Source organism: Neomonachus schauinslandi, chromosome 7 (genome assembly GCF_002201575.2).
Source record: "Neomonachus schauinslandi chromosome 7, ASM220157v2, whole genome shotgun sequence".
Classification (NCBI taxonomy): domain Eukaryota; kingdom Metazoa; phylum Chordata; class Mammalia; order Carnivora; family Phocidae; genus Neomonachus; species Neomonachus schauinslandi.
The window spans coordinates 22597565-22669653 of record NC_058409.1 but is presented as its reverse complement, the minus strand read 5'-3'; positions in this window follow the sequence as shown (position 1 = coordinate 22669653).

The window sequence follows — 72089 nt, the reverse complement described above, 5'->3', positions numbered from 1 at the left end:
ACGTCAAGATTGTATGTTTTATTCTCCAAAACCAAAACATCAGAAGAATAATGTTGAATTAAAAAAATTACTAAACAAACTTACATGGTCACATCTACACTTAAAGAATGAGATTTGCCCACAAAAAGGAGCTCTCAAAGAAACTGGGATGCAGCAAAGACAGTCCTAAGAGGGAAGTATATAGCAATACTGGCCTTCTTCAGGAAGCAAGAAAAGTCTCAAATACACAACCCAACCTTATACTTAAAGGAACCGGAAAAAGAACAATAAACCAAGCTTAAATCCAGCAGGAGAAGGGAAATAATAAAGATTAGTGCAAAAATCAATGATATAGAAAACAAAACAAAAAAAACCCAGTAGAACAGATCAAGGAAACTAGGAGCTGGTTCTTTGAAAGAATTAACAAGATTGATAAACCCCTAGCCACACTTATCAAAAAGAAAAGAGAAAGGACCCAAATAAAATCATGAATGAAAGAAGAGAGATCATAACCAACATCACAGAAATACAAACAATTATAAGAGACTATTATGAGCAGTTATATGCCAACAAATTAGGCAATCTGGAAGAAATGGATAAGTTCCTAGAAACATGTAAACTACCAAAACTGAAACAGGAAGAAAAGGAAAATAGGAACAGATCCATAACTAGCAAAGAAATTGAATCAGTAATCAAAAATCTCCCAACAAACGAGTCCAGGGCCGGATGGCTTCCCAGGGGAATTCTATCAAACATTTAAAGAAGAAATAATACCTATTCTTCTGAAGCTGTTTCAAAAAATAGAAATGGAAGGAAAACTTCCAAATTCATTCTATGAGGTCAGCATTACCTCGACCCCAAAATCAGACAAAGACCCCATTAAAAAGAATTACAGACCAATATCCCTGATGAACACGGATGCAAAAATTCTCAACAAGATACTAGCTAATGGAATCCAACCGTACATTAAAAGGATTATTCACCACAACCAAGCGGGATTTATTCCTGGGCTGCAGGGATTTTTCAACATCTGCAAATCAATCAATGTAATACACCACATTAATAAAAGAAAGGATAAGAACCATATGATCCTCTCAATAGATGCAGAGACAAAATACAGCATCCTTTCTTGATAAAAACCCTTAACAAAGTAGGGATAGAGAGAACATACCTCAACATATAAAAGGCCAAAATTGAAAGACCCACAGTGAATATCATCCTCAATGGGGAAAAACTGAGAACTTTTCGCCTAAGGTCAGGAACACGGCAGGGATGTCCACTATCACCACTGTTGTTCAACATAGTACTGGAAGTCATAGCCTCAGCAATCAGACAACAAAAAGAAATAAAAGGCACACAAATCAGCAAAGAAGAAGTCAAATTTTCACTCTTCACAGACGACATGACACCCTATGTAGAAAACCCAAAAGACTCCACCAAAACATTGTTGGAACTGATACAGGAATTCAGGAAAGTCACAGGATACAAAATCAATGCACAGAAATCTGTTGCATTTCTATACACCAACAATGAAGAGGCAGAAAGAGAAATCAAGGAATCAGTCCTATTTACAGTTGCACCAAAACTCCATAAGATACCTAGGAATAAACCCAACTAAAGAGGTAAAAGATCTGTACTCTGAAAACTATAGAACACTTATGAAAGAAATTGAAGAAGACACAGAAATGGAAAAACGCTCATGGACTGGGAGAACAGATATAGTTAAATGTCTATACTACCCAAAGCAATCCACTCACATTTAATGCAATCCCTATTAACATAACACCAGTATTATATGTCACAGAGCTGGAACAAACCTTAAATTTGTATGGAACCAGAAAAGACCCCAAATACCCAGAGGAATGTTGAAAAAGAAAACCAAAGCTGGTAGCATCACAACGCTGGACTTCAAGCTACATTACAAAGCTGTAATCATCAAGAGAGTATGGTTCTGGCACAAAAAGAGACACATAGATCAATGGAACAGAATAGAGAACCCAGAAATGGACCCTCAAATCTACGGTCAACTAATCTTTGACAAAGCAGGAAAAAATATCCAATGGAAAAAGGAAGTCTCCTCAACAAATAGTGTTCGAAAAATCGGACAGCCACATGCAGAAGAATGAAACTGGACCATTTCCTTACACCTTACGCAAAAATAGGTTCAAAATGAATGAAAGACCTAAATGTGAGACAAGAATCCATCAAACTCCTAGAGGAGAACGCAGGCAGCAACCTTTTCATCCTTAGCCACAGCAGCTTCTTACTAGACATGTCTCCAGAGGCAAGGGAAACAAAAGCAAAAATGAAGTATTGGGACTTCATCAAAATAAAAAGCTTCTGCACAGCAAAAGAAACAATCAACAAAACTAAAAGGCAACCTTTGGGGTACCTGGGTGGCTCAGTCAGTTAAGCATCCAACTCTTGATTTTGGCTCAGGTCATGATGTCAGTGTCATAAGACTGAGTCCCGCCTTGGGCTCTGCACTTAGTGGGGAGTCTGCTTGAGGGTCTCTCTCTCTGCCCCTCCCCCTGCTCAGGCATGTGTGTGCTCTCTCTTTCTCCCTTTCTCTCTCTAAAATAAATAAATAAATCTTTTAAAAAAATAAAAAGGCAACCTTCAGAATGGGAGAAGACATTTGCAATGGCATATCTGATAAAGGGTTAAGTTAGTATCTGAAATCCATAAAAAACTTATCAAACTCAACACCCCCCCCAAAAATAATCCAGTTAAAAAATTGGCAGAAGACATGAACATTTTTCCAAAGAAGACATCCAGATGACCAACAGACACATGGAAAGATTCTCAACATCACTCATCATCAGGGAAATACAAATCAAAACCACAATGAGATACCACCTCACACCAGTCAGAATGACTAAAATCAGCAACACAGGAAACAACAGATGTTGGTGAAGATGTGGAGAAAGGAAAACCCTCTTAACACTGTTGGTGGGACTGCAAACTGGTGTGGCCACTGTGGAAACAGTATGGAGGTTCCTCAAAAAGTTGAAAATAGAACTACCCTATAATCCAGCGATTGCACTACTAGGTGTTTACCCAAAGGATAAAAAAAACTGATTCAAAAGGACATATGCACCCCGATGTTTATAGCAGCATTATCAACAATAGCCAAATTATGGAAAGAACCCAAATGTCCATCGCCTGATGAATGGATAAAGAAGATGTGGTATATATACACAATGGAATATTACTCAGCCATCAAAAGAATGAGATCTTCTCATTCACAGTGATGTGGATGGAGCTAGAGTATATTATTCTGAGTGAAATAAGTCAGTCAGAGAAAGACAACTACCATATGATTTCACTCCTCTGTGAAATTTAAGAAACAAGACAGATGAACATAGAGGGAAAAAAGAGAGGCAAACCATAAAACAGATTCCTAACTACAGAGACCAAACTGAGCGTTGCTGGAGGGGAGGAGGGGAGGGGCATGGGCTAAATGGGTGATGGAATTAAGGAGGGCATTGTTGTAATGAGCACCGGGTGTTGTATGTAAGTGATGAATCACTAAATTCTACTCCTGAAAGTAACATTACACTGTATGTTAACTAACTGGAATTTAAATAAAAACTTGAAATAAAGGCAGAAAAAAAAAAGTTTGCTATAAGATGCTTTTATAATTTTCAGATTTACCAAAAAGACGTAATTTCTACACAATTACATAAATGTTCCTACCATACTGTCAGATACTGCGCTAGATATTTAATGCAATGCTCATATATAAGCTGATCTTCACAAGGACTCTGAAAATTAGGAATCATCATAATAGTCTTAAAGACAAGGAAACTGAGTTTCAGTGAATTTAAATTTGTTGCTCAAGGTCAAAGAGCTGGCCGTTGGCAGAGTGAGGACTCAGACCTAGGCTTGTTTGTATCCAGTATGTTCACCTTTTTATGCTACATCATGTTACTCCCCATGGTTCCTCAGCACAGATGTTTATATCATTCACGGTAGAAATTAATACATCAGTGACATAATAGTGAAAGAAATCTGAAAGATGGAGTTGGGGATGGTGGTGAAAGAAACAGTTCTGTGCCCTTCAAATAACTGTCTAGGCATGCAGAAAGCTGGTCCCATTAAGGAGTTAAAATAGATAGCCTGGGTAAACTAAATTAAAAGGGGGTGTATGAATCAAGTGCAGTTAGATTTGGAGGAGGGTGCATTTATTATTCTGTACACTTGGCATGTGTGATTGATGTCAATTTGGGAAGTAAAAAGTGCTGACAAACAAGTGAGTCACTTTATTAATGTGTTATAAAAGGATAAATGAGGCTTGAGAAACTTTCTTTGCCCTAGACTCAGCACATTGGGAAGGCTGGCAAAGGTAAACACCTCCTTGGGATGATCCATTGCACCTCCTACTCAGTTTTTCATATGCAATGCTCCCTTCAGATTTCTTAGAGGTATTAATACTCTATGTTCACAATTTCAAAATACTTGGTCTCACTTTGACACATTTCAAAATATTTGGCTAAGTTATTATATTCATTTTCCTACCCCCAAGCACTGGACTCATCCCTTATCCAAAGTCAGCTCTCCTGAAAGGTAGACTCATTAGATATCTTCCTCGGATGTCTATTTTACTAGAGAAAATGCATGAGAAATTTGTATATCTTAGGAGGAACAAATCAGTGCTGTCACAATGGGAATCATGAGCCCTAGGAAAGTCAACGAGCTTCCCTGACTTCCCCCAACATCATGTGCCAGTAAAGCTTCTTTGCAACACTAGAAATGCATTTCTATGTCCTTACAGTTTTTTATTTTTCAAGAGTTTTATGTTTCTCAAAATGCACATGCCAAAAATCATTACTAAATGCATCTGGGAAAAGCCAGGAAAAAGGCAAAGAAGTGATAGGATCTCTAAAAGGAATTCAAAGCCAATCCATCCATTTTCCTGGACCAAAGATCAATGTCTTCTTAGGCTTCTGATCATAGTCAGTATACTTTTCCAACTTTCTCAGTTTTTCCTTTTCTTAAAAATAAACTTGTTCCTCCAGGCAATGAGAAATGGTACCCATTGATAGGAACTGTTCCAGAGAGAAGTAGGTATGTATTGAAGTCACACATGGGAAAATAAACTGTGAAAATCCCATCTTGTTATGCAATTTAGGACCTCAGGGCAGCTTTGTGCAAATTAGAAAAAGGGGCTCTCTGGGTGAAGGGAGCACGGTTTAGTACATGGAGAAAGAGCTGGATTTCAGCCCTTACTCCCATGCTTGCCAGGAGCAATGGTGCCCTACACATAGAAACTGCACAACCATCCATGAGGTTCTCTAGGACTACTGTTTTGGTTTACCAAAGACTGCTCACAGGCTCTGACTAGGCTTTATTCAGCTGTATTAATTAACTAAAATTAATTAGCATTCCAATCTTTTAGATTAAATCCTAAGTGCAAATTTCTGAAAAGTTAGTATTTGTCTGGTATTTCCCTACAAGGTATCTTGAAATTCATGGAGAAAATGGATTTTTTGTTGTTGTTGTTGTTATTCTGTAAGCATTTTTGGTTTCATCTGCCTCCGCTGTACCTTTTATATGAATACAAACGCACATCTACACAAACATAGACACACCCACACCCAGTCACCCAGCCACACTCACACCCACATGCACCCAGACACATGTTCACTCAGCCACACACTAGTGCACACATACACCTAACCACATGCACCCAGAAGTACAGCACATACTCATACCCATACATACTCACCCACACTTCTAGCCACACAAGCACGTGCTCTGCTCACCCACATGCCCGAAAACATATCCACACATACTTACACATAACCACATACAAATTCTTCCTCCAGTCACTGATGCCCTTTTCCACTCACAGACCCTGCACAATCACACGCCGAACTCTTCACAAAACACGTTTCCTTTCTCACAAAGCTGCTCTCTTCAAAACCATCCTCGTGCCTGAGAAACACAACTGTGCAAATCCTGCATAGTTTTCTGACTTTTAATCATCCCTTATGCTTTAGCTTCTACTTGTTCAACCAAAGAATTTGAATGCCTTATGCTTTAGCTTCTACTTGTTCAACCAAAGAATTTGAATGCCTTTACAAACCTCTAAAAATAGGGCGCCTGGGTGGCTCAGTTGGTTAAGCGACTGCCTTCGGCTCAGGTCATGATCCTGGAGTCCCGGGATCAAGTCCCACGTCGGGCTCCCTGCTCATCAGGGAGTCTGCCTCTCTCTCTGACCCTCCCCCCTCTCATGCTCTCTCTCTCTATCTCATTCTCTCTCTCAAATAAATAAATAAAATCTTTAAGAAAAAAAAAAAACCTCTGAAGATAGCAAATAGTATGTGAAAATGTTAAAAAAATTAAACATTCACCAATCAATTTTGCCTAAGCATTCACAGCACTGACCAACCAATTTGTTTACAAACTGTATTGCTATTCTGAATAATTCTGCTGAGGTATGAAGGAGGCTAATAAATGATATTCCTTTTCCTGGGGAGATAAAAACCAGTTGAGAGCAACAGTGTTAGGCAGAGTTTACTGAAGATGAAACTGGGTTGGAGGAAATGGCTTTGGAGAACAAAGAGCTTCCTAAAACATTAGGAATACATCCTAATAAATAGCTGAGAAAACATCCAGAATTAGATACTTACCTATCACCCATAGGCAGCACAGAACAATGACAATTCTTCCTCCACATACCCAAGAGCACACCAGATCTCTCTACAGAAAGACAAATCTCAAGGAGGAAAGAAGTAGGCTAAGCATGTCTTGTTTCTTGTCCCAAACTCATCAAAGAGGGTAGTCCATTCTTCTCTCATTAAGAAAAGCAAGGTGGGGGGGTGTGTGTTGGGTGGCTCAGTTGGTTAAGGGACCGACTCTTAATCTCAGCTCAGGTCTTGATCTTGGGGTCATGAGTTCAAACCCTGGGCGTGGAGTCTACTTAAAAAAAAGAAAAAAGAAACAAGGGGCAGAGAGGGGAAGAATGTCCTTCTACGTAGAGAGAGATATCAAGAGATATCAAGAGCGGGGAATAAGGGTTTCCTGAACACTTCTCAGCTTCTCATTCATCTTTACCTCTATGCTTAACCAATGAACTTATGCATGACCAGAGGTGGGAACATCCCCCTAAAGGGAGGAGACCTGCAGTCTGTTACATTGTCTACTCTCACTTTTGTAAGATCATTTGACCATTTGTTCATCCTCCTTGGACCACTGTTGAATACTACAAATCTTGATCCCAAAAGATGCTGTAATGTGCTAGAACCACAAATTAATTAAATGAACCCCAGAGCTACTCAGGATTTATGGCTGAAAATTTACTCTCTATTCTACCTCTTATCCCAAACTATTTCCAGTCTTGCTGTCTAACACAGCTTATCAGCTGTTTGGCAATAAGATCAAAAGCCATCATAAAGATAATCTAGTAATAATATAATGAATTGAGATGCCCCAAATTTAAACATAATCCCCTTCCTGGAAGAAATTAGAATTCAATGATTAAAGTCACAAGTAAATTGAAGCCCTAAATTCTGGTGTTAGTATCTAAGAGGCCATTATGGATTAATCTTTTCCCTCCCCCCTTAACCCCCCCCCCCCCCCAAAAAACCTAAACTCCTACTCAAATTCTTATACTGCTCAACTTCCGCCAGATGACTTATTGGACAGAATCAGAAATTCCTTGAACAGCTAACACCTGCTGTCACCTTCTGGTGCGAGTTGTTCCCTCAGTGCCTTAGCTCTTGAATCAGGTTACAACAATCTTCTCAGGTGTCTGGGTGCCCGCCCTCTCTAAAAAAAGGCAGAACAGCAACTAACTAAAAAAAGACATTCCCCAGTGATTAATAAATCATCCCACACACAATTATGTTCTCAGTATCTGGTTATTCTCTTTAGCTGAAGACTGTGCCAGAAACTCAGTAGCTTCTGAGAAAAGGAAGGTAGACAGAGATCTTAGTTTCAAGTTCATTAGGGTACAGGTAATTATGGCAATGGCCTAGAGTTTATGATCTGTAAACTTAAATTCAACTGAAAAAAGTCTTCCATTAAAACAATTATATATGGAGGGGTATCTGGGTGGCTCAGTTGATTAAGTGTCCGACTCTTGATCTCAGCTTAGGTCTTGATCTCAGGATCGTGGGTTTGGGCCTGCATTGGGCTCCACGCTAGGTGTGGAGCCTACTTAAAAAAATTAAACAAACAATTACATATGGCAATATTAACTATCCCGTTTGGAAAGAAAATTCGCTTATGCATACTGCCTCCTTACATGGAAATAGGCATTTGAGACACCTTGCCTTCTTGGAAACTTTAGACAACTGCAATCATAGCTACCCAGTCATCAGATCTTATTTATGATGATGGAGAGAGAGAGAATCTTAACAGGGTCCACATCCAGTGTGTGAGCCTGATGTGGGTCTCAATCTCACAACCCCGAGATCATGACCTGAGACGAAATCAAGCGTCAGACACTCAACTGACTGAGACACCCAGGATCCTCTATGATGCCTTTTTATGTAACAGATTTATAAAATAAGTAGCTCTTAATGTCCCAATATTAGCATAAAATTTGTTCAGTGGGGTTAGTTCTTTTTTTTTTTTTAAGATTTTATTTATTCATTTGTCAGAGAGAGAGAGCACAAGCAGGGGGAGCGGCAGGCAAAGCAGGCAGAGGGAGAAGCAGGCTCCCCACTCAGCAGGGAGCCCAATGCGGGACTTGATCCCAGGACCCCGGGATCATGATCCAGAGTGGAAGGCTGACGTTTAACCGACTGAGCCACCCAGGCATCCCCAGTGGGGTTAGTTCTTACCCTGTCCTTAAATAAAAACTCAGGCAGATCCCATGGCTTTAAGGTCACTTTTAAGTACTAGAAACTGTTGGAGTTACTTTAATATATTATTTTGGGGTGGGGAGAGACAGAGGGAGAGAGAGAATCCTAAGTAGGCTCCATGCCCAGTGCGGAGCCCAGTGTGGGGCTCAATCTCATGACCTGGAGATCACGTCCTGAGCCGAAATGAAGAGTCGAACGCTTAACTGACTGAGCCACCCAGGCACCCATGTTGGCATTACTTTAAATGACAAGATTTTAATTTGGAATTTGAAAGGTCCAATCCAATATAATAAGGCTTCTAGCTACATTTATGGTTAAACCTCCACTCCTCCAACTGGAGCCTTTAGCAGACAGGAAGCAAGAGAAGGAAGTTCTGTGCTTCTTCTCCCTACTCTACCTTATGATTTGTACCCCTCCTCCCACAACCTGGTAATTAGTTTCTCATCCACCAAATTCAAAACAGGAGAGGAAGGGGTGAATGAGCAGGGAATATCCTACTTGACTGACATTATGGGAAGAGAGCTTTACCTGATAGGGGTTAAAGTTCTGTTTTCTTTTTGGGACTTTGCTTTGGGTACTTGGTGAGCCTCTCCAATGCTGCTGGTCTCATTTATAGTTCCCTTGACTTGGGTGAATGCATTCGTTATGGTGGCATTCTTGGCCTCTAGGAATCTGGAAGTCCAATTTCAACTTCTCTGCTTAGACTTGTTTACCTCTGTCTAAGCAGGCATGTGGCCAACTACCTAAGATATCCCTCCATCCTCCAGTCATGTGACCAACAACGTGTGCAAGAGAACACTACTGTATTAAGGCTTATTTTTATATTCAGGGATATATGGAATTTCCTCTTGCTGTTGTGAATCCATTTTTCATCAATTCAGTCCCAACCTCTATCCTTCTGGCTCTCAAATTGGTACCCCAGAGCTTTGGTCTAAGCTGCAAACGCCATTGTCCATCTTTCTGCTGGACATCATCACAATAAAGCTGTTGCCTTATACCACTCTCATCTATACTCCCTGCCTCATCATCTCAGATCAAATATGCATAAATCAAACTCTGTCACTTCCAGAAATAGCCATTAGGGTTACTGTGTCTACTATGAGAATGTGACATCTGCAGACCTTCAGCTGACCAAGGGCTTGAGCTCCTGTGCTTTGAATTCCATGGCTGCATTTATACGGAGACAGCACTTCTCATGGTCTGCTCCCAACCGATGACTGAGCATGACAAGGATACTGGAACAGGTTTATCCCTCAAAAAACACAGGATTCCTCTGACAGACTGACTCTAGGACTCCCTGACAGTCCTGCGAGCTTTCCTTGCACCTCTCTTTCCTTCCCTCCCTTACTTGGGGAAGGACTTACATTACAGTCTGAAGGCTCTCTCAACCTCCCTTCCCATTTTCTCTCGTGGCTATTTGCCTGAACAAAATCCTTGCATGTTTAATGGCATCCTGGGTTTGCCTCTCAGGAGGCCTACTGAGCTTCTCACTGACAATGCTCTTCCATCTTCCTTTCCTTCTGATCACCTGTAAGACTCAACTAGCCAGTCCCCTAGTGGTTGTAGCTTGTCTGGTCAATGAGTTGTGAGTTGAAGTGACATATGTCAGCTCCAGGCTAGAATGTTTACGTGCTGGTGTAAGACCCATCTACGCTCTCTTTCTCTGTGACACATCACCTGATTACTTTCTAGATAGTGGCTGATCTGTCAGTGTGAGTCCCCCAAATGAGGGGGATGTGGAGAAGAAATCCCAGCCAGACCAAATTGGGCATGTAGCAATAGCAAGAAATAAACTTTTGCTATTTTAATCCCTGAGATCTGAAGGTTCACTTTGACGCAATATAACATAGGCCACCTTATTCTCTAGTTATTTCTCCTCCTATGTTCCCTCTCTTGCTAAAAGTCATTCCCCAGGCAATCAGTCCTGTCATTTTTATTACATTCCTCTCCCATGTCTCTTATTGATCACTAGACTATCCTGATTAATCTCCAAAATGGTTCCAACATCTGTGTGCTCTCTTTTTTATTTCCAAAATAGCTCTCACTATAGTTTTCATCTATTGCCAACTATAAAATTATATTCATATCTGGTCTCTGATCTTCCATTATTTGTGCAGCTCATCTTTCTTTTGGCACATTAACTGGCCTTGCATATAATGGACACTAAGTCATCAACTACTTAAAACTTTCAGTGTTTGGGGGTGCCTGGGTGGCTCATTTGGTTGAGCGTCAGACTCTTGGTTTCAGCTCAGGTCATGAAGTCATGAGTCATGGGATTGAGCCCATGTCAGGATCTGTACTCAGCAGGGGGTCTGCTCGAGATTCTCTCCCTCTCCCTCTACCCCTCCCCGTATGCTCTCTCTCTCTCAAATAAATAGATAAATCTTTAAAAAAAAAAAACTTCCAGTGTTTGGCTACTGCTGATGAAAAATCTACATTTCTTAGTAAAGTTTTTAATACTATATCTCCAAACTAACTTCTTAATCATATTTAACACTCAAATTTACAATCTTATATATTTCAGGCAACTTCCTCAATAGAGGATTCAGCTTTCAGGATAATGTGAATAGTGATTATAACCTCAGTTAAAAAAACTCTACAAATGCTAAGATTTATAAATCCTCCTCCATACTATGTATGGGACAGTCAGAATCCAGCCATCCCTGGAGAAAGCCTTCAAAATTCTGTTCTTTAACACTCAGGCCAAATGAGAAGCTTATTTCAGTTGTTAAATTATAAAGCAGCAATGGAGAATTTCTTATTTTTTTTAAGAGGTTTTTTTTTTAAGATTTTATTTATTTATTTGACAAAGAGAGACACAGCGAGAGGGAACACAAGCAGGGGGAATGAGAGTGGGAGAAGCAGGCTTCCCGCTGAGCAGGGAGCCGGATGGCGGGGCTCGATCCCAGGACCCCAGGATCATGACCTGAGCCGAAGGCAGACGCTTAATGATTGAGCCACCCAGGCGCCCCAGCAATGGGGAATTTCTAAATTAGTGATCCAATGTTCTTCCGTTGTGAAATATCCTGACTGCACTTATTTACTTCATAAGAACTTCTAAGTGGGGTATTAAAAAATAACTTCCTTCATTCTGTTTATCAGATTTACTACAACCATGCACTATTTAAGATGATGGGAACTTATTGTCAGCAACAGAGAACTAAGAACCCTCCCATGGGGCGCCTGGGTGGCTCAGTCGTTAAGCGTCTGCCTTCGGCTCAGGTCATGATCCCAGGGTCCTGGGATCGAGTCCCACATCGGGCTCCCTCCTCGGGGGGGGAAGCCTGCTTCTCCCTCTCCCCCTCCCACTGCTTGTGTTCCTGCTCTCGCTATCTCTGTCTCTGTCAAATAAATAAATAAAATCTTTAAAAAAAAAAAAAAAAGAACCCTCCCATGTAATTCAGTCATTCAACATATATTTAATAAGCACCTAATACAGACAAGGGATACTGTCTTTTCATATTTGTATCTCAAGCAAATAGCATCCTGCACAGAATGACCAATAAATAAATGGTCAAATAAATAAATGACCAATAAATAAATATTGCCAAGCTTTGGAAACGTAAGATCAATTACTCATGGACCCTGCCCACAGTGACCTTCAAATCTTTGGAAGAGACAGTGAAATGAGCACCAAATGGAAATACAAGTACTGTTCTGTGAGAACCAGGGGCAAGGAAAAATGCATTCTGAGAATCTAGTAAGGTTTCAAAGAGAACGTTTCATTTGAGCAATGTCATCATTTTTCACTGTAAGTGAACCGGGGGAAAGCATTGCAGAGTGGAAACGGAGTATAGCCAGTATAAGGAGATAGAGAATTACCTGACATAATTGGGAAACAGAAAATACCACAGAATTCTGTATCAGAATACAGAGTGGAAATACGGAAAATTTGGCTGGAGAGATAACTTGTGGTCATATCATAAAGAGCCTTGAATGTCAAATTAAAAGCTTTTGAACTTATTTCTTGGGGGCAACTGAATGAATACTGTAGTAAAATAGAATAACCTAATATATTTTAGGAAGATAATTCTTATGGAAATATTGAGGATAAATAATTTTTAAAAAGTTATCTCACACGAGGCTAAACTTCCCTAATGATAATATGTTCATTGTTTATTCCCTAAAGGGTACCTGAATATTACATTGTACCCTCCCACAATCTCTCAGAATGGCTGTGTAGGAGTGAGTAGATAGGGCATTTTTACCACATAGTCCTGTCTGGCATGTAATCTGTCTGGTTGGCTTTGAGTAAAATATTTTTATATAATTTTATAATAGCCAGATGATCTTACTTCTATTCAACAGATTTATGAATCATTTAAAACGATGAAAGACTAAGAAATCATAAAATTGTTTTGGTGGAGGAAAGAGTTCAAGGATGATGGTTACTGCTCTGTCAACAGCTTTCCCATTGATGTGTCATTTATACATTCAGCAATGTTCTCTCAAGGCCAAAGTCATCTCTGTGGGTTCGTAGGTATAAGTGTCTGCCCATCCTTGGCAGCCCTGGTCTCTTGCTACATTTTGAAGCTATTTTCATGCTTTCCAGTTAATATCCTGTCATTGCAGTGAAGAAGGTCCCTTTCTGAATACAGTTATGCAACGAGAGTTAATTATTAGAACTGCTTTCTGCTCCAAAGGTCAAAAGCTGAAATTGTTTCATTTTGATACCCCCCAGACATACAATGAGAGCAGGTATTCAAATTTGGCTTTAGGGTCAAGGTATAACGTATGTTTTATTAAGTAGCAACTAAATACTACAAACAAATCTCAAAAGATGGAATTTATGAACAAAAGCTGTATTTCTTGTTTAACATATCTACAGACAGAGAAAAGAGAGTGCTACCAGGTAAGAGCACTTTCTTGTAGTTTCCTAGCAGTGGAAATCATAAATCAGAGGAAGCATTAATTATGCTCCAGTTCCATGAAAGTACAGGTCAAGACTGCACAAAGACATAGCAAACCTGAAGCCTCAAATCCCATTAATCTTTTCCACCCTTATGACCTTTCTAATAGGTAAGTATAATGTCAAAAAGAACACAATATTGTATAAAACCACATATGATGTGACTGAGAAAGTAGTATAAGCCAAATCAAAGCGTCTCAATCAATGTGGCATTTACCTTAGCATAGAGGTTAAGGGAGAGTAATTAATTTCTTAATCATTTGCAAAATGACATGTACTAGGATGATAGAAATTTTGGCAACATTTCAGTAAAGGACACATTAATAATGGCTGTTTCAATGCCTCTTCCTCTAAAGGAACAAGACTGCCATTTTAACATCATATATGTTTGTTATAATCACATGCAATTCTATTCCTTTTTCTTGCAATTTTATTCTTGTGTATTTAAATGAAAGTATTCCTTAGCCTTTCCATTTAAACTTATGGAAATTATGGAACTATACAAATTTATACTAATAAGTTAGGAAAAAACTAAGGAAAATCATGTATTTTATTGACTAAACTGTAAAGAGAAATAAATTCAGTCACAAGGATACATTTCTCATTCCTGACAGTGAACCACACTTTTCTCAGTAACTGACAGATCAAGGAAAAAAGTTAAGAATACAACAAATTGGATATTATAAAAAATGGACTGAGTGGATATATAAGGAATCTTGTAAACAGAAACTGTAGAATAAACTTTTTTTTTTCAAGCACACATAAAACATTGAGAAAAAAATACCACATGCTGGGTCAGAAGGCATATCTCAACAATTTCAAAGGACTGAAGTTGTACATATTTCATACATATGCTCTCTGACCAATGTGCAATTAGGCTAGGAATAAAAAAAAACAAATAAAAAATGTATTTTAAAAGAAAGAAAAGTCCATATATTTGGCAATTAAGAAGAAAAAAACTTTGAAATAACCTATGAGTCAAAGAATGAAAATGAAAAATATTCTGAATCAAATGGTAGATAGGGCATAAAAAGAATCCTATATATCAAAACTTATGTAGATAAACTAGCACACTTACATACTGAAATGCATACTAGAAAAGAAATAAAATTCAAATTCAGTGAGCTAAGCATCTATTTCAATGCAAAGGAAACAGAATAGAGGATTAAACCTTGATAAAGTACAAGGAAGAAAATAATGAATAGAGATTAATGAAATAATCTCTTTTTTGATAGGATTGGTAAGTGATAAATCCTTGTTCAGACCAATATATAAAAAAAAAAGATGTAACTGATATAAGATGTCTCTACCAGTGAATTCTAAAAATCTTTAAGGTAGAAATAACATCAATCTTAAAAACACTTTTTGAGAGAAGAGAAAAATATTTTAAATCCCAACCTATTTAATAAGGACAGCATATCATATCAAAAAGACAAGAAATAACAAATGTTGGTGAGGATGTGGAGAAAATGGAACTCTTTTTTTCCTTTTTAATTTAAATTCAATTAACATATAGTATATTATTAGTTTCAGAGATAGGGATCAGTGATTCATCATATAACACCCAGTGCTCATTACATCATGTGTCCTCTTTAATGCTCATCACCCAGTTACCCTATCCCCGAACCCCCACCCCTCTAGCAACCATCAGTTTGTTTCCTGTAATTAAGAGTCTCTTATGGTTTGTCTCCCTCTCTGATTTTGTCTTGTTTTATTTTTCCCTCCCTTCCCCAGTGCTCCTCTGTTTCTTAAATTCCCCATTATGAGTGAAATCGTATGATAATTGTCTTTCTCTGATTGACTTATTTCGTTTAGCATCATACCCTCTAGTTCCATCCGTGTTGTTGCAAATGGTAAGATTTCATTCTTTTTTTAATGGCTGATAGTATTCCATTGTAGATAAATACCACATCTTCTTTATCCATTCAACTGTTGATGGACATCTGGGCTCTTTCCATAGTTTGGCAATTGTGGACATTGCTGCTATAAACATTGGGGTGCAGGTGCCCAGAAAAGGGAACTCTTGTGTACTGTTGGTGGGAATGTAAGCTGGAGCAACCACTGTGGAGAAACAGTATGCAGATTTCCCCCAAAATTAAAAAAAAGAAATACTGTATCATCTAGCAATTCCATTACTGGGTATTTACCCAAAGAAAATGAAAATACTAATTATAAGACATATGCACCCCTATGTTTAGCTGCATTATTTACAGTAGCTAAGGTATGGAAGCAACCCAGTGTCTACCCACAGATAAATGGATAAAAAAGATGTGTATATAAACATAAAAAAGAATGAGATCTTGCCATTTGGGACATTTTGGATGGGCCCAGAGGGTATTATGCTAAGTGAAATAAGTCGGACAGAGAAAGACAACGTATGATTTCACTTATATGTGGAATCTAAAAAACAAAACAAAAGAACAAACAAAAACCAGACTCTTAAATATAGAGAAAAAACTGGTGGTTGCCAGAGGGGAAGGGTGTGGGGAGATGGGAGAAACAAATAAAGGAGATTAAGAGGTACAAAATTCCAGTTATAAAATAAATGTCACAGAGATGAAAAATACAGCATAGGGAATATAGTCAATAATACTGCAATAATGTGGTATGGGGACAGATGGTGACTACATTTATTGTGATGAGCACTGAGTAATGTATAGAATTGACAAATCAGTATGTTGCACACCTAAAATGAACATAATAACACGATATGTTAATTACACCTCAGTAAAAAGAAATATACCACACATACAAAAATAAGGCCAGCATAAAGGTAATTATAAGACAGGAAATCTCAAGGCGAATTTCACTTCTGAATGTAAATGCAAAAATTGAATCCAGAAGTAAATGAAAAGATCAACCCATGTCCATACTTGACATATTTTGTTGCTCTTTCAGATCCACCCCACTTGGTACAATGGAAGAATAACTTACAAGGATTGCATTAGTGCCGTTCTCTTCCCTTAAGCTTTCATCTGGATTTGGCTGCTGATGAGCAATAGTTAGAGATTGGAAGAAAGAAGGAGACTAAGACTGGTTTATGAATTCCTCCAGCTTCCAGTAGGCATCCCTCTGTATGCAACTCTCTTTCTTCCAGTTCTGTAACTACTCTCAACACTCATGCCTGCAGGCCTAGGGACAGTAACAGGGCTTCACTATTAAACTTCTTGTGGTGTTTTGATTTTCTAGTCCGTATCTTTTTAAACCACCCTTTTACTTAACTATCTGCAAAATACTCAATTTCACTGGGTCATTGCTTTCCTGCCAGGACCCTATGACAAACTAGGGTTTATTCAAGGAATGCAAGGTTGACTTACTGACCCCAGGTCAATCATTTTGTTCATACACATGACCAGAACCAAGAAAAAAATATCATACTATCACCTCAGTAGATGCAGAAGAAACATTTTCTCAACATCCATTCTAATGTATTATATATTCTAATATTTGCCATTCAGCAAACTAAAAAATAAAGGAAAGTTTTTAATCAGATAAAGGATATCTACTAAAAGATCCACATAAAAAACCATTCACAATGGTGAATGTTGGAAGTTTTTCCTCTGAGATTGGGAACTAGACAAGGGTACCCAATGTTGTCATTGTTCATCATTGTACTGGTGGGCCCAGTTAGTTTAATAAGCCAAGAAAAAATAAAATGCAAAAGAATTAGAAAGGAAGAGATAAAACTGTTAACATTATAGGCCATGTGATTGTGCATGTAGAACTAAAAAAAGTAGCTAAATTATTAGAATTAGTAGATAAGTTATTATAAATTATTATATATCATAAATTATAAATTATTAGTATTACTATTAGTAGATAATTTATTAGAATTATTAGAATTAAGTGATTTTAGGAAATTTGCAGGACAAAAGGTCAATTTACAAAATCAAGTGCATCTCTGTATGTCAGCAACAAACATTAGAAAAAAATTTTTATCCATTCAAAATAGCTGCAAGAATTTGAATAAGGAATAAAACTAAGGAAAAATGCAAGATTTCTATACAGAAAATTATAAAATTAAAGAATTTTTGAGGCTTAAATAATAATTAAACAAAACAGAATTAACAAGTCCACAATATTATGACTCATAATTATATGGAAACTTGGTTTATGATAGATATGGCACCAGAAGACATTGGGAAAATTATAGTCTTGTCAATACAGAAAGTTTAGGCAACTACCATTCAGAAAAAATGTTTCACATGTTTCCTTTGTTACTTCATTTATCAAATTAAATTCCAAGAAAATTAAAGATCTAAATTTTTATTTTTTTACTGAGGTGTAATTGACATATAACATTATATTAGCTTCAAGTGTACAATGAAATGATTTGATATTTGTATATATTGTGTAATGATCACCACATTAAGTCTAGTTAACATCTGTCATCATACCTAGTTACAAAATTCTTTTCTTGTTATGAGAACGTTAAGGATCTACTCTCTAGAAACTTTCATATGTGTAATACAGTATTATTAACTATAATTACCATGCTGTACATTATATCCCCAGGACTTATTAAAACCTACGTTTTAAAATAAAAGTTACTGGAGATAAAGATATTCAACTTCATGTATAACCCTGGGTGAAAGAAAGCCTTCTTTTTTTAAAATATAATTTTTATCTATCTATCATCTATCATCTATTTACCACCTATCCATCTATCTATCCATCTATCTATGTATTTATTTAAGTAATCTCTATACCCAACATGGGGCTTGAACTCATGACCCTGACATCAAGAGTCACATGTTCTACTGACTGAGCCAGCCAGGTGCCCCAAAAGAAAGCTTTCTTAGACATCTTCAAAAAGCAAAAGCTAGAAAAAGAAAAAGCCAGAAATGAAAGTAACACATTTAAGTTACAATAAAATTTAAAAAATTCTGAATACAAAAAAGCAAATGATTTGAGAAATGCAAGTGACATAGGGAGAAAGTATTTTTAATATATAAAGTAGGCAAAATTCCCTTAAATCACTTAAACACACACACACACACACACAATATGATAGGGGTAAAGAGTATACACATATAATTCATAAAAATGTAGATACTACTGGTTAATAAAATGTATGAAAAGATATTTGACCTCAGTGGTAATGAGGGAAATGTACATTTTGGCTGAACTAATTTCTCTACTGTCTGAACAACGGACTCTGAGAATTCCCCACTCTATCCCCTTGCCAATAAACCAAAGAGGACAACTTTGTGAATATTGTCACACTAGACACACCCAGACTGAGCCAATGAATATGATAAGTGTCCCAGATACTTCACAAACACAAAGAAGCTTCAAGGAGCCAGAATCCTGAAAATCAGGGACTCATAAGCTATGCCTACTCCCAGGTATCATCACTATCTACCTACAGCAAAGATAAGTGTATAGTAGTAAAAATCTACATTAACAGCAAAGTCTTCAGAGACCATTATGTAAACCAAAGAAATGTTTCTTGCTTTTTAAACTGCAGTCTAGAATTTTCTAAGAATTTTCAGGTATTCAGAAGCAAACATGAAAGGCTGGTAGGGGTTGAGGAGGTTGGAACTGCCAAAACTAAATTATATGAAAATTAACATTACAATTAAATAGACATATCAGAGAAAAACAGAATAAAACTTCAAATAAATAAATTAATATCCTTAAAAAGTCCTCCTTATTCATAATAAAAGAAATGTATTTCTTTAAAATAAACTATTTTGGTGGAGCCTGGGTGGCTCAGTTGGTTGAGCCACTGACTCTTGATTTGGGCTCAGGTCATGATCTCAGTGTCCTGGGATTGAGCCCCACATCTGGCTCCCCACTCAGCAGGGAGTCTGCTTGAGGATTCTCTCTCTCCCTCTGCCCCTCCCCCTGCTCACACTCTCTCTCCCTCTAAAATAAATAAATAAATATTTAAAAAACCCACTATTTTGGTGCTTAGACCTTAAATATAAATATATATAATACTAATATTTAACATATTATCTATTTCATATAAATATTTTATATCTTTATATTTTTATAATACATTTTTTTGCATCCCTGTATCTTTTTTTAAGCAGAAACATTTTATTATATTAATTTTTGCACCTTACATGTCCAAGAGAATCAACTTACAATTAATTGGAACCAATAAGTAAGCTCAAGAAATGTACAAGAAATAATACATTACTTAACAACCCAAATAACCAGTCAGAAAATATAACAAAACATTAATAAATAAAACGAAAATGAAAATGGAGATGAAGTATATTCCCAAGTGGGAAACTTTATTGCAAAGGGGTAAGTTTTTTCACAACTTAATCTTTAAATTCAAAATGATTGTAATCCAAATCTCTTAGTATGTATTATGGAATTTTCCAAGACAATTCAAAAAGTCAAATCAAAGAGAAAATCTGTAAGAATAAGCACAAAATAACTGAAAAAGATCAACAGTGAAGAGCAGGTGCTATCAGCTGTCGGAACATGCTATGTAATCCAGGAAATTAACGTAGTGTGGTTTTCATTCAGGAAAAGAATCAATAAAGAATAGTGAATCCAGAACGCAAATTTATATATAGGAATTTAGTTTTAATAACCATGACATTTCAAATTGGGGAAAATAATGTTAGAACATTTATGTATCCATGGCAAGGTGTGGGGAGAGAATGCTCAAGTATTGCTTAATCTTCAGCCTTTCTAAATATTTTATGAAATCCATGAAGTACAGCCTTAACATATTTACATTCCCCTAGTGTTTTTTTAAAAAAGATTTTATTATTTACTTATTTTAGAGAGAGGGTGAGTTCAAGTGGGGGGAGGGGCAGGAGAGGGAGAATCTCAAGTAGGCTGAGCACAGAGCCCCTACTTGAGCCAAAATCAAGAGTCAGCTGATTAACTGACTGAGCCACCCACATGCCCCTACCCTAGAGTGTTTTACCACTTAATCCTGGCAAGGTATTCTTATCTGGCTTTGGGAGAATATTCCAGCACTTTGAGGCAAAGATGGATCCTAGTAACCCAGCACTGGAAGCCAAGATAGAAAAGATCTCTACAGCTGCCATGACCTTCCGTTAGGTGCTATTATACACAGGGAGGAATGTGATCCATGCACTAGAGAACACCAAGACGTTGAATACCAGGAACTTGGCTTCAGTGGAAGTGTCAGGCAGGCTCCTGGCCAAGAAAGCCAAGGTGAAGCTTGCAAGAGCCAAGGAACCCAAATATCCTAAGGAAAGGTAGAATGCAATGACAGAGCCCTTACTGCACACAGTGATATGGAAGACAGGCTCAGAATGTGCATCTAGGTCAACTAAAGGGGGAGAGGATCCCAACCAGACTACACAGAAAGTCACTTGAGTCAGTGAGCAGATGGGGATGACAGAATTAGGTGCCCCTAATAGTAACCACTGCCTCACCTTTCTCCCTGGTGTTGTGATTTTGAAAGCCAGAACTACAGTGATGGTTTTTTGCCAAAATGGTGGAAACAGCCACAGTGAATATGACTCCAAATGTCATTTGTTGGAGGATGCAGGTGGCAGTGTTGGGATGGCCAACAAAGAGTAAGGAGCAAAAGAAGCACAGGATAGGGGAGATGAACAGGATGTAGCTGAGAGCTCAGTTATTAGCTTTGACATGGGAGTTTCCCTATATTTCACAAAAATCTCAAGAACCACAGCTGTAAGGACAGACAGACCAAGGGCTGCACAGGCAAGCACCATCCCCAAAGATCTTCATAGCCCAAGAAAGTCACAACTTTTGAGAGGCAATGATCTTGACCACTATTTGCTTACTGATTGTCTGGTGTGTCCCTGGATTTTTGTGTATTTGTTTTTTTTTTTTAATTATGTTATGTTAATCACCATATATTACATCATTAGTTTTTGATGTAGTGTTCCATATTTTTATAATATATGTAAAATAATGAATGTAGATACATACACATAGATATAAGCTCACAAATAAATGCCCAAATTTAAAAACACATAATAATGGTCTAAAAATAAGAAGCAGCCTAGGTAAAATATGAATTAGTGAGATGGCAGATTGAACAAAAGTTTGATCCAAAAAACCTCAAAGAATTCAAAATGGTAAAAAAATGGTAGAAAAGGTAGACTGGCATAGATATGTACAAATAATCCCTTCATATCACTGTTGTAATAGCAAAACATTGAAAATATTCTAAATGCCCTTTACTTGTTGAATGTTTAAATAATTTATGACACATCCACTATTTCTAAATAGTGCATCCTAATTTTATTATTCTCTATATTGCATATATTCTATTAAAATATGGTGCTTCCGGGTCCCTGGGTGGCTCAGTCGTTAAGCGTCTGCCTTCAGCTCAGGTCATGGTCCCAGGGTCCTGGGATCGAGTCCCACGTCGGGCTCCCAGTGCAGCGGGAAGCCTGCTTCTCCCTCTCCCACTCCCCCTGCTTGTGTCCCCTCTCTCACTGTGTCTCTCTCTGTCGAATAAATGAATAAAATCTTTAGAAAAAAAAAAAGAATGATTTAAAAAAAATAAAATAAAATATGGTGCTTCCATTCTTATCATTACATATATCACAAGAGGTGCATTCAGTTGTAACAATTGTTAAGTAAGCAGTGGCTTAAGAAAATTAGGGTTTTTGTTGTTCCAACTTACTGAGGTATGACTAACAAATGAAAATCATACATATGTAAGATGTACACCGTGATGTGTTGATATACATATACATTGTGAAATCATTACCACAATCAAGCTAATTAATATTACCATCACCTCATATAGTTACCTGTGTGTGTGGGTGAACACTTGAGATCTACTCAGCAAATTTCAAGTATACAATACATTAACTATATTCACTAAGCTGCGTATTGTCGGTCTCCAGAAGTCACATTACAGTTGAAAGTTTATACCCTTTGACTGATAGCTTTCCTTTTCCCCCCATCCTTACTTAACCTCTGGTAACCACCATTCTACATTTTGTAACTAGGAGTTCAACTTTTTTTAGATTTCACATATAAGTGACCTCATGGAGTATTTGTCTTTCTCTGTCAGACTTACTTCACTTAGTGTAACATTACATCCTCATGACTCATTCATTTTTATAACTGGAAATTTATACCTTTTTACCCCCTTCACTCCTTTGCCACCCCACCCCTCCCCTGGCTCAGACAACCACGAATCTGTTCTTTATATTCACGAGCTCAGTTTTTGTTTTTTGTTCTTGTTTTCTTTTTTTAGGTTTCACATATAAATGTAAGATCATATGGTATTTGTCTTTTTCAGACTCATTTTATTTAGCATAATGCCTTCAAATTTCATCCAGTTGTCACAAATGACAAGATTTTCTCCTTTTTTATGGATGAATAATATTCCATTATTATACATACCACATTTCTTTATCCATTCATCATTCAAAGAACATTTAGGTTGTTGCCATATATTGGCTATTGTAAAATAATGCTGCGATGAATAGAAGAGTGCACAGAACTTTTTGAATTAGTGTTTTTAATTTGGATAAATACCCAGAAGCAGAATTGTTGAATCATGTGGTAGTTCTATTTTTTAATTTTTTGAAGAAACTCAATACTGTTTTCCAGAGTGGCTGTACAAATTTACATTCCCACCAACGGTGCACAAGGGTTTTCTTTACTCCATATCTTTGTCAACACTTCTTATTTTGTGGGTTTTTTTTTTTTTTAATAAAAGCCATTCTAACAGGTATGAGGTGATATCTCATTGGGATTTTGACTTGAATTTCCCTAATGATTAGTGATGTTCAGCATCTTTCCACGTACTTGTTGGCCATCTGTATTTCTTCTTTGAAAATCCTCTGACCACTTTTTAAGTGTATTATGATGATGATGATGATTTGCTCCTGAGTTATGTGGGCTCTTTATATATTTTGGATATCAACATTTATCAGATACATGATTTGCAAATATTTTCTCCTATTCAGTAAGTTGTCTTGTCATTTGGTTGATGGTTTCCTTTGCTGTGCAGGAGCTTTTTAGTCTGATGGAGTCCCACGTGTTTAGTTTTGCTTCTGTTGCCTTTGCTTTTGGTGCCAATTCCAAAATATCGTTGACTAGACCAATGTCAAAAAGCTTTTTCCCCATGTTTTCTTCTAGTCATTTTATGGATTCAGGTCTTATGTTTAAGTAATTGCTCTATTTTGAGTTGACTTCTGTGTATGATGTAAGATAAGGGCTCAATTTCATTCTTAGCAAATGAGTAGAAATTTGCACGCATGGAACGTCAAGAGCAAAATGTTGGCGATTCACTTAACCTTTCTCTCAGGGTCGAATCATTCCAGCCATTTTGTCCATGTTTTAAGGCAACAGGAAGGAGGAAAAGGATAAAGAAGTAGAGGCAGGACCTATACTGAGGAAACAAAATTCCTCTGAAACCCCTGTAGATATCTACATCTCATTGGCCGGGAGTGTGTCAATGGCTATGTAAACTGCAAAGGACACTGGGAAATTTAGTTGATTTTGTTGCTGCAGCTGGGCACATTGCTGCTGTCAATAAAACTGAGATTCTATTAGAAAGAAAAGGATATTGGATATTAAGTTAGGCTTATATCAGTCACTACAAACTGTAAAAAAGAATGATGATGATCTATACAAATTAATACAATACACTGCTGTCACAAAAATATGTATACTATCACTGTATATAAAATGAAAAAAAACTCACACTGTATTTTTGTTTTTATGTGAGTTTCCGTGTGTGTGTACTTATGAAGGTGAATACACAAAGGTACTGCATTTCATTGCAATTTGGGAAAAAAATAACCAGTGAGAAAAACGGAAAATAATAATCTACAAAATATTAAAGTTGGTTATAGCTGAGTGAGGATAGTTTTCAAATATTAAGTGCTTCTATTTTTTCTCCCATTTTTTCCTACACTCAGCATGTTTATTTTGGTAATCAAGAAAAAAAGCAGCAAATATATAATGTGTAAAAGCTGGCATTAGCTAAGAGAAGTTTTACATATCTTGGAGAGTTGGGCAGTCAGAAGAATTTCAGAGGGCAAAATACTCTGTGGTGGAAAATATATTTCTCATAGGATACTTCCATTGTTTGCTTGCCTTGTTTCATTTGTTTGTTTATCAATCTTGAACATCAAAACTATTTCCTGTTGAAAGTATTTACAAATAGAGATAGAATTTTTGAAACACCTGTTTACTTCCTGTTTAATGAATTTACATTGATTGCCAGTGTGCCAGTCTGATTATCATCTCCCTAGGCAGAGGAAGACAGCATTCTTTTCTGGAGAAAGGCAATATGTTATCTAAAGCGAATGCTCCTTTTTTTTTTTTTTTTTAAGTCTTCCAACAGTTTATTAGAAAGAATGTAGACATTAAAAAAAAAAAATCCCCACTGTCATGAACATAAATTGAGGTAATGTTTCTTACAAATGTTTTAAATTAATATTTTAATTAAATAAATTTTAAATAATTTATCACAGATGCCAGTCTCAACTTCTATAATGTGAGTATTCTCTTTCTCTCTCTCTCCTTTCTTCAAATTTTTAGCCTACAGTTTAATTACCAAAGAAGCAGAGACGTGACCCTAGGATAGGAGATGAAATCTAATCATCCATTTCCTCCCAAGGCTCATCTTCTAGGATGTATCGTTTTCTTCTGGCCCTTTATTTTCAGTCCTGCTTGTTTGATCTTCAAACTACTTATATCTTATTCTTCAATAAATCAGAGACAAGAAAGTATATGAACTGAGGCTTCGGGAAGTACATCAAACATTTGGTGCTCTGGAGTTGCCATCAAATTCTTACCATCTCCTTGACAAGGTGATTTACCTCAAAGCAGTGAACTGTGGGGAGAATTGATTTCTTTATCTGTGATAATGCCAGTTCATACTTAATTCACTGGATTGCTATAAAAAATAGTTTAAATTAGAAGAATTTTGGAATATTAAAGAACATGAATCCAAAAGAAAAAAAATCTCTTCTTTCCTAATAGTATTTGTCTATATGATACAGAGCCAATCTTGCTTCTAGATAATATTTTGAATTCTTTAGGCTATGTCACATTTTAAAGCATTTCCTATCTTCTGGGTCATAAACTTTCATTAATCTAAAGAATCATCAGTTAGAAATATACATTATTGACTCAGGAAAATAATTTTCATTCCCAGTGAGAAGGAGCCTCCTCCTCTCCGCTGGTTAGGATCTTGCTGAAAATTCTGACTCTCAAAAGAGGCATTCAACTTTAAGCAGCACATTTCAAGATCAAGAATATTGGTAAGGGGTAAAATGGAATCACTGAAAATTTAGTCCCCTGATTTTTCTAATACCCATTCTTTAAAGGGGATATGTGCAGTATTTTTTTCAACATTTCTCTAGTTAAGGAGCTTCCATGACCTTAAGCTTGTGGCAAAACACATCTGCTGTATTTGACATTTAAGTGAGGCCAAAGGCAATTAAAAAAAAAAGAGTTGTATATAGTTCTAGGTATGTCATTAGAATCTCTCCATTCATTCATTCATTCATTCATTCTTTTATTTATTACTTAAAGTAGGCTCCATGCCCAATGCAGGGTTTGAATTCACAACCTGAGTTCAAGAACTTAGATCAGGAGTCAGTTGCTCTATCAACTAAGCCACTCAGGTGCCCCTTTTTTTTCTTAAATTGTGACTGGAAAGCAAATTCAACTCTCATTTTACCAAATTACAAGAACAAATTAATGAATTCACCTTGAAACATAACAATGCTACATGAGAACTTTTTGAAAATATAAATCATAGAAGCTTTGTCTTAAAAATGTGTTATCAAAGTGAAATTATGTGATCAAGATATGGTTACCTTCATTGAAAGAAAAAAAATTCCTTATCAAAGAATCAGGAAGTTCCACCTTCAGATATGGCATACCTCTGCTCAGGACTTCCTCCTTTTCCTCAGAAAATGCAAATTGTATGATACTTTTCTGTATTGTTTAAGGCTCTTTATTCTTTTTTTAAATTCTATTTTTAATTCCAATGTAGTAAACATACAGCGTTATATTCATTTTAGGTGTGGAATACAGTGATTCAACACTTCCATATATTACTCAGTGTTCGTCAAGATGAGTGTACTCTTAATCCTCTTCCAACTATTTTACCCACACTCACACCCACCTCCCCTCTGATAACCATCTGTTTCTTTTCTATAGTTAAGAGTGTTTCTTGGTTTCTCTCTTTTTCATTTGTTTGTTTTGTTTCTTAAATTCCACATGTGAGTAAAATCGTATGGCATTTGTCTTTCTCTGGCTGGCTTATTTTGCTCAGCATTTTACTCTCTAGATCCACCCATGTTGTTGCAAATGGCAAGATTTTGTTCTTTTTCATGGCTGAATAATATTCCATTGTGTATATAGAACCACATCTTCTTTATCCATTCATTTATGGATGGACACTTAGGTTGCTTCCATAATTGGCTATTGTGAATAATACTGTTGTAATCATAGGGGTGCATGTGTTCCTTTGAATTAGTGTTTTCATATTCTTTGGGTAAATACCCATTAGTACCATTACTGGAACATAGTGTAGTTCTATTTTTAACTTTCTGAGGAAACTCCATACTGTTTTCCACAGTGGCTGCACCAGTTTGCATTCCCACTAACAGTGCACGAGGGTTACTTTTCTCCACATCTTCACCAATACTTGTTGTTTCTTGTCTTTTTGGTTTTAGCCATTCTGACAGGTATGACATGAGATTTCCTTGTGGTTTTGATTTGCATTTCCCCGATGATGAGTGATGTTAAGCATCTTTTCATGTGTCTGTTGGCCATCTGTATGTCTTTTTTTTAAGTATTTTTAAAAAGATTTTATTTATTTGAGAGGAAGAGAATGAGAGAGTACACACACATGAACAGGGGGAGGAGCAGAGCAAGTGGGACAAGCAGACTCCAAGCCAAGCATGGAGCCCTACCAGGGCCTGATTCCACAACCCTGAGATCATGACCTGAGCTGAAATAAAGAGCTGGACACCGAACCAAATGAGCCACCCAGGTTCCCCCATCTGTATGTCTTCTTTGGAAAAGGGTCAATTCATGCCTTCTGCCCAGTTTTTAATTGGATTATTTGTTTTTTGTGTGTTGAGTTGTATCATTTCCTTATACATTTTGGATACTACCCTTTATCAGATATGTCATTTGCAAATATCTTCTCCCATTCAGTAGGTTGTCTTTTAGTTTTGTTGGTTGTTTCCTTTGCTGTGCAGAATCTTCTTATTTTGATGTAGTCTCAATAGTTTATTTTTGCTTTGGCTTCCCTTTCCTCAGGAGACATATCTAGAAAGATGCTGTTACAGCTGATGTCAGAGAAATCATGCCTATGCTCTCTTCTAGGATTTTTATGATTTCAGTTCTAGTGGGTTTTTTTTGGTGGAGTCTTAGGGTTTTCTATATATAGTATCATGTCATCAAAAAGTGACAGTTTTACTTCTTCCTTACCAATTTGGATGTAAGGCTCTTTATTCTTAGGCCCTATATATATTGGGTCTTGTGATCTAGGCTAGCATAGCTCTCAGGTAGAGCCACTCTACCAAAAAGAAAAATAAAATTAGCAAATTTGGAATTTTAGCCTTTAGTCAAGCACTCCATCTTGTGTTCTTTCCTTCAATTGTGTGCCCAACATTCACTCTCTCTTCTCCCAAAAAAGGATCTTAAAAACTGGATAATACATTAAGATACTGAAATCTCAGGATGAATTTCATTCCATGGTTAATTTCCAGTTGAATTTTAATTATTACCTTTCAATTTTTTCCCAATATAGGTCAGCAGTAACCCTTCCACAACCAAGATTTCCTGAATCAAAGTAAGCAAGAAGAATGTCAGAAAAAAGGGAGAGACATCAATTTTATGCGGTATACATAATTAATATACCATTCACCCAAAACAAAATTATACATTTTTATGATGTTTCACTTTTCTCTTCCAAAAAACAGGATAATAATTCAAACCTCTTTCATAAATTTTTTTTAAAGATTTTTAAAATTTATTTGACACAGAGAGACAGCGAGAGAGGGAACATAAGTAGGGGAAGTAGGAGAGGGAGAAGCAGGCTCTCCACCGAGCAGGGAGCCCGATGCGGGGCTTGATCCCAGGACCCCGGGATCATGACCTGAGCCGAAGGCAGACGCTTAATGACTGAGCCACCCAGGTGCCCCTTTCATAAAATTTTATAATAAATGACCAATATGTTAGAAAATGTAGGAATCACAGAAACGTTTGTCAGTTTCCTTTTCTTACCCCTCCCTGATAATGGTTTCTTTCTTTTTATTGCCTTTCCTCTCTCTAGCTCAAGATCTGCTATCCACTCTTAAATTATCTTTAATAATTGAAATGTCAAATGAAACTTTTGCATCTAAATTGCAGATAGCTCTTCTAAGCAAAGAAAAACAAGAGAAATAAACAGAATTCATGAATAATACACCCACATTATTCCAACATCTTCCAGAGTTCTTTTAAATATAATTCATTAACTCAATGCCAAGCACCTTTTTGTTCTTTTCTGCTTTATATAGCTACTCTGTCAAATCTCAGCATTCTTGTGTTTGACTTATTAAAAAAGAAAAATGAAAGGAAACCACCGTGTAGAAAAATTAACAGGTGCATAAAAGGAAATGTTAACATCAGATTGAGAGGAGAGATTATTCATAAAGACACACACTCACAACATACAATACAGAGTTCTGCCAAATTTCTAGTTATTTCATCACTGCCTGTTTATTAAAGACGAATAGTAAAAATTCATGATGTGTATGGAAAATCCTAAGGTTAGAATGTATAGTTTTATTTCTGACTCTTGACTTTAGTAATGTAGAAATGAGGTGTTCATTTTACTCAGAATCTACAAGTTCAGAATCTCCAAGTGTGTTAGGAGGACTTCTGAAGCAGAGGTAAGGACAGTAATGAAAAAAACTCTTTTTATTGTGTGTACATGTGGTCTAAATTTTATGAAGAGTACAGGCAATACATTCTAGTGATTAACAGCACAAGCTCTGAGATCAGACAGTTTGCATTGAATTCCAGTTGTCTCATCTCCCAGCTGTGTCACATTGAGCAAATAATTTAACATCTGTATGGCCAAGTTTTTTAATCTGTAAAATGGATACGCTAATAAGCCCTAGTTCATACAGTATTGTATCGGTAGGCATTTAGTTTTGTTTCATAGTTTCATTAATTATTTTCTGGAAGAAGAATCCTTGAATATAGAATAATTATTTAAATATATCAAGTATAACAGGGCAGATGTTTTGAGTTCTTAACAATGAAAGTATTTCTAATGCTGTCATTATCGCAAGCCTCACAAAATGGTTCCCCCTCAGCAATCTGATGACTTCCCCTCAAATTTTATAGAGAAAACAGAAGCTATCAGAAAGAAATTCATCATCTTCTCACCGCTGAATTAAAAAAACCTTTCTGCATTAACACCCATTCCTCATCTTCCATCTCGTCTCAATAAGAGATATGACCACACATCTGTCCACAGAAAGACCCTTCACCTTGGCTCTAGATCAAATTCCCCCTCACCTTTTCAAGGTCTATACAATGTCAATAATTCCAATACTCTCCTGTATAATTAATCACTTCCCCTCTATGTATCATTTCTGGTGGAATACAAACATGCTCTAGTATCATGTTAAAATTAAACAAAAGGCTTGATGCTACATCTCACTACCTATTTACAGAAGAGTCAATATTCACAAGTAAACCTCTTAAAAATGTCACTTTTCTCTTTGCTTCCTCACTTTCATCTAACTTGCTAATTTGAGCCACTGCAATATTGGCTCCTTACCCAACAATGTACTGAAGGTGCTTTTGTCAGGGTCATTAGTGAGTTTCATGTTGCCAAATCCAATGGGAACTCTATTCATTCTACTCTGACATTCAGACTCATTCCATATGGTTGACTCCTCTCTCCTTAAAACTATCACGTCTTGCCTTCAGAGACATTGTGTTCTCTTACTTCAGCCTCCTTTCTCTTTCTCTAATACCTGACCTCTAAACATTGGAGTGTCTCAGAGCTTGCCTTCTACTCTTTATCTATACAAACTCCAAGATCAGTTTACCCATTCTCAGGGCTCTAATTACCATATTTAGGCTAACCTATCCCAAATTCATATTAAACCCCAACCTCTTCCCTACGCTCCAGACTCATATCCAAGAGCATATGTGAAATCCCCACCTGGATATCTCAAAGATTTCTCAGTGTTAATATGTTTAAGATGGAACCTTTAATACAGTTTCCCATAGCAGTCTGGCCATCCAGACTTCATCACACGAGTAGCACCATTGTCTTCATAGTATCTCAAACCAAGAACATATAATGACTGTCATTAATAACTCCATTTTCTCTGGCTTCTAAATTCTATGTATCAACAAGCTTTGTTGGTTCTGTATCTTAAGCATTTTTGTAATTCATATCAACAAAAATTATGTCAATTTTTCACCATGTCAATTCAACCTTTTCAAAGGTGTTTTGGTTTTTCAGTTGAAGATGATGAAGTAAAGTCTCTTTTTATTGTACTCTCAACTCCATGAAACCAACTAAAAACATCCAAAAGAATGCAAAGAGAAAAATCTTAATTTTCAATTAAATTACAAAATGTGAGGTATGTTTGCCATAGTGGGAAATCTAGACCAAAACAAGGGAGGACATTAGGAATAGGCAGGGATAGGCTTAAGTTGTGAACAAGAAACACTTGCCTAAAAGCTAGTAATTCTATCCTAAATGAGCAACAAGATTTGGAAGGACAAGAGGACTAACAAAGGTAACAGAGACTGTAAACTTGACAGGGACACAGGGGAAGTAAAATAGAATGGATGACCATGCTGATGTGTTATTTTTTGGTCTATAACCTAGACTGTTCATGGATGGATAAAATGGAGTAAAGGCAAGAGCACACAGTTATTGAACATCACCTGATCTCAGCAGCAGAGCTGTGACATAAAGCACTTGATATGTATAAAAATTGCTAGGACATTGAAAGCTGAGATCAGAAGTGCCCAAGGCAAAGGGAATCACAGGTTTTCTAAGATGGTTTTTAAAATGAGAAATCTAAACCTGCAGTGTTCCTACTCACATCAACTCCACCTCTACTCAGTTTCCCCAACTATATTCTTTGAATAATTTGATCCATTAAAAGCAGAAGAACAAGAAATTTTAAAGTATGTATATATACTCCAAGAAAAGCAGAGAGGGAAAATAAAAAGCAGATAGGCAAAGAAAAAACATTGCAAGAGCAAATGCCCAACAGATTAGGAGCTCAGACAAATAAATCTCCATGGCCTCAAATAAATTCAGGTACATTACCTGTCCATAAAAGAAAAGCTCACAAGAAAGGCAAATAAATTGCTAAGACAGCAGAAGATAAAAGGAGCCATTTGAGCACTGGAATAACATGAAAAAAAAAGTGAAAAAAATCTATATTAAAAACAATTAAAAATAGGATAAAGATGACTTAAAATCACATTCAGGTACATGTTGAGAGGATAGATGAAATTATAAATAAAGATTAATGGAAAATAATAAATATATAGAAATGATTATGAAGAAAACGGTAGACTGAAGGCTGAAGATCTATCACATATATACTTAGTGCTTGTGAAACAGAATTTTACTTATTTACCTATTTATTTAGAGAGCATGAGCAGGAAAGGAGGGGCAGAGGGAGAGGGAGAGAGACAATCCCAAGCAGTCTCCATGCTCAGCAGGGCACAGCCCCATGCGGGGCTTGATCTCATGAACCTGAGATCATGACCTGAGCCAAAATCAAGAGTCAGAGACGCTTAACTGACTGAGCCACCCAGGTGCCCCTAGTGTAGCAGAATTTATAAAGAATGGAACTGAAAACCATGCAAAGACCAAGTGAATATTTTTAAATTTCAAATTATAGAAAAGTTTTAACCTGCATATTTGAAGAACATTCTACTTCCCAGATGTCTTAGGAAAATTTGTTTAAAGAACGAAAGACACTAAGATAGAACATGTTAGAATTTACCTGAAGAAAGAAGTATATGGTCATCCAAATAGAAAAGGGAGCGATGTATACAGGGAAAAGTCAGGTTGCTTCAGTCTTCTCTGTAGCTACTCCTCATGCCAGGAGTCAGGGAAGACGTATCTACAAGATTATAAGAAAACAGTATCACCCAATCATTTAAAACAGCCGAATTATCCTTCAAGCATAACAGCAACTGACATACGTTACCAAACATACAAGAACTTAGCATACAAAAAATCCTCAGGAGAATATAGAAATACTTAAAAAAAAAATCCAAATAAATACTAAATCAAAATACTGGAATAAGGAATGCATGAAAACAAGACTGATACCAGATTTCTCACTGACAATGCCAAATCCAAGAAGACAAAGAAATAATAGCTCAAAAGTCCTGAGAACCATTAACTCTGAACCTCTGCACAAATAAACTATCATGTTTGTGAAGGCAAAATTTCAACAATTTAAGACAACTAAAGAATTCTGTTTACTACCCACAGACTTCCTCTGAAAGGGCTACCTTACAATGTATTTCAGCAAAACAGAAAAAGAAAAAAAGAATTCATAAGGAAAAAGTGGGATACAAATAACAATGTTGAACAAATAAAGCAGTGAAACATATAATTAATTCTCTTATTTATTCTAAGGGAAAGATAACTGACAATGATTAATTCTAGATGGTGTTAGTAAAATACAAGTAGAAATATGTGTACCAGTCAGCTTTTACTAGGTAATATTGTGTTACAAACAGCCTGAAACATACTAGCACTTCACAAAAACAAGGTTTTTTTTTTTTCCTACTCAGTTTCATGTGGTCTACAGATTGCTCTAAATTTGGACTTTCACTGAAAGATCTCCAAGATACGATGTTAAATGGCCGAAAAGCAAAATATAGAAAAATATGCATATTATGATGAAGTGTGTATAACAGTGCTGTACTCAAAATATAGTCTGTTGACTAGCCTTATTAGTTCATCATGAGGTTAGTACAAAGAAGTGACTGGGAGATGGGAAGGGGCAGTTTAACAATCTGTCAGGGGGTTTCAAGTCTGAAATGGAAAATCCACATTAAGCAACCCTGCACAGAGTCCCTTTTAAAAAGTCTGGGCAATTAAAAGAAGTTAATCCTGTTTGAGAGAGGAGGGCATAGACGCTGTGCATTCTCCAACTGAGGAGGTGCAAGGCTTTAGCCCAGAGTGTGGCAACCCTATTAACTGGGAGGTAGAAAGATGAAGGCTGCAACTTGGTCTTGGTTCGAAAATTCGACTTTCCTGGGTGAAATCTGAAATGGTCGCTGCATAAAGAGGGCAAAGAGAGCCTGAAGAAAGAGTCAGACCACTACAGTTTGTAGGTGGCAGTTTTAACAAGCAAGGGAATGGGGACGCCTGGGTGGTTCAGTAGGTTGTTTCCGACTCTTGATTTTGGCTCAGGTCATGATCTCAGGGTCGTGAGATTGAGGAGTTGGGCTCTGTGCTCAGTGGGGAGTCTGCTTGAGATTTTCTCTCCCTCTACCCCCTCCCTGCTTGAGCACTCTCTCTTTCTCTTTCTCTCTCTCTCAAATAAATAAGTAAATCTTAAAAAAAAAAAAAAGGCAAGGAAACTTATATAAAAGTCTTGTCTTGGGTGGACACAAGAGGAGGAGCTCTCCATACCCACCTGCCAGAATCTTAAAAGTTTATATGGAGGCCTTCACTGGGTTCTGTCATGTATGTCTCAGTAACACATTGCTCTCTCTCAAGGCTACCTCTTTGAAATGGGTCCTGTTGTGGGGATGGTGGACAGAATGTACCTTCCAAGGACAGGAGAGGGGATGAGGAGCCTTTGATTGCCTGGATCTACCATGGTCAATCAGTAGTTATGTCCTCTCCGTGACCTCCTCCTACAACACTTGGGTCCCTCTGGCTCACAGAAGGCCCGAGCTGGCAGGAACTCTGAAGGGGACTACTCCTGCTCCAGGAGTGACTGTGTGGGCTGCAGACTAGGAACCTTGGTCTTGGGTACTCCCATGATACTCCCATGGCTGAGGCTGAGAACATGGCCTCTCTGCAGCTTCAGCTGTGTCAGGGGATTACATAACACCAAGAGGCCCAGTGTCATGGCCCACAGAAACAGAAGACCATGCCCCCTAGCCCTTTCTTTTTTAACTGAGTGAACTTTGGAATTTATTACAATATAATAGAGGAGTGATGCCTCAAATTTCACTGATGTCAGAGATATAGCCAACCTTGGCACACAGATGTTAAATCAAGATTTAATTTCATTTAGACAAATATAAAATGTGCCTTATCTTACACTGCCAGTGTCGTGGAAAGACTGGCTCGCTTTCTTGTTAGGCATGATACTTAGCGAATTAAATTATTTAACACTCAAGCCCTATGAGATAATCATTACCATTAATCCTATTTTATAGATGAATAAACTGATGCTTAGAGAGATCTGTCCAAAAATTTGCAGCTAGATTTTGGCAGAGGTAGCACAATACAATTCAACAACTATCCTATCAATTTTGGGGAATTGGGATGGTAGAATAGGGAAAAAATGGGCTTTGAGATCAGAAAGATCTCAAAGATCTCAAAGATCAGAAAATGGCTTCCAGAGATTAAATTCTGCTTCTACTAGTACTATCTACTACTATACCTAAAACATCAATTTCCATTCTCCTTTCCATTCCTCCCCTCTTTGCTAGAAAGAGAAGAGCAGTAAAAACTCACATATATTTGGAAGTCACAGTCAAACTTCACACGTATTTTTGTCATAACAAATACTACGAATGGGATTTGGAAATGAGAGGAAAATGTCTTAAATATCAGCTTCAGATTGCTCACTTAGGAAAATCAAGGTTTACCTTACCTTTTATAAGGGGGCAATTCTCAGGATGTCTTGAATGTCAAGTTAAGAGCACTTGTCAAAGTTTCTGGCTTATTGGAAGCATGTATTTAGTGGCCGCAGGAAATTTGCTCATGCTTGAGAACCATAAAGACCAATGGAAGAAACATGGGCTCTGGAGTTCAACAGAACAGAGCTGTGATCCTAGTCTTTCCCCTTACTAGCTATAGAACTGTGCAAAAATTCTTCACTGCCAGGGGCTTCATTTGCTTCATCATATCTTCACAGAATGATTTGAGAATAAAGTCAGATAAAACATGTAAAGCACCCTGTAGAATACTCAATACAGTGTAAAAATTCGGTAGCTCAATAAGTGGTTATTATTTTTATTTTCGTTTGCTTTTCTCATCTGTTAAATCTAGATGAGGCTTCCGTAAACTCAAAGGGAGAGCTGAGATATACTTTTTCCCCCCAAAGATTTATTTATTTATTTGAGAAAGAGAGCGCGGGGGTAGGTGGTAGAGGCAGAGGGTGAGGGAGAGAGAGAATCTCAAGCAGACTCTCTGCTAAATGTGGAGCCTGATGCCGGGCTCAATCCCACAACCCTGAGATCATGACCTGGGCTGAAATCAAGAGTTGATGCTTTAAGTGAACCATGCAGGCACCCCAGGGAGAGGTGAGATATATTTTTAAAGGTCTATAGGTGCTGCAGAGAAAGATTTCTTGATTAATATGGCAGTTTTCTCACTACTGTTTTTTTTCTAAAGATCTTATTTATTTTGAGAGAGCGAGGGGGAGAAGCAGAGTCTGCACTGAGCAGGGAGCCCGATGCAGGGCTTGATCCCAGGACCCCGAGATCATGACCTGAGCTGAAGGCAGATGTTTAACTGACTGAGCCACCCAGGCGCCCCACTTTGTGTGCTTCAGTTCAATAACTATTTCTTGGACATTCACAGGTCCTGTGCTAGGCTGTAAGAATTTAAAATAGCTAGAAGTCAACCTTGCTTTCAAAGAGAGGACTCCTGAGTAGAAAGGAACTTGGTCTGATCATAAATTCCTTAAATACACACAGGGTCTTCCTCACCTTTTAACTCCTATGGCACCTAAGCACACTGTCTGCCCTGAGCTTAGGAATGCTCTGAATTTAATTGAGTTTCTGCCAGAGTCCCATTTCCCCATAGCTTATGTCCAGATTTCTCCCACAATATCCCATAGTCCTTTATCTGTGGCATACAAAGATATCTGGAATAGTTCCAGAGATGTTTTTTCTTATTTTCCTCAATTAAGCTAATGTCATTTTTCTAGATTTAAATGTGCCATCTATGTCCCTACAAAACCCATCATCCATTAAATCCTTTCATATTCCAGAGAATTCATCTCTGTATAGAAAAAATAATAAAAATTAAAAAGGAAAGGTTAAAAGCAGGAGAAGGTGAAGGAAGAAGAGAATTACAATAATGAGATACAGAAAACAAGTTCTTGTAAGAATTATCAGTGAAGACATAATTATTATGCATTAACAGCTGATAGCTAGCATTAGGGCACAGAAACTGTCTGTATTCTCTAAGTACTTCAGACAATGTGGTATTCATTTATAAATTCTTGACAGCTCTTTAGATAAAGCGTGTATAATAAATTTCCAGCAATCCATTATCTGCCTGAATGTGCTTTAACTTAAAGTTAGAATATATTTGAAATAACTTCCCCAAGTCTTAAACATACTTCCTTTCAAATAAATGACCTACATTTAAAGGATCATTAAAAGAATTAAAATGAGTCAGAAAGTTCCTGTTTTCCTTCTTTGGTTCTCCTCTGTTCTATCTATAGGTCTCTGAACAGTGTTTCTGGCTTGATCAATTGAATCTGTTTAATTGTTTTGAAAAACACATTCAGCCCTCAGGAAGGAACGTCTACCATCATCTGGCCCAAGCTGAGGCTGTGTGAATGTGCTGAGAAATTCTGGTGAGGAAGTGGTGCAGCCCTGGACTAATAATTAATTGAAAGGTACAAAATGAAAGCACCCCAGTAGACAATACAAAGAGACAGATTATCATATACACTCAAAGTTGAACTCTCAAGGTTTTTCAAAGAATCTATAAACAACTGAAATTGGTTTTCTGTTTTTTTATGAGATGACCCCAGGCAGCCTGCTCAAGAGCAGGTTGTTCAGAGTAGCCTCTTTACTAGCTGCCAGGGAATCAGTTTTATCCCCATCCTGAGGGATCCTACAAAATGCTAAAACAAACCTCACTGGTCCTAGACTACCTGTAGGTTTTTTTTCCCCCTCTATTCATTTTCTTATAAATCCTGCTTTTTTGATGATAGTACACTTCTTTACCTATGAATAAGCTATTAATCTGTTTGCAGCTAACTAAAATACCTGAATTGTTCTTCAAAACTCCCAACACAAGTAAGCAGCTCCATTATAAGGGAACGGGCTTTCTCAAGAGCCATAAAATAGTAATTAAGTATCAAGTACTGACAAAAAAGATTAGGCTATTGAAAACTATGAAGCAAGTTAATTAGGACTCATCATTTCACATTTACATCTCACTTTCTGGTTTTACTTGGTTGAAAGTAAACTCCACTAAAAAACAAAATGAAAAATAGTAGCAAGATAGTAGGATAGGGTCACCTTAAGTGCAATATGCACCGGGGAATCTTCAACTAAGCATTTTTTTATTTACTTATTTATTTATTTATTCATTCATTCCATTTTTTAAGATTTTATTTATTTATTTGACAGAGAAAGAGAGAGAGAGCATGAGCAGGGGGAGGAGCAGAAGGAAAGGGAGAAGCAGATTCCTGGCTGAGCAGACAGCCAGACGTGGGGCTCGATCCCAGGACCCTGGGATCATGACCTGAGCCAAAGGCAGACACTTAACCAACTGAGCCACCCAGGCGCCCCAACTAAGCATTTAAACTCACAGGACTATCATAGGCCTGTTGGCCTTAGTCAGCTCGGGAAGAGAGAGGATGAGAGAGAAGAGCTGCACCAGGCTGCTTCTTTGGAAGTAGTCTTTGCAGCAGTCCACACAAACAACCAGTAGCTGTCCTCTTTTCTCTCTCACGTCATCCCTGTAAAAGAAAAATTGCACTGGTCACTTGTTAAAAATAATAGCATGGAAGACTTTATTCAAGACTATTGCAATAAGGAAGAGAGAATGAACTCAACTCTCCTGAAATAAAAGATGGGAAGATTCAAAACAATTTTTTTTTTTTTATTTGAGTGTAGTTGATAGACAAGGTTACACGGGTTTCAGGTGTACAACATAGTGATTCAACAAGTTTATACACTGTGCTATGCCACAACTCTACCTACCTTCTGGTGCCACACCAGGCTATTACAATAGCATTGACTATACTGCTTATGCTGTGCCTTTTATTTCTGTGACTTATTCATTCTATCACTGGAAGCCTGTATCTCCCATTCTCCTTTACCCATTTTGTCCATCCCAACCCCCTCCCCTCTGGCAGCCATCATTGAATTTATAGGTCTGACTCTGCTTTTTGTTTGTTTATTCATTCATTTTTGTATATATGAATGAAATCATATGGTATTTGTCTTTCTCTGTCTGACTTATTTCACTTAGAGTAATACTGTCTGGGTCCATCCATGTGGTCACAAATGGCAGGACATCATCTTTTTAATGGCTGTGTAATATTTCATTGCATATATATTCCACATCTTCTTTATCCATTTGCCTACTGATGGACACTTAGGTTGCTTCCATATCTTGGCTACTGTAAATAATGCCACAGTAAACACAGGGATGCATATATCTTTTTGAATTAGTGTTTTCATTTTCTTTGGGTAAATACCTAGTAGTGGAATTATTGGATCATTTGGTATTTCTATTTTTAATTTTTTTGAGGAAGCTCTATACTGTTTTTCATAGTGGCTATACCAATTTACATTCCCAGCAACAGCATACAAGAGTTCCCTTTAACCGCTGGGGTGAGCTTAAGCAGGGAGGTTAGTCAATATGATTAGGCCACATTATTTGTTCTCTGTTTGCTAACTATCCCTTATAGCCCACTGAAGTTAGACTCCTACCCTTGAAATGAGGCTGGGGTCAGGCGTCCTATCTTTCTTGATGATTACATTTCAAAGGGAAGCTCCCAGGTCCTGGAGAAAGATGGTCCTAGGTTATAGAAGATTTACATCTCAGAGGTAGAGGAAGAATTTACAATTCCAAGTTCTCTAAAGTTAATGCTCTAAAAATAGGGAGGTCAGGGGCCCATAGTCAGAAAGAAATCTGACCAAAGTTCATTCAGCTGAGAGGAGTGTTAAAGCCATCTTGGTCACCCTGGGTGACAGTTCAAGTACAATGGAATGAATTACACTGGCTTAAAATCTCCTGACCCACAGGATCCTGGATTTCTACAAACAATCCCATAGGTCCCCAACAAAGAACATATCCAACTATAAGAGTCACCATATTCAGGGAGGTCCACAGTTGTGGCTCCCTATCAGATCTCTAACTTTTTCAGTCCAGATATAATTTACCAATGATTCCTAATAACACAATTGATATTTTATCTTTATTGGGAGGAAAAATTCAGAAACTTAACTGGGAGTCAAAATCTTATGTAGAAGAATGGACTTCTGTTATCCTTCACTCTTGGTAGGTATCATAAAAATGCTGTATTTTACTTATTTGCTTTTTCTCTAAACACCCTTTCTAATCTTCAAATAACATGAACATTCATGAGAACACACACAATTATGCACACACATCTACACATCTGATCTGTCATCATGTTCTCCACCATTCAAAACTGGCTAAAATTCCTTCTTAGTGAAAGCTCTCTTGAGTTTCACTCTTTTGTAATTTTATAAGTTAAATTAGTGTGTGACACATGCTGTTGGTTACGAATATATCCTTAGCTCTCTCAGTGTTCTAATTTTCTATTTCATATTTTTTATTTCTAATTCATTTATTCTACCTCTGAAAGCAATCCTCCATAGGCACAAATATTTGTGTATTGATTAAAGACTTCATCCATTCAATCTGTGTTCATCCAGTTTATACCCACAGTGGCCAAACTCTCTTTCATGCATTATGTAATATATGTCCCTTCTGTTGTGGGAGTTGATGGTTGGAGTACCATGGATCTAATTTCTTTCTAACACAATTTGACAAAAATTATCATAAGAGATATATACTGGGATAATAAAATTGAAAATGAAAAATGAAAACAAATGTGTTAGATGTAAAGGTTAATGCAATTGCTATAACTATACCCCAGATTTAATTGTGTCTCCTAGGAGTTAGCTAAAAAAAGTAAATATAGTATCACAATGTACATTAAAAGAAGTTGAAACAAAATATTTTTTTACTGAGAAAATGAAGTTTGGTTTCTTTAATTTTTTTCTCTTAATAAATCCTAAAATAAATTTCTTACCAGGAATTTTATATAGGGAATGTTGTTGCAAAAACTGACTGTTAGCATACATTTTATAAAATACCTGCCTGAGAAGTAAAGATACAATATCATTCAGTTGTTTCTTAAAACAGTCTTGAATAAAAACTTGAGCAATATGTGAATGTACAAGTTATTAAAAGTACTTCTATAAAGAGCAAAGGCAAACTAAGCATAGAATATGACCAAGAGTAACCAAGAGGTGACGAATGGTATCTCCCTTTCAAAACCCTTTCCCAAATGGAATCCATGTCAGCCAGATGAAGAGCAGGTGACATGATGTTGCACATATGTTTTAATAATGTGATGAGTACAGTGAAGTTGCTAATTGCTGCTTGAGTGAAAATCTGTATACTTTGGAGATCAAGAGAGTAGACTGTAGGGTTCACATGGTTTTGCTGTTTAAAAAAAAATCAGGGGGATGGGGTAACCGGGTAATGGGCATTAAGGAGGGCACGTGATATGATGAGCATTGGGTGTTTTACTCAACTGATGAACACTGAACACTACATCTGAAACTAATGATGTACTATACGTTGGCTAGTGGAATTTAAATAAAACAAACAAACAAACAAACAAATGTAGTTGCTATTCTCCCACAGAACAACACCTGTATGGAGGTACAACCCAGGAGTAAGTGCATGCACGACCAAGACGTACTTTTGGGAAAAGCCTTGGCCCTCATTCAGCACTTGATCCACCAAGTGTTCAAATGAGTTCCTAGACATCAGCCTCATAGATTTTGGGAGATGCTTGAACCAAGAAATGTTTTAATGTGGGGTATCAACAGTCACAACCCTATAGATGGGGGCAAATGTCAATTGTTCCCCATTGGTATATATTTCTGATCTCCATGATTTCAGGTCATGCACGCCAGAATTAATTAGCTACAAATATACTTAATTCTCTGATCAGAAAACTAGTTTCCTTGCAAAGTAGAGCTACTCATCACTGGTTTTGCATATTTTGAAGAAAATGTGCAAAAGGAAATGTTTGTTTAATTCATATTGTGGGATTCTTTGCAGCAGTCAGTGGGTGGCAAGGCTAGTTCTCTCTTGACTTTACTCCTGGCTCATGATGGTAAACAATAATGTCAGTACACAGCAGCGAATGTTCTATCTTCTTTATGGACTGAGGGCATAAGTCCAGTTCATTTAAAAGGAGTATCAAACAATAAACTTATAAAATAAAATTAATGGGTGAAAGTAGTGCTGAAGGTCATTCGTCCTTGCCCTAGTTCTTGTGGTATTATAAAAATATATATTTTACAACATGCAACAATATTCAAGGCCACAAATCTGGTCCTTTTTATAGTTAGTACTACCAGCAGAGCTGAACTGAGTGAAAAAAATTAACCTCCTCCTTATATAAGCTACTCATTTGGTATACAAAGAAGTCATTTTGTATCAAAACACAGATCACAATCACTCAGAAGAAAAGCTGATTTTGTCTGGTAAACTGTGGAAAATAAATCAAGGAATAATGTGAGGAAAAAAAGACCTAGATTAGTCACAGCTGATCTCCCTCTACAGTGAATTTAATTTACTCAGCAGTGTTAATTCTCAGTAACCCTTTGTAAAGAGCTACTTTCATCAAAAGCAGTTCTACATTTTATTAACTTAGTTAACTAACTTAAAGAGGATAATAAAAATTATCTCTTAGATAAAATTGAGGAAAAACACATACAGGATTTAAGTGGCTTGCCCATATAAAAGAGGGGGCATTTTCACTTTCAATTTTGTGGAGCTTCCATCAGTCAGTGAAGTTGTTGTATCTGTTTGATATGTTGATATTCTGATTTCTAATTTTTTGAAAGCCCCCTCTTATGCAGTAGTCATTCTGCATTAAGTCAGCCTTCTGCAAGAATTGGACCTCCCACTATGCTCTAAAGACAGGATCGTGGTTCATTCCTTTCCCCATGATTCTTTTCATCGTGACTAACCAACAGGAGAGAGATGGTTCCAAAAAGCATTTGGTAGCTTTTTTGTTTGTTAGTTCCACAATTATTTGCTGGGTGCCAGCCACATACCAGGCACTGTGCTATTTGCTAGGGATAAAGCAAAAAATGAGACAGATATTTGTCTTTGGCTGCATTAAGCTTATAATCTAGTAAAATAAAAGAACAAATCCCTAACCCCAAATTATCAGGATGTTGAGTGCTACTTATAGGGAAGTTCCAGGCGCTTTGGGAACAGGAAGTGCTCCTTAACAAGGCTGACATGTAGGTTGAGCTGAGATTTGAAGGATAAGCAGAAGTTATCCAATTGTTTCATTCCCTAGTCTACATTTATGTGAAGGGACCCAATCTAAGAAAAAAAAGTTAAATGTTTCCATTTGTCAATTTATGCTTCTAAGTGTCCTAACCTACGCAGATGCCTTAACATAAACAATAAAGGATTAGGGTCAGTGGTTTTACATTCAGAGGTGCAGGTCTCCTGAGGGTTCTGAGCACGTGAAATTCTTGTTTCCATTTAGTCTTAAACTTAGCTCTTTGTCTATAAAAAAGCTTCAAGTGTCACTTGTGATTATTAAGGGCTTTTGGTATCATCTCTTCCCTACAACCAATTCTTCAACAAGAAAGGTCAACACAGAAATTCACACCTTCACTTTCAAACAGCAGTTCTTTTTTTTTTTTTTAACTATTTATGTATGTATTTATTTATTTTGATGTAGTGTTCCATGATTCATGGTTTGCATATAACACCCAGTGCTCCATTCAGTATGTGCCCTCTTTAATACCTATCACCAGGCTAACCATCCCCCCACCCACCTCCCCTCTAGAACCCTCAGTTTGTCTCAGAGTCCACAGTCTCTCATGGTTCATCTCCCCCTCCAACTTCCCCCCCTTCATTTTTCCCTTCCTACTATCTTTTTTTTTTTTTAAACATATAATGTATTATTTGTTCAAACAGCAGTTCTTAACCCAGGACACAATTCAGGGAATGCATAACTTGGGTGGGGAAAAATTACATCTATATTTTAATCTTTATTTTACTTTCCTAACTTCTAACTAAAATGTAGCGTTTCCTTCATTATGAATACAAGCAACAAATCACAAAAGTATCAGCAGTAACTGTGACTTTATATAGACCAAGAGAAACAAAAATATTTTCATATTACATATATAGGATATTATGTATACTATTTTATACTTGTTAAAGATACTTCAAGTACTAATTTTTTTTCACCACTACTTAGAAATTACAAGGGCTATTAGCCTTGGCACTAGATCATATCTCATTATGATCCTTCTACGTACAGCTACTCATAATGCACAGCTGGACAACTGCATGGCATCTAGTGGTGGTTCTATCACCAAGTGGTGGCAAGTTCTTCTAATGGTGACAGAAGCATCTATGCTGATATCTACAACTGTTCATTCATCAATACATACGTGGAGATAAGCCATCTTCACTGTTTAAGTTGTGCAAGACTGGATGGTTCAAATGAGATTTCTTAACTTCCTGTAAAGACACACTCCTGTTTGTAATGTGACATGGGAGAGTGTAAATAGCTTTCACTCTGATATATCTTCTTTTTTTTTTTAAAGATTTTATTTATTTATTAGAGAGAGAGCACATGAGAGGGGAGAGGGTCAGAGGGAGAAGCAGACCCCCCGCTGAGCAGGGAGCCCGATGCGGGACTCGATCCAGGGACTCCAGGATCATGACCTGAGCCGAAGGCAGTCGCTTAACCAACTGAGCCACCCAGGCGCCCTCTGATATATCTTTTAAAAATGAATTTTAACTTTAACTTGCCTACTTTCTAAATGTACTGCCTTGCTATTTAATGTGTTAATAAAAATTCGTAATTAATATTTTGATAACTGTAACACAGTAGGTTTCCTTTGTAATCTTAGGTATATTAGTTTATAGGTCATACCAAACTAGCTGAGAAAAATAAAGGTTAAGAATCCCTGCTGAAGGGAAAAATGAAGGGGGGAAGTTGGAGGGGGAGACAAACCATGAGAGACTATGGACTCTGAGAAACAAACTTTTTTTTTTTTTTTGGTCACAAACTATGTATTAATCTTTAATTCATCATTATAATCTACATACATGGTTAACAATATGTAGTAATGACACATCATCTTGTGTTGTTTTTCAGTTAATATTCAACATTACTTTCTAGTTGAACCCAATCATAATTATTGCTGTATGAAAAATAGGACCTAACCAATATAATGGATTTTTTAGCAACAATTTTGCTTCATATGCAGTTCTACATACTAGTCCATTAAGAAAGAAAATAATAGTCATAAAATTCTGCATTCAGAATTCCCAGATGATGTCACAATCCTACATATGTTTCTTACATTTTTATAACAGGCCATCAGGCAAAAATATAAATTAATGTCTAAACTGTGTGGTTAGACATTCTCGATGTTTTTCCTAGTCAGGGATTTCTAATGCAAACTCTAACCTTTCATCTGATTTTAGCAATGGCATATATACAATGTGAGAAATTGCATGTTGACTAAGGAATTAAAAATCACTGAAGACTTCCATTCATTCACTATTCTACAGAGTGTGAAACTTCACATGCCTACAATAGTTTTTCTACTAGTAAATGTTTTTTCCATGCATATTACAATGAATAAGTTCCCCAGCATCAATTTTTGTTACTCTCCTAGGGTGACCTCCTTTTGTAAGATTCTCCTGTGTAATTTCCCTTCCAGGGAGATTAGATTATCATTCATACTGAATTTTCTTGTGCACCCTACAACCGGAGATCAGCTAATGTCTCTTCCTCCTTGATGATAAATATAGAGTTCCTCCAAATGGAGTTCACTCATGTTGTGTAAACATGAGGGGAGGGGGCTGCGGGGAAGGGTTAGCCTGGTGATGGGTATTAAAGAGGGCATGTACTGCATGGAGCACTGGGTGTTACACGCAAACAATGAATCAAGGAACATTACATCAAAAACTAATGATGTAATGTATGGTGACTAACATAACATAATAAAAAAAACCAACCAAACAACAACAACAAAAAAGTCATGTAAATGCAAAAAAAAAAAAAAAAGAAAAGAAATGGTAATGTTATGTTTCTAAAAAAAAAAAAAAGAATCCCTGCTTTACTTTTGCGCAGCAAAGGAAACAATCAACAAAACCAAAAGACAACCAGCAGAATGGGAGAAGATATTTGCAAATGACATATCAGATAAAGGGCTAGTATCCAAAATCTATAAAGAACTTATCAAACTCAACACCCAAAGAACAAATAATCCAATCAAGAAATAGGCAGAAGACATGAACAGACATTTCTGCAAAGAAGACATCCAAATGGCCAACAGACACATGAAAAAGTGCTCAACATCACTTGGCATCAGGGAAATCCAAACCAAACCTCAATGAGATACCACCTCACACCAGTCAGAATGGCTAAAATTAACGAATCAGGAAATGACAGATGTTGGGGAGGATTCGGAGAAAGGGGAACCCTCCTACACTGTTGGTGGGAATGCAAGCTTGGGCAGCCACTCTGGAAAACAGTATGGAGGTTCCTCAAAAAGTTGAAAATAGAGCTACCATACAACCCAGCAATTGCACTACTGGGTATTTACCCCAAAGACACAAATGTAGTGATCTGAAGGGGTACGTGCACCCCAAAGTTTATAGCAGCAATGTCCACAATAGCCAAACTATGGAAAGAGCCAAGATGTCCATTGACAGATGAATGGATAAAGAAGATGTGGTATATATATACAATGGAATATTATGCAGCCATCAAAACCCCGAAATCTTGCCATTTGCAATGACGTGGCTGGAACTAGAGGGCATTATGCTAAGCGAAATAAGTCAATCAGAGAAAGACATGTATCATATGATCTCACTGATATGAGGAATTCTTAATCTCAGGAAACAAATTGAGGGTTGCTGGAGGGGTGGGAGGTGGGAGGGATAGGGTGGCTGGGTGATGGACATTGGGGAGGGTATGTGCTATGGTGAGCGCTGTAAATTGTGTAAGACTGATGAATCACAGACCTGTACCTCTGAAATGAATAATACATTGTATGTTAAAAAAAAAAAAAGAAGATAGTAGGAACAGAAAAATTAAGGGGGGGGAATCGGAGGGGGAGACGAACCATGAGAGACTATGGACTCTGAGAAACAAACTGAGGGTTTTAGAGCGGAAGATGGGGGGGGATGGGTTAGCCCGATGATGGGTATTAAGGAGGGCACGTATTGAATGGAGCACTGGATGTTATACGCAAACAGTGAATCATGGAACACTATATCAAAAATGAATGACGTAATGTATAGCAACTAACAAACATAATAAAATAAAATTGAAAAAAAAAAAAAGAATCCCTGCTTTAGAGTAATGCTCACCTAGTAACACTGCAATTACAGTGCCGAAAGGAGTCCTTCCAGAGCTTCTGGAAGGAGAGCAATAGACTTATACTGGTAAACTTGTATGCTCCTGTAAAGAATATTTACCATATCTACCCAAAGTGACCTCTTCTAACCTTTACACAGACATATTTCTGGTATACAGATATACTATCATCAGCTTGGATTTTTAAAAACACTTTTATTGAAGTATAGCACATATGCAAAAATGTGTACAAATAATAAAATATAAATTATCACCAAATGAACATGCCATAAACTACCATCCAGGTCAAGAAAGGGAACATTCTTGTACTTCAGAATTCCTCTTCATGCCTCTTCCCAATCACTCCTCCTCCTCCAAGGTTACCACTCTCTTGACTTCTGATATGGTAGGTTAGTTTTGCCTGTTAGTGAACTTTATATAAATAAAAATAGCTATAAGATTCAGCCATGTTTATGTGTATAGCTACAGTCCATTCATTTTCTTTGCAGCATAACATTCTACTGCATGAATAAGCCACGTTTCATTTATCCATTCTACGGTGGATGTACAATTGTACTGTTTCCAATTTGGGGCCAGTAGAAAAATGCTCCTATGAACATTATCATTCATGTCTTCTGGCACACATGGAAACAGCTAATTAAATGGTATGAAAATGCTGAATTTTAGTAGATGAATCAGTTTTCTCAAGTTGTTGTACAAAGTTATATAACTATCAGCAATGTACAAAAGTTATAGTGGTTCCATATCCTATCATTCTTTGACAATAGTATTATTAATCCTGTTATTTTTAGTTCTTATGAGGTGTATCTCATTGCTATCTTAAGAATATTTTGTACATAAGTTCTATGACAGAAATTAACATACCAATTTTCTGAAAAACATGTTTCCATTTCAAACAACCATCACAGACAAGTTTTTCATTAAATATATGCATGATGACATAAAAATTAATACCATTTTCTCTTCTATTTTGTATAATTGGAGAAAGGGAAAGTAAATTAGTGGGTTTCTGTTACTTTCAGTAAGGACTTAATGATAATCCAGACCCACATGATGCCCGATCCCCAGGATCTCACAGTCAGAAGGAGGAAGTAGACGAATGCACAGGTGTTGATAAAGCAGTGTGACAAGAGTTTAAAACACGTAAAATGGCACTGATCCTGTTTTAGGGGGTCTGGGAACTGAGCTCTGAGCTTAGACATAAATGGTAAGTAAGTTCTGGGCAGGTGATCAAGAGGGGATTATGGAATTAGAGACGAAGGAAACTGCTAATAAAAGGGGCCGCCACCACCACCACAAACTCCCTGAATATCTGAAAAGCATCTAAGGTCAAAAGTTCTAGAGAACTGGCAAGGGGGACACTGTGGGCAGCACAGCAGGTGGGACTCTATGAGACTTCAATGCATGTGTGCATGGACACACCGCCTTTCCATTGTTTCTGCACCCGCATCATGCTGGTATTCCTGGGTCCCCTGGTGCCACAGCCTAGCATGGATAAATAGCTCAGAGGGTGACAGACCTGTAGAGATGCTGGAGTAGGCAATGAAGTAGAATGAAGCAGATACTTCCCTCATCTGCCAAAACCAATCTGAATGAAGACATTTCAGGGGACTCCAGGGTGGTTTTCTGAAAATTCCAAGGAAAGCTTTTTCTTTTCCTTCTCCACCCAAATGACTTTTATTTTAGCATGTATAACTTGAAAATTAGATACAACTTCAGGAAAAGAGGAAGAATGTCTAAATTGAGATATACTTTCTGTCACCCAGTGGACTGGAAGTTTAAATTAGATGCTAAGTGGTTATGAGCAGTGGTTATTACTTTTTTTAAAGTTTTATTTATTTAAGTAATCTTTACAAACCGTGTGGGGCTCAAACTCACAATACTGAGATCAAGAGTAGCATGCTCTTCAGACTGAGCCTGCCAGGCGCCCCAAAGAGTTACTTTTATTGCACAGTAAGGGGAGTAAGGTTTGCATCTTCCACAGTTTGAGTGATTTCTCTCCAAACTGCTTGGCAATGCATTTGTACAGTGGGTTAAAGATTCTCTAGGCAGGTGTGGAGGAAGGACAATAGGAAAGAATGTGGGAGAACATAGCAAAAAGTACAGTTTGATGGCAGTCCACAGAATCAACTTCATAGGAAAGAAAATGAAAACAGAGAGAAGCTAATATGTTTAAAAGAAGCAGGCAGGCCAAGGAGCTCCTGAAGCACACCATGAGACTAACCAGGTCAAGAGTAACAGCACTGAGTAAGGGAGGCCGAAGAGAGAGAAGTAAGGTCAGAGAGCAGAATGTTTCTATAGTGGCAGTTAAAAGCTTGAACTTGGAGTAGACATCTTTATTTTTCAATCAAAGCTCTACCATTAGTCACCCTATAACTTTGAGTAATTCACTTGACCATTTGGAGCCTTGGTTTCCTGCTCAATAAAATGGGGTCATTGTAGTGTCTACCTCAGAGAGCTGAATTCAGAATTAAATGAAACAATAAATCTAAAGGTAATAGCTCAGGGCCCTGGCACAAAATAAGTGTTTAATCAGTGGTAGTTACTATAATGGATAAAGTAATAACTGTTATAGGATTCAGAGTGTACAATACCCACAGTGTGGACAAGGGAGTGTCCTTGGCTGATGTGGAAGAGCAGGGTAAGACTTTGGCACTGAGGGGGTCAAGAAGATCGTGTTGGATGGCAATCCCTATAAACTGTGATGTCACACAGCACAGTGGCATGATTTGGAGTAGAGAGGAATTCTGTGATCTGGATATCAAAATGTACATTAGCCAACAGAAGTGACCAAATAGTCAGCAACAATCACGTGGAGGAAAAGCATGATCATCAAGGAGCAGGAATTTTTTGGAGGGGGGTGGGGAGAGTGGAAGAAGGGGAGTTCAGAAGGGACACTGGGGAACCAAGAGATGTGAGCTTCACTGCTCAGGGCTTCTGTGGCACCTACAGCATGGGGGGCACCTGTGAGAAAGAGCAGCATTCACCTGAAAAATATGCAAGAGTAAGTGTCCTCAGGGAGAACCAGGTTCAGTTGAAGCAATAATGGGATGAAGTGTTCCGAAAAGCAGGGAAAGGGTAGTAGAACTTGTTTACTGTGGGAAAAAAAAAAAGCAGAGGGCACCTGGAAAAATTGGGAGGATGGAAAATAGGAGGTTGGGAGTGAAGGAGGGAACTCTGAGCAGTGACATCCATCAGAAGCTCTCTGTAAGACCCTCCAAGCCACCTGTAACCCATTTAAAGACCTTTTTAAAAGACCTCTCTGTGCTGTCAGGGTTGAAAAGGCAAAAATGCATAGAGCATAAACGTACACAGATTAAAGAGAAATTGGGAGGAAATTCAAATGCTAATTATCAAATCAGTTCAGTTGATAATATTTGTCCATAACTCCCACTCTTCAACATCCCAATAAAACCCTTTCCTAATGGAATAACTACAGTGTTCTATCTCAAAAGCACCAGAAGTTACCTAGGCATATCCTATTCAATGCAAGCACTGGTTGCTTTGCTTGGCAAATCCCAGAAGCTGTGAGGCAATGACTGGTTTTAGCAAACCACTTTAGATACTTCACTTCCTAAAGTTTAAAAAGTTTGGTGTTTAGATGGTCTTTGAACATGCGTCACATCTATTGAGAGGTCTTTGCATTGTCCAGGACATGGTTTCATCTCAGTGCCCTAGATACCTTTTAAGGAAACTGGAGAAATTTGCCTGTCTGAAAAACACGACTGCCAAAGTCAACTTTGTGGCTTTGCTTCAAATTCCAAGAGCTTTTCAAACAGTAGGGTTGATGCTGCCAAGGCCAAGTACTGCATATGAAATGAAAGAAACATCCATAATGAGGGATACAAATGAAGATAAAATCATTGTTTCAGGAAAAATAAATAAGGCAGTTAGGAGGGATGTTGTGATAGGATCTGTTCCCTACTTAAATTCATTATTTTGCTACCTCCAGATAAACTGACAGCACAAGGTAAGAGAGATCATTCAGCCTGTGGAGCAGAGAGAAATTTTGTTAAAAAGAAGCAGGGCAGACATCTTTCTGCCAGGACAAGCAACTTCAGACCAGGGGAAACTCTCTTCAGCTCAGTCAGACATTTGGAATAAATCACTGGCTGCCAGCTGGAAATAACTTTTTGGGCAAGATTTCCTGAGACACTAATATTATGCTCGGAAATTCAGTGCCACAGAACAAAGAGAGCACTGTTGCGGAGTTCTGCCACGAATCCGGTGCACCTGGCCCTATGCTGGGAAGCCAAGGCCCTTGAGACTACCTGAAGTTGCAAGGGTCTCTCTCAGTGAGCATGAGGAACTACTGCATCTGGACTTGGTTTGGAAGAGAGAGTGTGGGAAGGACATGGACCTGAGAGTCAGGCAGAGCTGCACTGAAGTTATGTCTCATCACACAATGTGTGTGATCTTGGACCAACTCTGAGAATGAGTTTTAGTTTCTTATACGTAAACTGGGCCTAGTTCCTGGCAGGAGTTACACGAGATACCGAATGTAAGGCAACTGGAAAAACTTGCAGTTTTTAGAAAATACTAAATAGTATTTATCATATGAATAAAGCCCCAAATCTACATGCCTACTGGGGAAAGGAAGAGGATATCCATTATTAAGCAATTTTACTGTTAGCTGATCACGTTTTCACATTAAGTTCAGACGAATTCACAAGACAGTTCTCTAATTTGGTTCCAGCACACCTTCTAACTGTTTCAAAAACCACGAGTACAGAGGTGCTGGAGTGGGATCCCTTATGCTGCTCAGCCAAAATTCAGGCCTTCAACTAGTCTGAGTCCCCCATGCTAGACTGTGAAGCTTGCAAATGACCACTACGTCTAGTATTTGGAGAAATAAATGCTTCCTGAAGGGGAATTCTTTTTCCCTCTTTTCTTTGCTCCTCTCCTCCAAAAGCCCCACCTCCTCCTAGCCTCCAGTAGAGGATGTTGATTAAATGGTTCTAGTTGATTTCATTATGAATATACCCAAGTGGGAGTGGGAAAGAGAATTCAAAGATCCCCGGAGCCTAACGAGGTAATCAGTCTTTTTAGACTGTGAAGATAAACCTTCTCTCAGCAGTTCTTTTGTGAGTCATATTTAAAAATTTCAATCCCTTCCTTAACTATGAGAGCTTCTTTTTTTTTTTTTTTTTAAAGATTTTATTTATTTATTTGACAGAGGGATAGAGAGAGAGTACAGGTAGGCAGAGAGGCAGGCAGAGGGAGAGGGAGAAGCAGGCTCTCTGCTGAGCAGGGAGCCCCATGTGGGGCTTGATCCCAGGACCCTGGGATCATGACCTGAGCCGAAGGCAGACGCTTAACTGACGGAGCCACCCAGGTGCCCCAATACTTTAGTGCTTTTAAAAGTTTCTTTTAAAATATGTCATCCAACACTTCTTTTTAATTTTATTTATTTATTTATTTATTTATTTATTTATTTATTTATTTATTTATTTATTTATTTATTTATTTATCTGACGGAGAGAGACACAGCGAGAGAGGGAACACAAGCAGGGGGAGTGGGAGAGGGAGAAGCAGGCTTCCTGCCGAGCAGGGAGCCCCATGCGGGGCTCGATCCCAGGACCCTGGGATCATGACCTGAGCCGAAGGCAGTCGCTTAATGACTGAGCCACCCAGGCGCCCCAGCTTTAGTTTTCTAGAGTTGTTCTGGGACTGTGCTTTTTCTCTGTTAAAAGTGACATGTTCCATGCATGCCTCCTAGAGATAGAGCAGGTATAATCTACTTCTCAACACACTCTGGCACCTTCAGTTGTCTCCCAAGGCTCTTTCACAGTCTCAAGTACACACATTTATCTAATTACAGCAGCACCTCCAAAAATCTTTAGATTCCAACATCCCTCTTCCTCAGTCGATGAACTAAAACTTCACTTTAGAAAAACCCTATGGAATTTATTCCAATGAGGTAAATCTGAAGAAAAGCTGCCTTATCTTCCTCAGCCAAATGTAACTGACAACAACCATGACTCCTCACTCTATGGTAAAGGGTATCCTGTATGCAAGGTACAGCATAACTAATCTTACTCCTTTCACTCAGTTCAGAATAACCCACATTTACCAGGTACACACAGGGTTTTGAAATACCAGTATAATATGTTTTCTTAATGTATAAATTAATGAAAAGTGAACTTTTGAAGAATGCTCTGGAAATTTCATGGCATTACAATTCTATTCAGTGCTTCTCATCTTTTGCACAGCCCATGTCCTATTTATGGAGAGAGAAGGCCATCCTCCTCTTTTCTGAACTTAATTCCTAACTCCATCTCCATTCTCTACTTCTGGATTAGGCACATGAGAAGCTGCCTCCTTTTACTCTTTTTTCTCTCTGCAGCTTCATGCTAGTACACGGGTAATATATTAGGAAAGTAACTACACATTGCTCCTCAGTCTGCTGATGGCAAAGTTGGCTGACTACCTAGGAGAGGTTTAGGTTGTGCCCAATGAGCACATCTATTTCTGACTTGACTGTGGACTGCTATTTTGGATGTGTACTTAATTGTCTTACTCCCACAATTTCCTGTGGAAATTCTAGTCCACAATATGTCCAAGATACAGGTTGATCTCTAATTAAAAAAATATGATAGTGACTGGAACCAATATTGCTTTGCACAACATTACTTAGCCTAGCCTGTGGCTGCACTGGTCTCTTGAGATATATCCTGAAACTTATGAGCCATAATTCCAAGCAAATTGACCAGTTAGTTTTGCAAGGTTTAATCTAACATTGCAGGGCCCTGAAAACATTGCCTTTAGGACCCAGTTCATTCCAAATGCTGTGAACCTTTTGCAACTTTTTCAACATTACTCTATGATTTCCCAGACAAATGGAGCACTCCATTAATTTCATATCCCTCTTACACTGGTTACAAAAATAGGCCCTTTTTATTGAGGGAAGCCCTATGAATTTGCTTATTAGAAATGAGAAACATCTCTCTCCTGCCCTCTCAAAAAAAAAAAAAAAATCCAGGAGGTTCTCAATCACTAATTTTTCCCTATGGGTCACTAATATTTCAACCTGACTCTACAACATCGTCTACAATGACCACTAAGATGTGAACTCCTCTACCCAGTTCTTGTGTGTGTGTGTGTGTGAGTGCATGTGTGTGAATTCTTAGTAAGTAGTCTTAGTTTTTTCCCCTTCCATTCACTTTGATGGTAATAACAGGAAGACGAGAGGGCCCTGCTGCCTGAGGTCTGCTGACAGAGCCTGGCTGTATTTGGCTTCCAACAACATTTGATTGATCTTTATTCACTTCTCTGTACAAGTTCCATGGGCCATTTCTCTACTATTTTAAGTGAAACTTTATTCTAATTTCAAAAAAGGAGAAGTCTTTTATCTCACTTTGCTGGATAGTGAAAACACTGGCATGCATTCTCTAAAATCCTAGGTACTTTTTTTTTTTTTAATTTTTGACAAACAGATGGTTGAAAAAAGGTACCTCACAGTTGTTATATTTTGTATTTTCATGATTAGTAGTGAGAACACACATAATTTCATATGTTTACTGGCCATTGTTTGTTTTTCTCTAAGTGATGATTCAGAGCCTTTGCCCGTATTTCTATTGAGCTGTCATATTTTTTTTATTTTGAATGAATATATCAACTGTTGGCAAGAGTGTAGAAAAACTAAAACAGACATATACTGATAGAATAAAACTGTCACATGCACTTTGTAAAGCAATTTGGCCATACCTTCTAAACTTTAAACATGAGAGTATACTATGAGCCAGCAATTCCATTTTTAGAATCTATCTTAAGGAAAAATCTCCCTCATGTTCTTAAAGAGATATATAAAGGATATTCATTGCAGTAGTCTTTGGATAGCAAAAATTTAGAAATCAATTAATTGTCCCTAATTAGAAACAGCTAAGTAAATTATTTGCTCCACATATAAAGACAAAGAATATCTAGAATAAAGAACAAGTAATTCATGAATACAGTATTCTTATAAAAAATCATAATGCTATACACAAAACTAAATCTCTTTTATTACTCCTCTAAATCCTAGGTCCCTTATAACAGGTAACCACTATCAATTCCCTATGTACCACTCCATATGTAGACCTTTTTCAACTTTCCTACTGGTTTTATCTCTCTTTTCTTCTTGACTTCTAGAATTTTTATATAGTCTTGATATGAATCCAATTTCCATTACATATCTTGCTAATACTTTATCCTGGTCTGTTGTTTATTATATCATTTTAGCCTCTAATTTTGACATCCAATTTATTGGTTGTTTTCTTTACAGCTTTTACCTTTGTCTAATAAGTTTATGCTATCCTATCCCAAGTCATAATCACAGTCATATGTCTTCTACTATTACTCTTATAGTTTAGGTTTTTGATATAAAGCCTTTATCAAATATAGGAATTATTTTTGTGAAAAACATGTAGTAGAAATATAACTTTATTTCCTTCCTAATGGATAATCAATTTCCTCAAAACTATTTATTGAATACTTTATATTTTTTTACATTGATTTAAAATGCCAATTTTATAATACAATATATCATCAAATGTACCTGGGACATTTCTGATGTTTTATTCTTTCACCCTAATCCACTTAATTCATATAAATGAAATAAAAATCTCTCAAAATAAACAGAAAAATACTAGCTAGAATTCAAAGCCCATTCATGTGTAAAACAATATTAAATTTTTACTAGAATAATCTTTTTTATTTTTTTAAAGATTTTTTATTTATTTATCTGACAGAGAAAGAGAGAGAGAGAGGGAGAGAGAACAATCAGGGGAAGCAGCAGAGGGAAAGGGAGAAGCAGACTCCCTGCTGAGCAGGGAGCCTGATGTGGGGTTCGATTCCAGGGTCCTGGGATCATGACCTGAGCCAAAGGCAGATGCTTAAGGACTGAGCCACCCAGGTGCCCCTAAACTCTTTTTTCATATCATTCATAGTGGTTCCACTTTCCTGACTGAACCCCAACTGATTTAATTTTTCTAATTATGGTCTACTTCCTGGGATTAACCAGTCGTACAAAAAAATACATATTGGACTTATCATGAGAGAAATAAGGAACCAATGAAACTGAAGTACATATTACAGCAGAAGAGTAAGGGCGATTAATTAAGAGGCAGATGTTTCTATTATACAGATGAGAAAACCGAGACACATGGAAGTTACAGAATTTCTCCAAAGTCAAGTAGCAATAAAGTGGCATGGCATGAACTTAAACAGAAGCAAGTTAGTCTAGATCCCATGTAATTAACCTAAGCAACCCAAGGCCAGATCCCATGAACTTAACCACTACCTAAAGTGACTTCTAATTAGAATGAGATTGAACATTCATGAGTCCAAAATAATACTTTAAGTGTTACTGCACTGTGCTCTCCAAGCATGTCTGTTTACCTACATTGCCTTACTTAGCCCTATAAGAATAATCAGTAAATTTCTGCATGACTACAACTTTAAATGTGCTAAAACTTTGTTGCCAAACAGTTAAATACAGCCAAAGAGCTCAAGAAAAACTGCTTTGCAATATATAGAATAGTCCTTTCTCATTAATGTATGATTAAGGCACCACAAATTATTCCAAGGCCTATATAATAGAATAACATAATAATAACAAAAATTATTCTATTTCCAAGATCAAGCAGATTCTCCACTTGCAATGATGACACAATTACAAAGTAATATTTTTTATAATGATCAGCAAATACCTAATATCAATGGAATAATACCCTTGACCTTTGACAATTGAGGTACTAGCACTACCCATTAAATAATGTGTCTAGTTAGTATAAGTCTATTTAAATCCATCAACCAGGATGTAGTAGCTGTGATGATTATAAATAAAGCCATTCTAAAAGATAAGGAATGAAAGCATAGCCTATGCTGTTCTTAAAAACAAAAATTGGGAAACTGTAACAGTAAAATGCATTAACCGTTTTTTTTTGTACAGGCAAGGCAATTTATTTATTTTTTATATTCAAGATCTAATCAATATATAGATTATATTAATTTCAGATATAAAACATAATGATTTGATATTTGTATATACTGTGAAATGATTACCACAATGTCTAGTTATTATCCATCAGCACACAAATATTTTTTCTTGTGATGAGAACTTTTATGAAGTACTGTCTTAGCAAATTTTCAAACATACTATACACAATTATTAACTATACTCACCATGCTGTACATTACATCCCCAGGATGTAATTATTTTATAATGGGAAGATTGTACTCTTCTGCCTCCTGCCTCCGGCAACCATCAGTCTGTACTCTGTATTGATGAGGGTGGTTTTTTTTCTTTTGAGCTTACACATATCAGTGAGATCATATGGTATTTGTCTTTCTCTGCCTGACTCATTTCACTCAGCATAATGCCTTGAAGGTCCATCCATGGTGTTGCATGTGGCAAGATTTCATTATTTTTTATGGGTGAATAATACTTCATTGTGTGTGCGTGTGTGTATATATATATATATTTTTTCTTTACCCATTTGTACACTGATAGACACTTAAGGTTGCTTCCATACATTGGACAGTATAAATAATGCTACAGTGAATGTGGGGGTACATACATCTTTTCAAGTTAATGTTTTCATTTCTTTTGGATAAAAACCCAAAAGTGGAATTGCTGGATTATGTGGTACTTCTTTTTGTTAATTTTTTGAGGCATCTCAATACTGTTTTTTCATAATGGCTGAACCAACTTACCAGGTTTCCCTTTTCTCCACATCCTTGCCAACACTCGTTTCTTGTCTTCTTGATGATAGCCATTCTGACAGGTGTGAGGTGATATCTCTTATAGTTTTGATTTGCATTTCCCTGACGATTAGTGATGTTGAGCATTTTTTCAAGTGTCTATTTGTCATCTGTATGTCTTCTTTGAAAAAATGTCTATTCAAGTCCTTTGCCCATTTTTTAAATAGAATTATTTGCCTTTTTGGTGTTGAGCTATAAGAGTTCTTTATCTGTTATGGATATTAACCCCTTATCAGACACATGATCTGAAAATATATTCTCCCATCCCATAGGTTGCCTTCCCATTTTGTTGATGGTTTCCTTTGTTGTACAGAGATAGCTTTGTAGTTTGATGTAGTCCCATTTATTTTAGCTTTTCTTTCCTTTACTTTTGGTGTCAAATCCAAAAAAATCATTGCCAAGACCAATGTTAAGGAGCTTACTGTCTATGTTTTCTCCTAGGAGTTCTATGGTTTCAGGTCTTTGTTCAAGTCATTAGTCCACTTTGAGTTGACTTTTGTGGATGGTGTAAGATTTATGGTCCAGTGATTCATTCTTTTGCATGTGGCTCTCCAGTTTCCCCAACATCATTTATTGAAGACTGTCCTTTCCCCATTGTATTTTGTTGGCACTTTTTTCATAAATTAATTGACCATATATGTATGGGTTTATTTCTGGGATCTCTATTCTGTTCCATTGATCTGTATGTTAGTTACAGTAACTTTTTTGAATCATGCTTTGCCCTGAAATGTCATCAAGGTTCTAGAACATCTTTGGCAAAGAAAAAGAACAGCAGTAGTACTAGATTCAGTATGATGTGACAGTAAAATAAAGATAATTCTTATTCAACTGTAATTTCATAAAGGACAAAGAATGCACCTGAAGAAAGTTCAAAGAAATACAGTTTTGGTATCAGATTTCTCTGCTGTAATCCAATTTTTTTAGTGTTGTTTTTTATATTTTTAAAAAGTTTTATTTAAGTTCCAGTTAGTTAATATACCATGTAATATTAGTATCAGGTGTACAATACAGTGAGTCAACACTTCCATACAACACGGGGTGCTCATGACAAGTGCACTCTTTAATCCCCATCACCTATTATACCCATCCCCCTACCCACCACTCCTCTGGTAACCATCAGTTTGTTCTCTATAATTAAGAGTCTGTTTCTTGATTTACCTCTCTCTTTTTTTCCTCTTTGCTCATTTCTTTTGTTTCTTAAATTCCACATATGAGTTAAATCATATTGTATTTGTCTCTGACTGACTTATTTTGCTTACCATAATACTCTCTAGCTCCATCCATGTTGTTGCACATGGCAACATTTCATTCTTTTTGAAGCTGGGTAATATTCCATGGTATATATAGTCACACCTTCTTTATTAATTCATCAGGTAATGGACACTTGAGTTGTTTCCACAGTTTAGCTATTGTAGATAATGCTGCTATGTACACTGGGGTGCATGTATCCCTTTGAATTAGTATTTTCGTATTCTTTGGGTAAATACCCAGTAGCACAATTGCTGGATCATAGGGTAGCACTAGTTATAATTTTTTTGAGGAACCTCCAAACTGTTTTCCAGAGTACCTGTAGCAGTTTGCATTCCCACCAACAGTGCACCAGGGTTCCCCTTTCTCCACATCCTTGCTAATACTTGTTGTTGCTTGTTTTTCTGATAAGAGCCATTCTGACAGGTGTGAGGTGATATCTCACTGTGGTTTTGATTTGCATTTCCCTGATTAGTGATGTTGAGCATCTTTTCATGTGTCTGTTTGCCATCTGGATGTCTTCTGTGGAAAAATGTCTATTCATGTCTTCTGCCCATTTTTAAATTGGATTATTTGTTCTGTGGGTATAGAATTTTATAAGTTCTTTTTTTTTTAAGATTTTATTTATTTATTTGACAGAGAGAGAAGCGAGAGTGGGAACACAAGCAGGGGGAGTGGGAGAGGGAGAAGCAGGTTTCCCGCTGAGCAGGGAGCCCAATATGGGGCTCGATCCCAGGACCCTGGGATCACAACCTGAGCTGAAGGCAGATGCTTAACTACTGAGCCACCCAGGTGCCCCAAGTTTTATAAGTTCTTTATTTATTTTGGATACTAACCCTTTATGAGATATGTCACTTGCAAATACCTTCTCCCATTCCATACGTTGGTTGCCTTTTGGTTTTGATTGTTTTCTTTGCTGTGTAGAAGCTTTTTATTTTTATGAAGTGCCAATAGTTCATTATTGCTTTTGCTTCCCTTCCCTCAGGAGACATATCTAGTAAAAAGTTTCTACAGCCAGTGTCAAAGAGGTTACTGCCTGTGTTCAGCTCTAGGATTTTAATGGTTTCATGTCTCATATTTAGGCCTTTCATCCAATTTGAATTTATTTCTGTGTATGGTGTAAGAAAGTGGTCCACTTTCATTCTTTTGCATGTTGGCGTCCAGTTTTCCTAACACTGTTTGTTGAAGAGACAGTCTTGTTCCCATTGGATATTCTTTCCTGCTTTGTCAAAGATTATTTGACCATATAGCTGTGGGTTCATTATTGGGTTTTCTATTCTGTTCCATTGATCTATGTGTCTATTTTTGTGCCAGTAGAATATTGTTTTGATGACTACAGCTTTGTAATACAACTTGAAGTCTGGAATTATGATGACTTCAGCTTTGCTTTTCTTTTTTAAGATTGCTTTGGTTGTTCGGAGTCTTTTGTTTTTCCATACAAATTTTAGGATTGTTTGTTCTAACTCTGTGAAAAATGCTGTTGTTATTTTGATAGGGATTTCATTAAATGTGTAGGTTCCTTTGGGGAGTATAGACATTTTAACAATATTTGTTCTTAAAATCCATGAGCATGGAATGTCTTTCCATTTCTTTGTGTGTGCTCTTCAATTTTTTTTCCTCATCAATTTATTTCATCAGTGTTTTATAGTTTTCAGAGTACAGGTCTTTTATTCCTAGGTATCTTATGGTTTTTGGTGGAATTGTAAATGGGACTGACTCCTTAATTTCTCTTTCTGCTTCTTCATTATTGGTGTAGAGAAATGCAACAGATGTCTGTATGTTGATTTTGTATCCTGCGACTTTACTGAATTTGTGCATAAGTGCTACCAATTTTTTTCTGAAGTCTTTTGGGCTTTCTATATAGAATTTCATGTTATCTACAAATAGTGAAAGTTTTACTTCTTCCTTGCCAATGCGGATGCTATTTATTTATTTATTATTTATTTACTGACTGCTGTGGCTAGGACTTCCAGGACTATGTTAAATAACAGTGTTGAGAGTGGACATTCCTGTCTTGTTCTTGACCATGGAGGAAAAGCTCTCATTTGTTCCCCATTGAGGATGATATTAACTGTGGGTTTTTCATAGATGGCCTTGTTGAACTTTGTTTTCTCTTAACCTACTTTGTTAAGGATTTTTTATCATGAATGGATGTTGTACTTTGTCAAATGCTTTTTCTGTATCTGTTTAAAGGGATCATATGGTTCTTATCCTCTCTTTCATTAATGTGGTGTATCATACTGATTGATTTGTGAATATTGAACCACTCTTGCAACCCAGAAATAAATATACTTGATGTGGTGAATGACTCTTTTAATGTATTTTTTTGTTGGATTTAGTTTGCTAGTATTTTATTGAGAATTTTTGCATCCATGTTCATAGGGATATTGGCCTGTAGTTCTCTATTTTAGTGGAGTCTTTATCTGATTTTGGTATCAGGGTAATGCTGGCCTCATAAAATGAATTTGGAAGTTTTCCTTCCTTTTCTATTTTTTGGAATAGTTTGAGAAAAATAGGTATTTACTCTTCTTTAAATATTTGGTGGAATACTCCTGTGAAGCATTCTGGCCCTGGACTTTTGTTTGCTGGGAGATTTTTGATTATTGATTCAATTTCTTTGTTTGTTATTTGTATTGTTATTGTTACTGTTTCCTTCTGTTTCAGTTTTGGTAGTTGTATGTTTCTAGGAATTCATCCATTTATTCTAGGTTGTCTAATTTGTTGGCATACAGTTTTTCATAATATTCTCTTATAAGTTTGTATTTCTGTGGTGTTGGTTATTTCTCCTCTCTGATTTCTGATTTATTTGGGTCGTTTTCCTTTTTCATAGTTCTGGCTAGAGATTTATCAATTTTATTAATTTTTTCAATGAAAAAATGACCAGCTCCTGGTCATTGATCTGTTCTATTGTTTTTTTTTTTTTCTATATCATTTATTTCTGCTCTAATCTCTACTATTTCCTTCCTTCTGCTGGCTTTAGGCTTCATTTGTTATTCTTTCTAGCTCCCTTACTTGTAAAGTTAGGCAGTTTATCTGAGATTTTTCTTGGTTCTTAAGGTAGGCCTGTATTGTTTTATACCTCCCTCTTAGGACGGTTGTGCTGCATCCCAAGGGTTTTGGACCATTGTGTTTTCATTGTGTTTCCATGTATTTTTTAATTTCTTTGATTTCCATTCATTGCTTAGTAGCATGTTGTTTAATCTCCATGTATTTGTGGTCTTTTCAAATTTTTTCTTGTGGCTGCCCTCAACTTTCACAGCACTGTGGTCAGAAAAAAATGCATAGTATGAACTTAATCTTTTTGTATTGTTGAGGCTTGATTTGTGACCTAAGAGGTCATCTATTCTGGAGAATGTCCCATGTGCATTTGAAAAGAATGTGTATTCTGCTATTTTAGGGTGGAATGTTCAGAATATACAGTTAAGTCCATCTGGTCCATTGTTTCCTTGTTTATTTTCTGTTTAGATGATCTGTCCTCCATTGTAAGCGGGGAGTTAAAGTCCCCTTCTATTCTTGTATTATTATCAGTTAGTTCTTCATGTTTATTATTGTTTTATGTATTTGGCTGCTTCTATGTTGGGTGGAATGGATAATAAAGGGGAATGGGTACAGTGGTAGAACCATTTGGTAGATCTTTTGGATTGTCCCCTTTATTACCATATAGTGCCCCTTTTGCTCTGTTACAGTCTTTGTTTTAAAGTTTAGTTTGTCTAATAGAATACTGCTACTCTGGCTTTCTTTTGATGTCCATTTGTGATAAATATTTCTCCAACCCCTCACTTTCATTCTGCAGGTGTCTTTAGGTCTAAAATGAGTCTCTGGTAGGCAGCATATAGATGGGTCTTGCTTTTTTATCCATTCTGACACTCTATGTCTTTGATTGGAGCATTTAGTCCATTTACATTCAGAGTAATTATTGATAGATATGTATTTAGTGCCATTTTATTACTTGTTTTGTCATTGTTTCTGGAGATTTTCTCTACCTTTTCTTGTCTTTGTCACTTGTGGTCTCTCCTTGCCACTCAAAGAGTCCCCTTTAATATTTCTTACAGGGCTGGTTTAGTGGTCATGAACTCCTTTCAGTTTTGTTTGTCTGGGAAACTCTTTATCTCTCTTTCTATTCTGAGTGATAGCCTTGCAGGGTAGGGTATTTTTGGCTGCAGATTTTCCCCATTCAGCACTTTGAATATATCATGCCACTCTCTTATGGCTTGCCAAGTTTCTTTTGAAAACTCTGCAGCTGGCCTTATGAGTCTTCCCTTGTAAGTTAAGGACTTCTTTTGTCTTGCTGCTTTTGAAATAAATTTTGTCTTTATCACTATATTTTGCAAATTTAATTATAGTATGTGTTGGTGCTAGACTGCTTTTGTTAATTGTGATGAGAGTTCTCTGTGCCTCCTGGATCTGGATATGTTTCCTTCCCCAGATTAGGGAAGTTTTCAGCTATTATTTCCTCAAATAAATTTTCTGTCCCCCTTTCTCTCTCTTCTTCTTCTGGGAAGAAGACATTCACATGACACTAATATCCTATGATATCCTGTCCTATGTAAGAATGACATTCATATGATATGATATGAATGAATGTCATTATGTTTGAGGGAACCACTGAGTTCCCTAAGTCTGTTCTTGTTTTTCATAATTCTTTCTCTCTTTTGTTCAGCTTTATTATATTCCACTATTTTATCTTCTATATTACCTATTCATTCCTCTGCTTCTTCCAGACTGCTGTTCATTGCATCAAGCCTATTTCCAATCTGAGTTATTGCATTCTTCATTTCTGACTAATTCTTTTTAAACTCTCTTATCTCTGTGGTAAGGATCTCACTGATGTCTTCTATTCTTTTCTCAAGCCCAGAGAGTATCTTTATGATTATCATTTTAAATTCTCCATCAGGCATGTTACTTATATTTGTTTCGCTTAGATATCTGGCTGTGACCCTATCTTCTTTCATTTGGGATGATATTCCTCCATCATGGCATCTTGTCTAAGTCTCTGCTTTCTTCTGTTAGAAAAAGCAGTTATGCTTCCTGCTCCTGAGAGCAACGGCTTTATGAAGAAAAGGTCATGTAGTGTCCAGGGCTTGGCTCTTCAGTGAGTGTCTCTGGTGTGTGCTGTATGTGCTCTTCTATTGTGTTTTGGCGGCTCTATCCTTCAGGCCAGTTGTCTGCAGAGGCTCTCCTTGCCTGCAGTGGGCAGTGTTGGGTCCTTGGCCAGAATGTAGCGAGTTTTAATTAGGTGTGCTCTGGTCTGCTTGTTAAATGAGACCTGCTACTTCTACTAGAACTGACGCCCTGCAGAAACCTGTAGTCAGGCAACATGGTGTGCGTAGGGGTTTCTGCTGGTCTTCCGGGGAGGAGGCCTCCTGGGCTGGGACTGAGGCAAGCGTGGCTGAGAAGGGCAGTCCCTCCAGAGGGTAGGGGTATGGGACTTGGTGTAAGCAACTGCAGCAACCTGTGTTGGTGCTGCACTGCTTCCCATAGGTGGCTCTGTGTTTAAGGTGAGGGGCAGGGGAGAAAAATGGTGCTGGCCACTCCTTTTCCCCAGAGGGGTCTCCATTAACGCTGCTTCTCAGGGATGGCTCGGTCCAAGAAGAGTGAATAATCTCCCTCCTGTGTGCCCCAGGCATTCTTCAAATTGCTGTTTCAGTGCAGTCTGACTCTGGGTTGTTTGTGTGCCTTCTCTCTAGGTGCAGGGCAGTGCCCTCTGGGCTCTATCCCAGCCAAACCTGCGGACCTTTAGAACTCCGGGTTTTAAGTCACACTGATTGCAAGAATTCATAAAAATTAGCCCCTCTTCATTTTCTCAGTCAATGGCTTTGGGGAAATGCTGTCGTTGTGCGTTCCTCTCTGTGCTCTACTCTCTCTCACCCTTCTCTGTGACCACTGCTCCCTCACTCTGCAGCACCCGCATTCCAGTTTTCCCCTAAACCATATCTCTGCACTTCCTACCTTCTTTGATGTGGACTCTTCTCTCCCTTTAGTTGTTGAGTTTGTTCTGTCAGTCTTCAGGTTGATTTCTAGGATATTTAGGATGATTTGATAGTCACCTAGTTGTGTTCATTAGAGGAGATGAGCCTAGGGTCCTCCTACTTGGCCGCCATCTTCTTGCTACTCTCCCTAGGGTTATCCATTTTTAAACCTCCATTTATTACAGAGAGTATTATGGAAACTTTTACTATATAATCAACAGAATCCAGTTCAATTTGACTCCAGAAGAAATGTTTTCATAATATTAAGAAACCATTTTAGTACTCCAAATAAATTCCTAGATTTGTACCAATCAAAACTTGCCTACTCTCTGTCAAATAAATAAAATAAAAATCTTTAAAAAAAAAAAAAACAACAAAACCCAAAAAACTTGCCTATACGTTCTAGCCTGAGGAGTCATTGGTGACTCCATAATGAAGAAATGTGAAGGATCAGATGGTCAACGGTTTTATGTACAGTCCTTAAGTACTACAATGATCTGGACACGGAGAGTCATAGAATTGTCTCTTCAACACAAGAGAAAACTGTAAAACAGACAATAACATCAAGTAACTTGAAAATATAGGAAAAATGGAAACATTCTGGATGGTGAAATCAACCATGCCAGTGATACTTCTTAGGAAAATTCTCTTAGTTTTCATGAAAAAGATAAATACTAATGTTCCATTTTATTAATGGAGCACTCAAAATCTCAAATGACATACTTGAGATCATTCAATGAGTCAATAACAGAATAGATACTATGCCTTCTCAGCACATCTTGAGTCAATTAAAACTGGAATGCTATAAAAAGGAAAGAAATTATCAAGGGGCAGATTTTGAAAAAAACATAATTTATAGCAAATATAGGTTTATCTTTTGGCATTTTAATTTAAAGAGATATAGCCTTAATTTAGATTGGAAAGTTTTTCTGAAAGCAGCAGGAAAATTTTTCTACCTGGGCCCCTAAATATGCGAGGGAGCTACCAATCATCTCAGTCATTCTTTTCCACTATAAATAGACATGAATGAATTCAGTAGCATTAAAACAAAGCTTGCCATATTCAGCAAATGTCTCTGGGGTCTTACAGATGAACTGAAATAAGGCACTGTCCAGTATCATTTCATGCATTGACCAACATAAAACAATTAAATAGCAAAAATTCTAGCTAATAGGCCATTATGAACAGATTTGTAGAAATGGAGGGGGAAATATTTAATAGTGGAAACAGGAATTAACCAGAGTAAATTACTTCTGAGTACTACAAGAGTATCTTTCAGATAGCCAGGTGAGGATATCCTGCCCCAGAAGAACAGGTGGGAGCAAACATTTTGTCCTAGCTGGCAGCAGTAGTCATAATTGCAGGACTACACAAATTGAGCAAGAACAAATGGAAATATAGAAATAAGCAGAGCTGCAGATGTAAACTTGAAAAAACTTCCGTGCTCAAACAGTGAACTTTGAGGAATTACTGGTATGAGAAAAATTCTTCCAAAGGTCCTATCAGCCCTAATGAGAGGGACCAATTGTGAGAAACACAAGATCAGGGCATATTTAGTCCCACAGCAATGCCAGTATTACCATATTTGTGCCATTCTACCACTGTTCTGGCCATGTCTGAGAGATATGGAGGTAGAGACACTAGAGAGTAAAACTAGATGATCCAGTGCCTTTCTCCTGAGAATCTGGAGTTTGAACAGAAAGACATAGGGCCCTATGGGCACCTGGGCTGAGCCTTGACAATGGTAGCACTCTAAAAGTGTCAGTTACTGAGGTCCCAGACCCACCTCCCATCCCTGTGTCCCAGAAGCATGACTGCTTAGCTTTTTTTGGATTGTGTGCAGTTCTCTCCAATAACTTCTTTTTCTGCTTGAGTCACCTGGAGGCATTTTCTTTCTGTTGGTTGCAATAAAATAAACCTTCCCTAATATATCTGTCTAGTGTAAAATGTTGCAGAACAATGTGAGATGTGAATGGGTGTGAACCACAAAAAAATAATGAGCAAATGATGCTACACAAAATGCTCCCTTTCAACAACAAAGTCCAAAAAGATATTAGTCTTATCCACTCCTAATTAGCAGATAGTAACAGACCCATACATTTATAAAATATATATCTGTATATGGTCTTTCCGTATTTAAACTTAAATTAACGATTTGGGGCACCTGGTTGGCTCAGTCAGTAGAGCATGTGACTCTTGATCTCAGGGTCGTGAGTTCAAGCCCCTTGTTGGGCGTGGAGCCTACTTAAAATTAAAATAAGAAAAATCATTAAAAAATAAACTTAACAGTTTACATGTTTTATACAAATTATTCCACAATGTGTGTCTAGTTCTTCTCAAAGGGTTAATCAAACTAATTCTTGCCTAGAGAGTTCAGATCTTACAAAATCATACCTAAATAAGATATACTGCTATCTGGAGTTTCTATAGTTGTACAGATAATATATATGTATAGTAAATCAGGTAAGCTCTAACAATAAAGATCAAAGGGAAAAAATACAATGAAATGAATTGTGCCTTAATTTTGAAACAATCTGAACGGATAATGCTTATCTTTAAGACAAGCGATATGGGGAACTTAGGGCAGTAATTTGGTTGATACATATTTGCAAGGTAGTTTTCTTGGACATGTGTGGCAATTCAGGGTATATTATACTAGCAAAATACATTTTACAGGATGACTAAGTTTTTTTTTTAAGATTTTATTTATTTGACAGAGAGAGACACAGCGAGAGAGGGAACACAAGCAGGGGGAGTGGGAGAGGCAGAAGCAGGCTTCCCGCAGAGCAGAGAGCCCGATGCAGGGCTCGATCCCAGGACCCTGGGATCATGACCTGAGCCGAAGGCAGACGCTTAACAACTGAGCCACCCAGGCGCCCCAGGATGACTAACTTTTGAAAGTAAGTTACAAGGATATCAACCATCCTGTGAAACTGTTCAGTCCCGTAAGTTTTGTGGCAAAGCTGGCTGCACAATTGCACAGCACAGAATAGAAGTGTAATCAGATTATTGGAATCTCTTGAAAAAATATTATCAGCACTGTGAAACTGGAACTCATCAAAATTAAATATTTAAAAAACTTCTGGGTTTATTATTTTACTGGATCCTTCTTATATTTGTTTTCAAGTGACCTTTTCAATATAATTGCTGATGAACTATAGAGGCTTGTAACCTCTTCATGATTTATACTCTGTAACCTAATTAAAAGTAATTGTCTTGAATCCTAATTTCATTTAACACATATTCTGAATTACTGGCATTGCTTAAGCACTTATTGTTCATTTGGTGGAACTTAAGTGTTTTTTAATAACCTTGATAAGACCAGGAAAGATCTGTAACTGTTTAATTCTACCAAAATGGAGATACTATATTTTGTTTACTGCTCAAATTTTCCTTCTTGGAAAAATGAGGACTTAGAAAATGATTTTTACTTTTTTAAGTGTTTAGTGAAATTAATAATATTTTATTTAAAAAAACTATGGGGAACCTGGGTGGCTTAGTTGGTTGAGTGTCAGACTCTTGATTTCAGCCCAGATCATGTTCTCAGGGTCGTGAGATCGAACCCCATGTCGTGCTCCATGCTGAGCATGGAGCCTGCTTGGGATTCTCTCTCTCCCTCTCCCTCCACCCCTCCCCTTGCTTGTACTCTCTCTCTCTCTCACAATAAATCAATAAATCAATAAATAAAATAAAAAACTATATAATACTATAGAAGAACATTACCAACCCATATTTCTAAAAGTCTGGATGGTGTAATACTGTGTGAAATGTAAGATGTGATGGGTATATTGTTTAGTTTATAAACTCATCAATGAAAATTCATTTGATAAAAAGCATAGCTATTGTTCAAACATAAATGGAGACAGTTAAAAATAAAACCCCACCCATTCATTTCTTCTGAGATTTTACTGTAAAAAATCATAAACAGACATGGGACACTAATGTATACTTTTGCATCCAAAGATAATGTGATTATTATTCATGACATTTTAAATAAACAAATTAGAAATTTAATAGTTTTCATAATAATATATGAGATTTTTCAAAATATTTTCACATAGTTGTCTCACATTGATAATAACAAATAAATCATGAATTACAGCAAGTAGTACCTCCTATTTAAAATGAGAAATTTGAAATTTAAATAATTTAATGTTCTTACCCAATACTGTTCACAGCTGGGATTCATACCTTAGTTTGCTGGTTTTAAATTCTGGGTTTTTTTCCCACAATGTCACAATACAATATGTAACATTGCTACTGCTCAAAACTTTTTTTTGAACTAGTCTTCTGAAATTTTTTTTCAGAATCAATCTATGAGCCATGAAAGCTAACTCACTACAACATACCAAAGGTCTGAGATTTTTGTGAGAAGTAACTATTTCTCATTTCCCAAAAGCCTGGTGATTACAGAGATGGGTAAATTACTGTTAACAGAAAATTCCAGTCCTAGAGAAAGGTAGCTCACTCTTCTTCCAGTCATTCAGTCATTAATTTAATGAATATCTACTGTCTTGCCTGCTCTGTATAGAATAGTGGATGTACTGGTAACAATTAGGAGAGAATAGAAAAAAATGATCTCATTGAGCTTACAATGAGCACAATGGCAGGTAGGAACAAAAATAACCAAATAAAATAAAACGTGATAGGTCATCGGACAGAGACAATACTGCTTCCAGGAGATACTATTGGAAGTGCTTTCAAACTATGGAAAGAATAACTGTGCCATCCTTCCAGCCATAAAGAGTGCAACAAGAGAGTAAAGTGTCTAAGCATGCAGGCTTAGAAATTCTACTGCTTGGACTTCAATATCTTGATTCTTAGTTGGGTGACTCTGAATTTGGAGAAGTTAAGTAATTTTAGAAAGTCTCAGTGTCTTCTCATAAAAATGGGGATGCCTCAAAAGTGTAACTGGGGGAGAAAGCAATGAGAAGAGATGGATGCATTCAGAGGATTCCCCAAAATTCTTTCCTGTGCTGTCACTGCAGAGACAACAGATGAGAGTGGAAGCTCCGCTCTCTCTCTCAGGGGGAAGATGCCAAGTGTTAGAGAGGAATGAGGAAAGAAAAAAGGAAAAAACAAAACAAAACAAAAAACCCCCCAAACCCCACAACCCTTGGCTGTATGTCTGAGCATAGGCGATGCAAGAGATTTGAGAAGAAATTGGAATTTAGGGAACTTCTGCTGTGCTTTATTAGTTGTATCTGGTAATCCTTTTTGAGAAATCTAAGTAAAGCTTGGATCTTGTGTTTAATTACATTTTCTGGCTGGACTATTTCTTTGAAAATTACACCGTGTAGAAAGTGAACCACTTTGGACCTGGGATTTGTTTGGATTACACAGGTTGGTATTACACGGGTCAATGTTATAAAATACCACAGTGCTTAACACAAAGTAAGCACTCAAGAATAACTGTTATTGTCATTATTCACAGTGTTCAGTTTAGGAGCTCCTATTTTTATTATTTGTATGTCCCATCTAAATCCAATTTTAATTGGAGGGAACCTAAAAAAAAATGCACAGAAAAGACCAGAATCCAGTAATGTTGAATCTGTTTAAGAGAAACAGAGGACAAAAGAAATTATCTGCACTGATACTGAGCAAAAGCTGCAAAATACTGAGCAAGGCTCCAACAGGTGAGCCTAAAACAAAGCTCTTTTCTTTCTACAGCTAAGGCAAAGAGGAAAATGCAATTGATTACATAGGTCCAATTGACTATAGTAAAGCAGAGTAAACTTTTAGGAGAATAAAATTTAAATGTATTTACCTGGAATTAAGGACTAAAAGAAATTAGTCTTTAGGATCTTTACATCAGAAAAACCAAACGACATAATGCATAATACCCTTGACAAAAGTTCTGACGCAGAAAAGCCTGCTGATGCTGCACATGGAGCTATTTGTTATCACCCCTTGTGAAAGCTGAGAGCTTAAGAGGTTTCTGTGAAGGCAAATCTACTGAAATGGAACTTTCTGGTGACTCACCTTATCACTAATATACAGCTTGGGAGTAATTTGGCCAATGAGCCTAAACCAGACCTGCTGAATCAGAATCTCCAGAGAAGAAGCCCAGGATTATGTATTTTTAAAGTGCCCAAAGTGACTTTGATAGTCAGACAGCACCAGTGTGACTCCTAGTTGCTCCCCTTGGTCCATTCCCTTCTTTGACCTTCTAAGAATTGAACCCTTGATTTCTACTGCCTCCTGGGTACCCAGAACTAAATTTTCTAACCTCCTGTTCTGTTGGATGTCACCATATGACTATGTTTTATGCAACAGACTATAGAGAAAAGCCTCTTCTGGACGTGTCCTTAAAGTAGAGACCATGCCATTTCTTTACCTTTCCTTCATCCTCCTGTTTAACTGATGGTACAAAGCCTGGAACTCTTGTCATTTACCATGAGGAAGAGAACCACGTCCAGAGAAAGCAGAGAGAAATAGTGGGCAGAGACTGCTCTCTGGATGATCTCAGGGACACAAATGACCACAGCAGCCCTGGACCACCTGCTCCTGGACTATTACTATGAAAGAGAAATAAGCTTCCATTGTGTTTAAGTCACTACTATTTGGTTAGTGACTAATTAATGCAGACAGCTCTCAAGGTAATTTCCTAAAACAGTAACATAAACTAAAAATAGAATCCTTGACTTTGCCTTAACAGTTTGTATGCAAATTTTAAATTTTATCAGTCTTGACTTTTATGGGTATTTCTGAAATGTGAAAATAGGATCACATTATTCACCTAAAGAGTATGATTCTCTTCTGGCCTTCCAGGACAGGTAGTAGTCATTTTCTCCAAAATATATACCAAGTCTCAGAGAGAGGAATGTTAGGACTCATGGCTGACTTAATTAATCTTTTAAATACAGGAATATCCTTTGTCAGA